The sequence below is a fragment of the Lycium ferocissimum genome, chromosome 9 (assembly GCF_029784015.1).
Source record: "Lycium ferocissimum isolate CSIRO_LF1 chromosome 9, AGI_CSIRO_Lferr_CH_V1, whole genome shotgun sequence".
NCBI classification, from domain to species: Eukaryota; Viridiplantae; Streptophyta; class Magnoliopsida; order Solanales; family Solanaceae; genus Lycium; species Lycium ferocissimum.
Window position 1 is genome coordinate 45,265,511 of NC_081350.1, and position 72,089 is coordinate 45,337,599.

A 72,089-nucleotide genomic window follows, 5' to 3' on the forward strand; every position below is an offset into this window, starting at 1 on the left:
TTAACCTTATATTTATATTATTTTAATGATCAAAAGTTTTTGTTACCTCACTAATATTATGACATATTTAAAGTCACAAAATTTTAAAGTTTCTGAGTCTCACAAGTGGTATGACGTACTGGCATATTTATAATCACAAATTTTGGAAGACTTCATTTTTTCTACTACTGTATCAGACATAACATTATGCTCCGAATTTGAGGTGTAACCTTTATTTGGAGGTAAATTGAACGAGTCAAATTAAAATATAGCCCATGGAGTGTGTTTTTATCTACGTGGATGCTTACTTGGCATAATACATAGACAGGGTTACACTTGCAGAACAAAGTCGATATGTCCATTTACGACAAATGCATGCAAATATGTCGACATTCTTTTGTGCATGAATTATATGCTCGAGTATATAAGTATCCAACTATACACCCTTTCATGCATGATAACATTTACATTTACATACGTTTGAAATATGATCTAAAACAGTATATGTATAAGACTTATTCTCAGAAGCCGAGCTTTTAGGAAAAAGAAAAAAGCGAACTATTTATTCTGACAGCATCTTATAACGCTGGTCGAGCCTCCACAATTGCACATTTGTGACACACAATAGTCAGTACAAGAAACCCGTCTTTTTATGACGGGCTATAGTTGTTATAAGGATCTGAAGAGGTAAGGCTTACATGCTTTATTATAATCGCGACATTATATCGATATGATAGAATAAACGAAGATGCCAAAACATATATTCTAACAATGTCCAACGGCTTCCTCAATTTGGAATATGCTTAACATTACCTCTCCACGGAAAATTTCCAAATTTAGACACAAAGTCTATGTGTACTTCAAGATTTCATCACCCATTCACCCCTCCTAATAATACATAGTATTACTATTCCCTATCTATGTTAATACTAATTAGCCTATGGAATTAATATTTGGCTAAACCGCAATGCTAAAACCCTTTTATAATCCACATATTTTATGAAACCTAAAAAAGGTCTTTAGTTAGGCCATTGAGTATTATTGTCTTACAAATTAGTGATGCAACATTACTCCCAACTCCCAAGCACACAATCCTCATAAAATGGCTTCAATTCCTCCGCCTCCGTTCACTTATAAACTCACATTGATGGAACTTATGATGCCAACTTAAGTATTTGTGGTTTGGAATGGGTTATCCGGGATTCTAATGAAAGCTGGAAACATTTTTTTTTCCAATTACATCTTACTACCAAAGATCGGAACTATATGTTGAACTGATAGCATTATTCAAAGGACTGGAACTGACATGCATTGACAAAGAAATTTGTGTTCATTGATAGTTAAAACAGATTTTCAAGTGTTGATTGATCAAATTTCAACACCTTCACAAGATGCACCTTATGTTGGGCTAAAACGGCCCAAAGATACTCTGAACATGATGTGATATTGTCCGCTTTAGGCTAAGCCCGCACGGTTTTCCCCAAAAGGCCTCACATCATTAAGAGTATCCAACTCCTTGTAAGTAGCTCCTTTTTCTTTTCAGCTACCAATGTGGTACTTTATTCGCACACCCAACCACGGGTCAGAGATTCAACATGTCTGTGTGCCACCCACATCGTCAGAGTATTTACGGTCACCGAAGCCCAAAGGCTGTGTATGCGTCTTCAAAGCTACGGGTAAAGGTTGTAAACCGGCCCATAGACGGGCAAAGGCACTAAGCCGGGCCCCACGCCACACTCCGCCATCTTCATACTCGTCCCGCCAAACCATTGGCTCTGATACCAGTTGTTGGGCTAAAACGGCCCAAAGATACTCTGAACATGATGTGATATTGTCCGCTTTGGGCTAAGCCCGCACGGTTTTCCCCAAAAGGTCTCACATCATTAAGAGTATCCAACTCCTTATAAGTAGCTCCTTTTTCTTTTCAGCTACCAATGTGGTACTTTGTTCGCACACCTAACACCTTATTCACATCTTCTTGAGGCAATGGACTGTCCGTTCTTATGCCATTTGCACAGAGGCAAATATAATGGCAGGCACTCTAGCTAACTATGGTAACACCTGGGATTCACATGGAATAGCTAGTCCAGATGAAACTACATTCATTTACATGCTTTATTTAAATTTCGAGACGACTATTATGGGACTGAATCATCATGATTAGTTCCTTCATGTACTGAACCACTTTTATTTCCCGTCATTAATTTAAGTTGCTTTTCATTAGCCAAAAGAAGGTTGATAGTCCCCCTATATATTTTGTGTACCCTTCTTATGTTATAGATCAAAATATTACATTCGGGGATCGATCTGATTTTGGAGGCCGGATGTTTCCTCTAAATTCGATTTATTTAACAATTACTGAACCACTTTAATTTCCTGTTTTTAGTTTAAGTTGCTCTTCATTAGCAAAGAAAAAAAACTGATAGTCCCCTTTTTTTGTGTACATTTCTTTTGTTATGTATAAAGTATCTCATTCAGGGATTTGATTTTGGAACCCAGGTGGTTCCTCTTAAAAAAGGGCGTTATAAAACTTCAGAAAATCGCCACTAAATGTTTTAGTGGGGACCATAAGATTGTTGCAATTACTTCAATGTTGTCTGTGACTTTCGTGATACTTATATAATGTTAACTGATTGTGTTTAATACAACAAAGTAAAAGATGAGTGACCATATATAAAATGGAATATCGAATAGTCAAACTTTGTCGCAAAGCTATTTTATAGTTCGGTAGCTGATTGTAGATTTGTAGTGATATAATCTCGTGATCAATTGTGAAATATGAAGACGATCACATAGCCATCAGTACTTTTTACTACGTTTGACTACTCTGCTAATTGCCATAAATTGTTCAAATGCCAATAATAAAATGATGCAATATATCTAGCTAATTAATAAGCTAGTGATCTCAGAGTCCCTAATATGATACCTTAAATCATTGATGTAAACATCAGTTGTAAATGGTTTGAGCTAACATATAAACCTAGACATTTCTATTAATGGAAATGAAAATTGGTACAATTAAGTGAAAAATCCATATAGGTTCTTATAAAGCTAAAATTTGTAGTTAATCTCATGTTTTCTTGTGGTGACTGTTTGGACTAAAAACCTCGAATGAATGAATTGATGCAGCGGGAGCATAATCATAATCTTCATCATCGTCATTGTCATCGCCTTCTAAGGCTGCTGCAAGGGCGTAGTCATAGTCTGCATCATTGTCATCGTCATCTCCTTCTAAGCATACTGCTGGAGCATAATCGTACCCATCATCATCTCCATCCGAACACAACCTTCTCTTCTGGAACCCAATGATCTTAAAAATGCTAGACATTCTATGTATTATCTCTTCTTGGACTATAGAAATACTAAATATGCTATTGGCTATTGTATTATCTCTTTGATACGTGAATAATGGTTTTTGTGGTGTGTATGATAGGTGAAGAAACCATTTGCTTATGTATAGGTATGCGCCAAGTCTGGACTCGTTTTGATTCGTTAAAAAGTGTGTTATGTTAGCTAAAGAATGTGCAAAGCCATATGCTTGGCTGCATTAAGCTATGCGTTTGGGGCTGCCACAAAAATTTACTTTACATCTCATCTATCATATTCCTTGCGGTCCAGTTTATATGACATACTTTCCTTTTTAATCCGTTAAAAATAAAAAAGGTCAAAATATGTCCGTAAAGTATTCAAAATTGAACAGGTATACTTATATCCTTCGTTAATAGCTTATCTCACATGCATATGCGTACCTTTTAATAGTTGGTTCAAATTAAATATACCCTAATTAATTTAACTAGGACTCCTAATTAACATAAGTAGCTGATTAAAAGGGCCAAATATACCTTTAAAGAATGCGAAAAGCTACTTGGTTCGATTGAACTAATAGCTTATAGTTACATCTATCACGGTGTCGGATATGCCATTATAGTCCGAATTTAAGGTGCAACTTTTATGTGGGGTAAATTGAACGAGCCAAAATTAAAATTTAGCCCGGGGATATCACGTGTGCATGACACGTGGAAGTGTGTTTTTTATTTATATGACGCTAGTTGGAATGTCCAATATATAGACAGGGTTACACTTGCACAACAAAATATATATGTTGATTGTTGACATGTCCTTGACGACAAAGGCATTCAAAAATGTCGACATCCTAAGTGCATGAATTCTCCAGTATATGAGTATTCACGTTAAGAGGTTGGATATTCATCAGAATTATTCTCATAAGCTGAGCTTTTGGGAAAAAGAAATTAAAGCAAACTATTTATTCTTACAGCATCTTATGATGTTGGTTGAGTTCACAAATTCATGTCACATAATAACACAATATAAGAAACTGGCCTTTTTTGACGACAGAAGTCGTTAGAATGATCTGAAGAGGTAAGACTGATAGTCCCCCTCTTTTTTTGTACCTTTATTTTGTTGTATTATATTGTTGTATAAAATATTAATCTATCCAGGAATCTGATCTTGGAATAACCTGGGTGGTTCCCCTAAAAAAGGTCATCACAGTGCCCAAAAAAAGCTGTCATTAAATGTTTATAGTGATGACTATAAGATTGTTACAAGAACTTCAATGTTATTTGTGATTACTCTTGGGAGTCGCCACAAAAAATACACATTTGTGACGACTAAGATCACAAAAAGGAGAAAAATATGCTATGATAAAAAGAAGTTTCACGAAATAGATTCGGGCCGAGTCGCTACTGGAGATGAATTTTAGGGGCGAGTGCTTTAGGTGCTAAGAAAACCAGTAAACCATCAGTGGCAAGTCTCATTTCTCAACAAATACTCACCATTTTTTCGTGACAAGGTTGGATTGCCACTAAAACCTACTTATTTAACAACTACAATGACCAAAATTCTTATGAGATTTCTCTAGTGGTAACCTAATTCTCTATAATTAATACAAAGGTATATTTTTATCAATTCCCTAGCTAATATTATTTAACACACCAAAGTATTGTTGCTTTGACTTCCAAAATGTCAATGCACCTCCAAACTTTACCAAGTAGCCTGTCACAGATCTTCCGATTTGCAAACATGCTCCCAGTCCGAGTCAATAGGCAGTTAGGTGATCTGTAGTATGAGCAGGCATGTAAAGTCCTAGACCGGGAGATCCTTTTGTATTTAACCACCATGAGGGTTGCTTCCATATGGGAGAGTTTTGGATCGTGCATAAGTTGACTGAGAACTTGTATTGCAAATTCCAAGTCTGGTTTGGTAATGGACAAGTACAAAAATGTTACACCCTAGAAAATTTTGTGCTATTTCGTGACATAAGTAAGCTAATGTAAGCGAGACAAGTTATGAAGTTCCTTTGAATTAGTAAACAAGACAAGATTTTTGTTGCATATATTTCGTTGTTTGTATCGTAAGTGAATTAACGTACGCCCGAAGGGGACATAGAGCTCCTATAAGTTCAAGGAAGGAATTTAATAAGTGCTAAGTAAGTATTTAAAGGTTTCGAGATCAAGTGAGTCGAAGAAACTAAGTTTGTCGAAACATTGGAAAAATTTGGCAAAGATTTGGACAAAGATTTTGACCCAAATTGAGGGAGGTATATCTCCTAGAATATGAGGAGTTATGGGGTGATCCACCTACCTAAATTGACATTCATGGAGTCTAGTTTCCAAAGCAAAAAACCGTTCATCGATATGACATCGGAGTAGAAAGTTATGGGCGTTTTACGACAGACTGTCCGGGCAGAAGAGGGACCTCGCCGAACGACCCCCAAAGCGAGGTGGTAGCTCGCTTTGAGCCACGCTCAGCGAGCCTGAGAAAGGCGGTGGACATTTTAATATATATACGACTCTCTTCCATTTGTTCCTCATTTCCTCCATCATCTACACCCATAGAACCCCTGAAAAATCCTCCCAAACAATTTCAAGCCAATCTAAAGTAAAATCAAGGCCTAAGATCGTTAACTAGTTGGCTAGTGTTGTCTTTATTGCTTAATAGTGGTTTGGAAGTTTCTTAACCTTGAAGTAAGGGTTGCAAAGTGAAGTTCCTGGACTCGATAAGGTATGTTCTCCTTCATAATTTTGTTGTTAAGTTAGTTTTGAAGGAGTTTGATGGTTTAAAGTAAAGAGAACGTGATAAAAAGATTAGATGTTGGCATGTCGGTGTTGTTAGCTTAGGGTCTAAATTGAAGGAAGATTTGGATGGATTTGTATTTGTTTATTTTGCGATATCTTAATATTGTCATTGTTGATGTTGTTGGGCTTGATTTGGAGTTTGATGGTAGTAAGTTATCCAGAATCTTTTGCCTCTCGGATTCCGTTAAGTTATTTGCTAGTTAAATTGAAGCATAAGAGTGATGTTCTTGGTTTGACATAAAGATGTATGCTTTAAATGTAGATTTGCAAGCTCGAGGGTTAGACGTTGAGTTGTAGGTAGACAGCAAGGTATGTTAAGGCTATTCCTTTTTTTTTTCATTGGAATGATTCCTTCTTATTGAGCCACCTTTGGTTATTCGCACAAAGACGTGCTATTCGCAGATATCTGACTAAGGGTTACTGTGACCCTATTGTGATAGTGAGAACGAGTATAAGGATAGCTGAGTGTATAAGACGCTAGCATAATAGTAAGAATGGTAATTGTGAATGTTGCTTACATGTTTCTATGTTACCTTGGAATTATTATTACATACGAGTATATGTATACCAGCAACTACGGGTCATGGAGTTGTTGCACGACCGACGGGTCACGGAGTTGTGCACACCGACCTACGGTCATGGAGTTGGTTATACCTGGCCTATGTGTCATGGAGTTATCTATGCCTGACCTTCGAGTCACGTAGTTATATTTATAGAGTTATGTTATCTTGCCTTAGACGAGAAGCAACCCAGGTAGAGTACCTCCAGATGCTTTCTTGAGATATCCAGAGTACATCTCGTTATTTCATTTCGTATTGTTATCTTGCTTTACATATTCAAAGACATTATTCGCATCGACGCCCGCTTGCCGGGCGCCGTATTCATGCCCGCAAAGTTTTGATAGACGACCGATAGACCTCCCCAGTAGACTAGACGAGAGATTAGCTGATTGGTAAGCTCCACTCTTTCTGGAGTTTCCAGGTCTACTCGGAGTCTTCTTTTGCTATGTATATATGATGGGTAGGTCGGGGCCCTGTCCCGAGTATGATACAGTTGTGTACCTAGTAGAGGCTTATAGACGTGTCCTGCATAGTAGTAGAGTCTTGGCCTTTCCGGCCCCTTTATGTACTCATTTTGGTACTGTCAGACTGATGACAACTTCATCGGTCGACATAGTAGATGTATATATGTTTTGTCTTATATCTCGTGTAGTCTTGATGACTAAGTGTTGTGGATAATTCTTGTGCGGCCTTGTCGGCCCTATTGGTATCTTCTGCTGGTAGACCTTGTCCGTGTAACTCGAGGGTTATCCCTTTAGGGATTCTAGCTCGCATGGTTCGCTCGGCAGAGTGTGGCACCTTGCCGCCATGCTCCTCGTGTTTGGGGTGTGATAAACAACTTGCTGCCTAGCCTTTAGTAAACACCTGGATCTTTAGCAGTGTGTTTGTGACCTCGCCCTTGATACACCTGTCATATTCTTCCAATGTAAATTTCTAGTTCAATTTCAGGGGTATGCCTGCTTATTTTGATCCACCCTATCCCTGACTCTGAGATAAGCTCCAAAACATACTTCCTTTGAGAACATCGCAATTCCTTTCTTTGATCTTACAATCTCGATGCCAAGAAAGAACTTCAGCTCACCAAGGTTTTCCTCTGAAATATGGTTTGCAACCCCAAGGTTGTCTAGCTAAGCAAGGCTTGATTGCTCCCTGTGACTAATAGATCATCTACATACACTAGGATCACTACGATGTTACTGCCTGACCAGTTAGTGAAAAAAGAATAGTCAATTCAAGTGACTTTGCTGGAATTCCATCTCCACCAAGGCTTCTTTTAACTTCTTGTTCCACTGTCTTGGAGCCTATTTAAGGCCATACAGAGATTTTAGAGTTTGCAGACCATGTTAGCAACCATGGAAGTGAGGAACAAACGTTGTGTATGGGAGACGCCAAGTGAGAGAGAAAAAGTATAGAACTATAAAGGAAAAAATGAATCAGTTTAATTTGATGGAATAGTACATTGGCTACAGGATTACTGTGCTAATAACTGACTTAACAAAATATCTTACAACAACTTAAGCCTAAATTAACTCTAGTACTAACAACTTGAGTTGGTCAACTGATATTTTGCATGATCAAATAATACAAGAGAGGGTGAATTAGGTTATGCCTGATTTTCGCTTAAGTAATGGACCAGGTTACTTTAACTGTTTCTTAAGACTGAGTTGCGGAATAATAAAGAACAGTAAAGTAACAACACAATATTTTAACGTGGAAATCACCCGGCTCACAATGGTGAAAGACCTACCTGATCTGCAGGATTTGTCCTAAACTTCACTAAAACTGTGAGCTTCAACAAATACAGATAACGAGATATGCAACCTAGGAACTAACTTTAATCCTTCATACAACAATCTACTTAGACTGTTGAGATACTCTTCCGAGTTGCCCTCAACTTGGTGCTGAATTTAACAAATGTTTTACCAAAACAATGTTTCTAGGAAAGCTGAAAATAGGTACAACTCACTAACACTCCTAATAAAAATTATCTAGACTTGAAGACGGTAAAACATAATACTATGAAACAAGTTCTTCAATTTGGTCCTTTGTATCGGAAGCCTTTGTAATAGCCAATCGAAGTCTCCTCAAATATGCTATCGCTTATTTGCTTGATTTCGTTTTTCTCTCAATGTAAGTGCGTAACCTTCTTCAAGAAAGACTTGCATATATATAGCAACTTGTGAGTAGCAAATTGGTTGGTCACAAAACACCTTCCGAATAAGGACTTTGAGAGATAGTGTTTGAGATGGAGGCAACCTCTTTGCTATCACACAGCTTGCGATATGCTTTATGATGGGAGTCCGAAGTTTATCCCAAATTATTCTTCCAAGCACTCCTAGATCTTGGCCACTATATTTTCGTATCTCGAAACCTCTTCATTCCAAGAGTCCTGTCACAACTGAACTTTGGGATGGAACATGAAACTGCTAATTACCGGGTTCATTTAGTATAGCCTACTTACTTCATATTATGCATTTGATCCAAATCATTTTGTCAGTCATCACAACATGCAAGGTCCAACATCAACTGCACTCAACAGTTATGGCCTAATGTGCCTGAACTGGATTTCAAATGTCTATTGAAACTTATAAATGTCACGAATGATGATTTTTGGTCCTAAGTAACATCTTCTACTTCTGATCGATGTTGATTGTGCATATTTATTAGTCTTGTTCCACCACTTGTGCGGATGGGTAGATGACACTTACTGAGTACCTATTGTAGGTGTTTGCCCTTATTGTTTTTCTTCCTCTGTTGCGTACACAGGTAAGTATTTTCCTTGACAAACGTCCATGTTAGAATTTCTCTTCCCCTGCTCAGTTGCTTTTGGTAAGCCCCACTTGGTATTTCATGGAGGCTAGAGCCGCTAGACTTTGTTACTCTTTAATTAGGTAAAGCCGGGGATCTTGTCCCGGGCATTTTTTTTTATTCTTGATACAAAGAGGCTCCATTATGTTATGGATTGCCACATATCTTTTGCCATTTATGTTAGGATCTCATATATGGCTATAATGAAGGAAACTTATTTTGAAATACTATTTTATAATTAATATGAGGACCAAGGTGCCAAGGTTTATGTTTTACATATACTTTATGGTTTAAATGTTTTTCCATTGACCATTATACATGGAATATGTCGGGTATGTGATGGTAGAGTACGGTTCGTGATAGAAGTTTATAATTGTAAGCCAGAACTAATTTTGACGATTATGAAATCAACACACAATCAAAAACCAAAAGGACCATCATATGGCAGAATACAAACTTAAACTCACTATCGTACTATTATTGTATATAACTGCCTAAATCATACATATCTCAAAGCCACTAGTGCTCATTCGAGGTAAATTAATAAAGCACAAACAACTAAAAAGCTAGATAATTATAATAATTCATAGACAGTGAAAGTGTGAAGGGTTTTTCTAGAAAATAGGATATATTCTGAGGCTTAACATATCTAATCTTACGGTTTTTTTAGGTATAGAGCTAGCTAGGGTTTTATTACAAAGACAAGACATTTATCTGATTAAGCAGCTGGCGCATAGTCATAATCAGCATCATCGTCGTCATCATCGTCGTCTCCGTCATCCTCGAAACATGTAGTCAGAGCATAATTACATCTGATGCTATGGCGGTCCTTCGCCATCGATTCATACACATGATCAATTCCATGGTGGCCCTTTTTATCATGATAACCAAAGAATTCCAAATTACAAATTGAGCTCATCAGCATTGTTGAAATTTGGGACATGATGTTGGAACTATATTTGTTCAAGGATTGAATCAAAAGAGATGACAGTTAATTAAGGGAATTTGCAAGTGAGATATAGGGAAGTGAGTTGAGCAGAAAAGATGAAGTTATTTATAGAAGAGAAAGGAAAGCAAAGGGGAATATGCCAAGGTTTAAAACTTGGTAGTGAATGCTTGAGGTAAAAAGAAAAAATGCTTGAAGGATGCTTCGTGACATTATGTGCTCAAATGGCTCCACAAATATGCACCGTGTGAGTGATGGAGTTACCCTTATTCGAGGTGAGTTAATTGATATTCTTTTCAAAAAATTACACTATATAAATAGTTAATTTTTAAACAATATATATGTATACTATAAAAAGAATAAAGAAGTACGAGGTGAAATGAAATATGAACCAATTAATTGAATTTTCAGATCCATTTATGGTCTAAGCCGTAATACTTTGTCAACATGACATTTTTAATAATAAAATATTTTTTTAACTATTTAAACTCATTCGTTTCTTCGGTATCAACTTTTCCGGCCAAATTTGAAGAGAAACACATGTTTGAAACTCCATCACTAAGGCTAATTTTTTGTTTGGCTGAACGTAACGGAATTTCATCCAAATTCTTTTTTATACTTTTGGCCCGACAAAAGAAAGAATATGTATTTGAAAGGAATCGACATTTTATCTAGAGATGAAATAAAAATAAATATACGGTTGAAAATTTATTATTTTGACTAAGCATAATGGAGTTTCACAAAACAAAACAAAAAAAGCACACTGAATTGGAACAAATATCAATCCTTGCATCTAATAATGAAAAAAAAAAAATCATAATTGGAACTCCATTATTTTGGCTAAAAACTTTTTTATTTGGCTAAAAACAATGGAGCTTTAGCCTAATTCTTTTACAGACTTGACCCAAAAAAGAAAAAATATACTCGAATAAATATACATTACATTTAAAAAAAAAAAAAAAAAAAAAGATACACACTTGACACTCCATTATTTTTATTAAAAAAAATTATTTGGTTACAATAATGAAATTTCAGTCAAGTCCTCTTTATTAATTTGACGGGAAAAAAAAAAGAAATAAATGGATGAAACAAATAGTCGTTGCACCTAAACAAGTCATTAAGAAAATACAATCCTGAGGTAAATATGTGTGTTATAATAATTAGAAGAAGTAGGAAGAAATACACAATTAAAAGAAATGAATGCATATGATTATGTGGCAACTTATAATAATTCAAATATATCTCATTTGGAAGCTGATTTTTCATTATTTTTTTTTCACTCTCAAACGTGTAAAAGAGGGTGTATTCACGCTCTTTGTCACGTCAACATTCAGGAAAGTAAAGACAACCTAACTTGCAAGTTTAAAATGTAATTAGAATTAACATAGTTCAAATTTGCACGAAATAAACAATGTCAAATTTAGAAAATCTCAATAAATGCATTAATATTCCCCGACACTATGCCAAGTCAAAGTCTTGGGAAGACGGGTTACTGCAGGAAAAAGAAAATATGTTGATAACCTTGGTATGTCCATTGAAGACAAATGCAAAATGTCGACATTCTTTTGTGCATGAATTCTCAAGTATATGAGTTATTCTCATATGCTGAGCTTTTAGAAAAAAAGAAAAAGCAAACTATATATTTATTCTTAAAGCATCTTATGATGTTGCTCAAGTTTGTTAAAGACATAATTAAATAATAAAAGTATATTTTTAGGGAAAATTTGTAATTTTTAGGGAAAATTTGTAACTTTAAATGCAAATTTTGACTGCAACTCCGATCGCATATGTTGCAAGTTGATTCTGAAGTAAAACATACAAAAATTTATACATTTCGACTATACATTTAATAGGGGTCCCAAGATCGGCTATATGTGCAGTTGCCCCAATCACGAGCACATGAGCCTTGGAAGAAACCATGACTATTCTAAAGAAGGTGTCAATAAAGCGTGGAACCATTGCTTGGCAAATTTATCAGCTAATGCAAGTTGGGGCGGAGCTAGGGGCAAAAGGAGTTCATCCAAACATATTTCGCTGAAAGTTATATATGTATGTTAACCTTTTTTTTAATGAAGATATACTAGATGTTGCATCCCCTTGATTTATTCAAGTGTTACTTCTTTATTTTAAATTCTTTTCGCAAAATCTCAAGTCCGAATGCGGGACATGGAATTTCTTTCCTAATTTGTAATTGATAGACTATGTAAATATTCCCTATATTCCCTTCCTTATGTAAATATTCCCTTCCTTATGTAAATATTCCCTTCCTTATGTATTGTAATTAGGTCCGATAATTTAGCCTAGTATCATTATACCTACTTTGTATATAAGGACTTTCATACATCAATACAGATTACGGATTGATTTCTACATGGTATCGAGACTAGGTTTCCTTCCAAAACCCTAGCCGTAGTCACCTCTCTCTCTCTCTTAACCCTAACCCTAGCCGTCCCCTTTCCTCCTTCCTCTTCTCCCTTCCATGGTGACAATAAAAATTTCCATTACGCTTTTAACCGTCACGAATGTGAAAATCCTTAATCCCAATCACTCTACACATGGAACCGGCCATTATCACGAATGGGCGACCTTTTCAAAGTCCTAGCCCGCGTTCACTACGTCCTCGAGCACATCATACCACCCACCGGCCCCGAACTCACCGCGTATGACGCAACAAAGGCGCCTAACCTTCCGCCTCCGGAAACGCCTAGATGCGGTGGTCCTTCAATGGATATACGCCACGCGTCTCCCATGACATTCTTACCTCTATTCTCGTGGCGGATGATGTTGCCGAGAAGGCTTGGAATCGCGTTGCTCAACTTTTCCAAGATAATAAACACTCACGGGCGGCGTACCTTGAAACTGAATTCACCACCACAAAAATGGCCGACTTCGGCTCGCCTAGCCTATTACAATAGGCTCAAGTCTCTCACGGATCGACTTGCCAACGTCGGGTCGCTGTGTCCGATCAACGTACGGTCTTGCGACTTCTCGCCGACTTCTGGGAGACGTATGCACACTTTGTCACCACCATTCAACGAAAAAGATGTTTTGCCTTCTTTCTCGAAGTGTACTCCGGACTCGAAGCTCGAAGATGCGACGACCAAGGAACGTGCCGTGATTCCAACCCGCGGCTCTCTATTGATAATGATGCTCCCTCTCCACCACACTCGGCGGTAACCATAATTCCGCTAACCGTCGTGATAATAATCGTGGCGGGAATTCTAAGCAGGAACAAGGGCAAAAATAACAACAACAACGCCCCAACCGCGGGAGGCAAGGCGCGGCGGCGACGGAGGCCCGCCGGCGGCGGCGGGCGCCGATGGCGGCCGGTGGCCGACGGGACGGCCACCGGGGCGGGGGCTACTGCGCTGCTGGCCGCCCCGGCGGTGGCCATTTGCCCCCGCTGCCGTATCCGACGAGACGGTGGCGGCGACCCGCCACGTCGCGGCCGGCGGCGGCATTCCCGGGCGCGGGTCCTCGGCCTCGACGGGCGCGCCGCACGTTCCTCCAACTCGGGATACACTCAGACGGACGCGGAGGCGACCATGCACACTCTATCCATGCATCAACGGATGACAATTGGTACATGGACAGGGCGACTTCGCACATGACCGCCAACTCGGTACTCTCGCGTCTTATTTTAATTTGAGCAATAATTGGAATTATTGTTGGTAATGTAGCACTATTCCAATTCGAGGTTATGGTCATACATCCCTTCCCCCACCTAATGCTCAATTACGTCTCCGAAATGTCTTGCATGCTCAAAACTCATCAAAAACCTTGTTTTACGTAAATTCACTAAGAATAATAATGTTTCGTGAGTTTGATCCTCTTGGGTTTTCGTGAAGGATTTACCGACGGGGAGCCGCCTAATGAGATGTGAGAGCACCGGGAATTGTATCCTCTCAATGCCACAGAATGGTCCACTCCACCATCCACCTTCCTTGCCGCATCACCTAGCTTGTGGCATTCCGCCTCGCCATCAGGAAAAGCTATCCTTAGTTCTCTTCGTGGTAATGCCTTAATTGAATGTAATAGGGCCCGTACTTCTTTTTGCACCTCTTGTCCTTTGGGGAAACATGTTAAATTGCCATTTTATGATTCGTTGTCGTTTACTACTATGCCGTTTGACATCATTCATAGTGATTTATGGACATCTCTATTTTAAGTTCTAATGGGCACCGCTTATTACGTTTTCTTTCTTGATGATTATAGTAATTTTCTTTGGACTTTTCCTATCTCTAACAAGTCTCAAGTGTATTCCACTTTTCTATCTTTTAAGGCGTTAATACGAACTCAATTCGAAAGAGACATTAAAAACATTCAATGTGACAATGGGCGGGAATTCGCAAATGGCATTTTCAATCTTTTTGCGCCTCAAATGGTATAAATTTTCGGTTTTTCTTGCCCCACATACATCTCCTCAAAATGGCAAAGCGGAACGAAAAATTAAATCCATTAACAACATAGTGCGCACTCTTCTTGTCCACTCCTCCGTCCCCTCTCTTTTTGGCATCATGCTCTCCAAATGGCCACATACCTCCTCAATATACTTCCTACCAAAGTCCTTAGGCACAAATCACCGACGCAAGTTCTTTATCAACGAACCCCTCCTATTCTCATCTCCGGTTTTCGGGTGTCTATGCTATCCTCTTTTCCCGTCTACGACTATTCATAAGTTACAAGCGAGATCCACCCCGTGTGTTTTTTTGGGCTATCCGTTGAATCATAGAGGATATAAGTGTTATGATTTTTCCACCAACAAAATCATCATCTCACGGCATGTCATCTTTGACGAAACTCAATTTCCCTTCTCCAAGTTGCACTCCCCCACCCCATCTTCCTATGAGTTTTTGGACCATGGAATTTCCCCGTATACCTTGCATTTTCTGTCTCCTTCTACTCCTCTCGTCGTTCCCTCGGTCCACCCTCACCCGGCTAGCCGCTCCGGTGGACACGGCCCGGCGGCCCCTCCCCCTTGGCCACTCCGCCGTGACTGCCCAGCAGTCCCTAAACCCCACTGCCCCACCCGTCGTTGCCCAGCAGTCCCTAACCCCCACTGCCCCACCCGTCACTGCCCAGCAGCCCTCCCGCATGGTTACTAGAAGCCAACGCGGGATCTTCAAACCCAAACAACCATTCAACCTTAATACTTCCAGCCTTCTCTCCATCTCGCCTATCCGCGAAATCCTGTCGGTCTCTAAATGACCACAATTGAAAATGGTTTTGCCATGGTTGATGAATATAATGCTCTAATTAATAATAAGACGTGGGAGTTGGTTCCACGTCCCCACGATGTGAATCTTATTCGTTCTATGTGGATTTTTCGTCACAAAAAGAAATCGATGGTTCTTTTGAGCGGCACAAAGCCCGTCTTGTACGTGATGGCGAGTCTCGACGGGTTGGAGTTGATTGCGACGAGACTTTCGGTCCGGTTGTCAAACCGGCTACTATTCGCACTTGTCTTGAGCATTGCACTTGCACACTCTTGGCCCGTTCATCGGTTGGACGTCAAGAATGCTTTCTACACGGTAATCTTAATGAGACGGTTTATATGCATCAGCCTATTGGGTTTAAGGATCCCAAGCATCCCCATCATGTCTGTCTCTTGAGGAAGTCGTTGTACGGACTTAAGCAAACTCCCCGTGCATGGTTCCAACGCTTTGCAGACTATGTCTCCACCATTGGTTTTTCACATAGCCGATCTGATCACTCTCTCTTTATTTATTGTCGAGGTTCTGACATTGCTTACATTCTGCTATATGTTGACGATATTATTCTCACAGCTTCCTCAGATGCTCTCAGGAAATCCATCATGTCTCTTATACAGATGCAGATTGGGGTGGTTGTCCAGACACTCGCCGATCAACTTCTGGTTATTGTGTCTTCCTTGGAGATAACCTCCTCTCATGGTCATCCAAACGGCAACCTACCTTGTCAAGTCGAGTGCGAGGCCGAATATCGTGGCGTCGCTAATGTCGTCTCGAGTCCGTTGGCTTCGCAACCTTCTCTTGGGCCTCCGCCGTCCCATCCGGACAGCTACATTGGTTTATTGTGATAACGTTAGTGCCATATACCTATCAGGTAATCCGGTTCAGCACCAACGCACTAAACATATTGAGATGGACATACATTTCGTACGCGAGAAAGTTGCCCGTGGCGAAGTTCGTGTTCTTCACGTCCCGTCCCGTTACCAGATCGCAGATATCTTCACTAAAGGTCTTCCGCGCGTGCTCTTTGATGATTTCAGGGACAGTCTAAGCGTACGACAACCTCCCGCTTCGACTGCGGGGGTGTGATAGACTATGTAAATATTCCCTATATTCCCTTCCTTATGTATTGTAATTAGGTCCGATAATTTAGCCTAGTATCATTATACCTACTTTGTATATAAGGACTTTCATACATCAATACAGATTACGGATTGATTTCCTACAGTAATAGACAAAGCTATTTTACATATAGTTCGCTGATTGTAATAATCATGTCACCATTTATGGAATATGATTGTGATCACATCATCCATCAGTATGTGAGACTATATATATAATCTGTTTATGTTCGACTACAATCACATCTGTGCTCTGCCATATATGAGTTCTTCAAATGTTAAAAAAAAAGGGCACATCTAATTAATAAGCTAGCGCGATGTCTCAAAGTCCCTAATTCCTTGATGAGACCTCTAAAGCAAATGGTCTCAGCTAACATATAAGACTAGATAGTCCTAAATAAATAAATAAAAAGACTAGGATTAACTAAAACCAAGATCTTAAGTACTTCCTCAGGTCTGAATTAATTAGACACAGTGTCCGATCGAACACACTGCGTCTATCCTAAATCTGTCAAAATCAAGAACCTCCAACGAATTAATTCATGCAGCAGGAGCATAGTCATAATCTCCATCATCGTCATCTCCTTCCAAGGATGCTGCAGGAGAATAGCCATAATCTGCGTCATTGTCATCCCCGTCTCCTTCTAAGCATGCTGCTCGAGCATAATCATATCCATTGTCGCCATCATCATCTCCCTCTGAACATGACCTTCTCTTCTGGAATCCAATAATCTTAAAAATGCCAAACATTTTATCTCTTATAGAAATATTGAAATATTAGATTTTGGGTGTTGTATATCTTTGATAGGATATGATGAATGGTAATTTTGTGCTGTGTATGATATGTGAAGAATGGTCTGCACTCAGCTTATATAAAGGAAAGAGACAAGTGTAGACTCGTTTGGACACGTTAGGAAGTGTGCTATGTGACCTGAAGAATGTGCAGAGCCATAAGCTTGGCTGCATTGAGTTATACTTTTGTGGCTGCCACATTGGAATTCACTTTACATGTCATAATATATATATATATATGTGTGTGTGTGTGGGGTGTTAAAGATTATTCTCCATCGTTCACTGTTGAAAATAGAATCACAAGTGGTGAAGATGCCACACACCCCACCCACCCCCCACCCCCATCCTCTCTCTCCCTCTCTGTAAGGTGCTTGTACAAAAAGATCATTTGCACAATACTTAATGTATTTTGCAAGTCTATAGCTAGGTATTGACTAATGTTGCCACACCTGCCATTTGATCCGTTATATTTCTACTTTTAATTAATTCTTTAATTTGTTGTTTCTGCTCCTATTACTTTATACTGGAAGTCTCTTGCTAAATAAAATTACTTATTATACATATACTATATTACACGTCAAAAATAATAAAATGCATGATAATATACAAGGGTTGAATTTCTTTGACTTTGAAACACAAGTTTGCTAAGTATATTTTTATACAAGTTGAATTCCCTTAATGAATTTTTTGGTTCCACCACTACTCGAAGAGCTTATTGGGGAATATACCTTTACCGATGAAATATGATCCTTAAGAATAGTGTCCTTGACATGCCTAAGCTTCCAAGAATTTTCGTGTATTTTTGTGATGTCCAACAGTAAGGGCGCACTTACAATGAGAGAAATAAGTGTAATCCGTATGTTTCATTTCACGTGCCTTAGTAGTTTATGTCATTTCTTCTTCTGACAAGTTAATCTTAAGATTGATGGTTCCGATGGACTATACCACTTGGAATTCCCATTTCTCAATAGTAAATGAAAAGAGTGATCGGGCTCACAGAGGAATCACCCAAAAGCAAGGGAATTTATTATGCTCTGAAGTGTCGAGAATTTGCTTTCGGTCCAAATGTTTGAAGAACCGACGGTTCTATTGTTGACCATTCAAAAGAAGCTAGTTGCTTTGACTTTAATTAGCTAATCGAGTGTGGAGGATGATGTGTTCCAGTTAACGACCACAAAGCCATGTATCTCTTGTTGGTCCTCATTTGTATCATTTAATCCTATTAACCCGGCTTTAGATATTTGGGATCGAAGTTTCAATTGCACATGCAATATGCCAATTTCATATATTTTAGTTTGAAGTTAACTAGGTTTGGTAGTTCCCAACTTTAGACTCATGTGTATGAAGTTTGAAACTTCAGACAAATGATTCTCAACTTCAATTTCGCAAGTGTGAAGTTGATTATGAGATAGTTAAATTTTATAAACTTCAACTATTCTTTAAATAGGGGGTCCTAAATCTGGCTATTTGTGCGCTTGCCCAAGCAAAAATGTAGGAAGGATATTTTATTAGTAATATAGTAGTAGTTTATATGTGATTGTGAAATGACTTTAAAATTTATTTCTTTGTTCTATCTTTCCTTCTATTCAGTTTGAAAGTTCCCTTTCATTTTTAATTTGTTAAAACCCCTCTCACTCCCTTGAGGTTCTCTGAGTTAAAACATCAAACACTTAATAGGCACCTAAAATGGAGAACCCACATTCCTCTTCATCTTCCTCATCAAACAATTTGCTTCAAACACTAAACACCAAAGGCTGGTGTTTCCTCGACACCAATCTCGTAAGTTCAGTCATTGCAGCTCAATTATCGTCGTAATCATCATCATCATCATCATACACCGTTTATTTTGATTGTGAATTTGGAGATTCAATTTTTTAGTTGTTTTGAAAAATAATTTATATATTCATAAACTACTCCCTGTAGCACAATTGAAGTTTCGAATTTCAAACTTCTAAACTTTGACCGTGAGTCAAACATGGAAGCTTTAAGTTTTTCGAAATAATATTTATATATTGGGAAACTACTTTAAAAATACTATAAATCACAATAATTAACCACTTAAAATGTTTAGAAGAAATATATAAATAAATGTCGGTCAAAGAAATATTTGGTTGACTCTCGAGTCATATAAATTGGAACGGACGGATGGTCACACTGTGATTCTTTCCTCTCCACCACTCGTTAGCCGTCGGACTTTTCCAAGTTACAAGTTACTCCCTGCAGTGGCTCTCGGCGGAATGCAGTAACCGATCACATATCCCGCACGAAGTCCGGAACGCGAGGCGTGGCTGCAGAATAGAAGAAGGTTATGTGGCCGTGTTCGTAAAAGGGAAATTCGAGTAAAAGGAAGAAAGAATTTTGAGACTTATGAGTGTTATAAGAATTTTGAGACTTACGAGTGTTATTCTACATCTTCGGAAAGGGCTCCGGGGAGGCATGGTAGAGAAGATTTGTTCGTATCATTACGAACCGGTCACACCAGCCCGGATCAAAGTCATCTTCAGCACTGGTAATCAGTCCACGAGAGCCACGGGGGAACAAATGAAATGTTCCACCTCGGAAAATTCGTGGGGAGTAAAGTTGCATCAAGTGATCAATTGAGAAGGCAAGCCCGACGCGGTCAGCAAGATCCTGGATGTGGTGAACAGTCCTCCATAGCTGGGGAGCGAGTTGGCCTAGGCAAACTCGGTACCAACGGCAGAAGGTCTCGATCAAACAGAGGACCGGCAGGGTGAACCCGATGGTGAATGGGTAAGTGTGAATCATGGAATACCCCTCGACACGGTGAGTCATCCTGTCTTCAGGGCCAACGGCGTGGGCCATGACTTCTGGACCCCATTTTTAGTCCGCATAAACTTGGGGCAGTTCTTCGTCAGTTATCAGGAAATTAATCTCGCCTACTGATTCACGGCGGGTATCTATACGGAAATCTCCTCGATACACACAATAAAAGAGCAGAATTTTCTGTGGCAAGGGAACCTAGGTCGATTTCTTTGGTGATGGATGCTCCAGGGTTTCCCTCTTGCCCTGAAGTCGGGGAGTTGGCAGAAGAGCGAGAGGAAGAAGGGACTGAACTTGTAGGGCTTTGTGGAGACGAGGCCATAGTTGAAATTGCTATTAATATTCTCGAAAGAAAGGTCTGAGTCTTAAGTAAGGGAAATCTAAACTTCATGCAAGGAAAGGAATAATTTGCTTGAGTAGAAGAAGGGGGAAAAGATTTGGAGTTTATATAAGGGAAGAAAATTTTTGAAATCCTAGGGATTGAGGCGTCAGCGAGAGTATCGAAGCATCAATCGTCGCCTTCTTTACCTTGTGACGCTTCAGGTGATTGACGCGCCGATTGAGGCGTTATGATGATTCAGGATCCAGCGCGATCAGACTAAATTTGAATCTCTTCCACTTCCCGGGAAAACTGCTCGATTCCTGAAAAGCGGGGGGACTATCTGTATTGGGTAAAATATGGAGGATATAGTTTTATCAATGCAATAAAGACACGTGGCATAGGAGACAAGTCATAAGGTGAGTCAGCGTGGCTGCCACCGGTGGTAGTACCATGGTACCGAAAAATGCGTCAGGCCCGGTAAGTTGTTAGAACAGCTCTGGATGAGAGCATAACGGTCTACCGTTACGGGCTAAGTCAAGCGTTATTAATACGGTATAATTATGCTTAATGGTCTTCTTGATTGCTCATTATTGCCATGTATTTAAAGCTCATTATGGGTAGGGGCACGATTCATGGAACGTGTACCCCTAGCCTCTAGTATAAATAAGGATTGGCATTCCCATTGTAAAGGATAATATACTCCGTTCTCCCACTTATTCTTTGCTTAAACTTTAGTTCCATTGTTGTCTTTCTATTAGCTCCGGTGCACGATATTCTGACCGGAATGGCGAATTGAGTCCGAAACTTGTTATCTACAGTCCAGGCTATTTCATGCTATTTACTTCATTTTGCATATATTTACATAAGCTTAATACGAATATCACAATCTTATTGGTCACTTTGATTCGCTTGTCCTAGACCACGTCTATAAATTCAATTGAACCGTTTTACTAGTAAACAGACATAAGATCCATTGGTGGGAAATCATTGCCTGAATTTTCTCTGCTTCGTATAAATTTATGTGACAAAGTTTTAATTTTGAGAGTCAAACTTTATTTTGATTGTGAATTTGGAGATTCAATTTTTTAGTTTTTTGAAAAATAATTTATATATTCATAAACTACTCCCTGTGGCACAATTGGAGTTTTGAAATTCTAACTTCTAAACTTTGACCGTGAGTCGAACATGGAAGCTTTAAGTTTTTTGAAATAATATTTATATATTGGGAAACTACTTTAAAAATACTATATGTCACAATAATTAACCACTTAAAATATTTAGAAAAAATATATAAATAATTGTCGGTCAAAGAAATATTTGGTTGACTCTTGAAATTCCAATTAAGTCATATAAATTGGAACGAACGGACTAATATTTTAGTTTACATGTGATTTTGAAATGACTTTAAAATTTAGTTCTTCTTTTGTTCTATCTTTGCTTTTATTTATGGGAAAAGGTGCAAATATAACCCTCAACTTTATAATTTAAAGCAGATATACCCCCGCCCCCTTCCCCCCAACCATTATAAGTGATATAAATATACCTTGCTATTACAAAATGAAGTAAATTTACCCTTTTTGCTGACTAAATTTTTTTTAAAATCATTTAGTTTATTTCTTAATTAAAAAAATACCACGCAGCTTTAAAAAAAGCCTACTCATTTTTTTTAGTAGACATATTTTTCTGAAGCCACATGATAATTTTTTCCTGGAGGTTCAAATTTGGTTTGTTTAAAAAAATGAGTAGACTTATTTTTTTTAAAGCCACTGAGATATTTCTTTAAACGAATCAGACCCGACCCACCAGAAAAAAATTGAGATAATTACATTCAGTATCAATTGGGGTACCAATGCTACCAAATTTAGCCCATATTTGAATTTCTTGCCCACAAGTAGCCCATCTTCAGTTTAAACAAAAATTCTTGTCAAAAAATGACTCATTCCCTCTTCCTCCCCCTCTCTCTCCACTGCCTCCTTCTTTCTTCGTTTTTTTTTAATTTTTAATTTTATATTTTTAATTTTTAATTTTTTTTTAATGTTTTAATTTTTTACTTTTTTTTTTGGAGTTCGCCAGTGCCTCTTTTTTTTTTAATTTTAATTTTAATTTTTTTGGGAGTTCGCCACTGCCTCCTTTTCTTTTCTTTTCTTTTTTTTTTTAATTTTTTATTATTATTTTTTTTAATTTTTTTGTTTTTTAGTTTTTTTTTTATTTCCCATCTCCCTCTGTCACGCCGGATCTTTAATTTTTTTTAATTTTGTTTTATTTTTTTTATTTTCCCTCTTCCTCTGTCACTCTGGATCTTTGATGTTTGAACAGTTGGTTCTGGTGGTGATGTTGGAGTTAGGAGAACGGAACTCGGCGATATTTCGTATATGGGTGTATATGAGTGTATAGTATTGTACGTCGTTGTATATGGGTGTATACGCCGGAGAACGGAACTCCGACTATGACTATATATGAGTGTATATGGGTATATATGAGTGAATATGGATATATGGGTTATAATATTGTATATGGGTGTACTATATTGTATACGAGTGTATATGGATGTATATGGATATATGAGTTATAATATTGTATATGGGTGTATAATATTGTATATGAATGTATATGGGTGTATAATATTGCATACGAGTGTTAGGGGTGTACATGGATATAAGGGTTATAATATTTTATACGGGTGTATAATATTTGTATATAGGTGTCTATGAATGTATATGGGTATATGGATTATAATTTTTGTATAATATTGTATGTGAGTGCATAATATTGTATATGAGTATATGGATTATAATGTTGTATAATATTGTATATGAGTGTATATGGGTATATGAATTACAATACTCTATTAAAAAAGTTTGAAAAAAAATTTAAAAAACGAGGCAGTGGCGAACTCCAACCAAAAAAAAATTAAAAATTAAAAAAATAAAAATAAAAAACGAAAAAGAAGGAGGCAATGGAGAGAGAGGGGAGTTTTGGGTAGAGCTTTGCAATAAGTTTTGAGTTATTTTTTTGCAATGCAAGTGATCCAATCGTATATTTATAAAATTTTCTCAAAAAAAATTTAGCATGTGGCGTTAGAAAAATATGTCTACTAAAAAAAATGGGTTTTATTTCAGATTTGTATAAGAGCAGAGATATATTTGCTCGATTTTAATACACCAACTTTGCAACTTTGCCCTTTATTTATTTTGGAAGTTGCCTTTTTTTTGTTTTGTCATATAAACCCCTCACTCCCTTCAAAACAGTACTTTCTTTCAGTTAAAACATCAAACACCTAATAGGCGCCTAAAATGTCAAACCCAAATTCCTCTTCCTCTTCCTCATCAAACAATTTGCTTCAAACCTTAAACACTAAAGGCTGGTGTTTTCGCGACACCAATATTGTAAATTCACTCATTGAAGCTCAATTGTTGTCATCATCATCATACACCGTTGATTCAATCGAATCAGAGCTTTTAAACATGGACTTAAGATCCATCGGTGGAAAATCGTTGCCCGAATTTTCGATCCTCCGTAAATCGTCTCATCTTCAAGGCCCTAAAATCCTTCAAGTAATTATCCTTTCTCTTTATACATTATTATACACTTTTATACAAGGTTTATACATTGTTTACAGTAAGTGTATAATGTTGTATATCGTGTGTATAAACACTGTTGTAAAGTTAGACTATGCGGATGTAAATTAAAAATATGGCTACGTGGATGTAATATTTTGGGCTTGATTGTATATTATTGAAAGTATCCCTATTTTTATTGCATTATAAGTGAATTTGATTGTACCTTCCTTTAGTGGACTGCCTGGATTAGTGGAAATAAGGGCTTATTGCTTAAAAAGTTTAACTTATCAATAATACTCACTGTGTCCCAATTTATGTGACATGTTTTCGACTAGGCACGGATTTTAAGAAAAAAAGAAAGACTTTTGAAATTTGTGGTGTAAAACAAGCCATAGATATTTGTGTGGTTGTACATCATTTCATTAATGGTAAAAGGGGAAGTTTTGAGTTAAATTATTTCTAAATATAGAAATGTATTTTTTTTTGGGACAAACTAAAAAGGAAAGTATGTCACGTAAATTTATGGGATAGAGGGAGAATCCAAAAAGAACAATATATTTCTATATTTAGAAATAATTTAACTCAAAATGAAGAAGTATGTGGGAGAGGTGATTAGATAAGACATGGCACACCTGCAGCTTACCGATGAGATGACCCTAGATACGAGGATATTGAGGTCGAGTATTAGAGTAGAAGGTTTGTAGTTAGTCGAGCGTCGTTTTAGTTTCCCCTTATCAGTGTTGGTACTGTTACTCTCTTACTATCTTATTGTTCGATTTTATTGTTTCCTTTGCCTCGGTTTCTGTATTACTAGCATGGCTTTTCCACTACTGTATTTCCTTTCCATATTTGATTTAGATATGCTTTACTTGAGCTAATGGTCTATCTGAAACTAGTGTTATTAAAAGCGAAAAGCGCAAAAAAGCTCTAAGGTCAGCTGGGGCTTTAAGCGCAAAGCGCAAATAAAGCGTGGGCTTTAATGAAAAAAGGCGCAATGGTGAAAAAACACAAATATATATATGTTTAGTCAAGACTAATAATAATAAGCATGAACAACAAATATATGGACAAAGAAATTGTAAAAACATTGCGATAAATTGAAATATCAATTATCTAGTGTCACCTCTTGAGAGAGGCTCATTGTCAAGGAAAACTATGTCTTAGAGCCTTGTTGATGACACTGAAGCGCAAATAAAGCGAAGCGAAGCGCTCAACATGTTTTGAGCCTCGCTTCAGGGCTTAAGCACGCTTTAAGCGTGCCTTTGACAACACTGTCTGAAACAGCCTCTCTACCTTCACAAGATAGGAGTAAGGCTGGGTACAGCGTCCTCCCAAGACGACCCCACTTGTGGGATTACACTGGGTATGTTGTTGTTGTTAATGGTAAGGAAATTAAATGGTTGTTGTTCCATGTTGGCTAAAAGTTTCTCAAAGTGTTTATTTTTTTCATAAGAGAAGTTTGTGAATAGGACTCCGTGAGAGAACTGAATTGCTTATTGCTATGAAGGTCACACAAAACTGAATTTTGAATTCTGTTTCTGCAAGAACATGTAGTTGCATTTTTTGGTACATTATGCCAAAAATCTCCTCAACATTGATGGGAGAACTCCTCAACTCTGGTTTTGTGCTATGAAGTATTGGCTTAATGGGGTTTAGCCGACATCAACACTCGCTTGATGTGATGACTTTGCCAATCTATCTTGCCAGAGTTTTGTGAAGTTGTCTGTGATGTAACAATGAAAGACACAATGTTATCATGCTTGAAATTTTGTAGAGACAATGCATTTCATGGGGCTATATATGCATATCAAAACAGGTTTTATTACAATCTACACCCATTCTCGCAGAGGCGTGCTATTGTGAATTTGTAATATACTGCACCCACTTTCTAAATTTTTGGAGATCTTCCTCGGAGAGCTAGGTATGGGTACAAGTGTTGTTATTCATTCTATTTGAAATATATTAGTATTAGTATGTGTCCGAAATCATTGTTGTAGACAAAAGCCAAAAACTGATAGTCACATCATATGACAATCATTATTACCCATTAGTCATGACTTACAAGACGTGCGTTAATTTACTTTAATAGTATCATATATTTAAGCTTTTTTCCTTTTAATATTGTTATCTCTCTCAATTTCAATATATTTTTTATAAATTTTAGAAAACCAGTTAATTAGCTTTAATGCATGCGACTTTGATACTAACTAGAATTTGTGTCCAGACTTTCTTATTGGTTTTGCCTTTTCTTTTTTTTTTTTTTAATTGACAAGGGAACCCGCAGCCGCTACCCTTTGGGTGCGCACAGGGTAAACCCCTCTCCTGTGCAATAGCCCGCAATTGGTTTTGCCTTTTGTCCTCCTTTAAGTAAGTGTTTTAAAATTTTGTGCTGCTCTGAGCTTCTTTCCGTCTTCTGTCTCCCTATTGTACATGGTCTTGAGCAGATATCTTCTGTCAGAGATATATCCCGAAGCAATATGGCTGAGAGTTCGGGAAGTTCTAACAATCGGCGTCTACTTAGATTAAAGCTCACTGATGGTCACTCTGAAATAACTGCTGTAGAGTACTCTCATATACCATCAATTCCTGATGATGTTGTTCCTGGCACTAAGGTATTCTCGTTCTCTATGACAATTTGATTAAAAAAATCATAGTAGATCGTTTACATTCTCATATACATCCTATTGGCTTGTGGTTTACCGAGAATATCTCTCTTTTGTTGTTATTTTAATCATTTTTACAAGGATTTATTCTTAAATCATGTAATTCTTGACTCATGTAATATGGACATTTTAAAGCTTGTCACTTGTCAGAGGCGACCAGCTAATGGGTGAAATTTAGATCTAATTGCCAGTGATAAAATTTCCAGCTCATGACTGACTTGTTTGTTGGTAGTATATTACGATATGCTGAACAACTTAGCAGTGATTCCTTTTCTGACTATATTATGCTTTTCAGGTGCGCTTGGAAAACAAAGCTACAGTTCACAGTGGTATTGTGTGTTTAAATGCCAAAATAATTACTGTTTTAGGAGGTGCTGTTAGTTCTCTTTATGAGGAATGGCAGATGAACAAAAAATATTCAGGTTTCTCCCGTTCAACCTTGAAAGTAGCACATGAGGATGGAACAGCTGGTCCACCGCCATTTGAAAAGTTGCAGATTGGAGCTTTGCACAAACACCTACCTCAGCATAAGAGATATTCTGGTCAGAGGCGTGATACTTTTGATTTGACAATATATATTTGCCCTCCTGTTATCCTGAATTTAGATTTTTAACATACCATCTTTAAATGATACCTCTTATTAGTTGATCCACACAAGGCAATGAATGTTTTTTGTATGTGGGGAGGGTGGGTTTGGAACCTTGGCTTTCTTCAAGTATGGATGTTGCAGTTATTTAACTGATGTTCATTTTTTGTCCAGTATTACGAAGCAAATATATCTCTACTCAGTACTCCTGTGGTGTGAAAATGTTTCTCTGTCATTTGGTAAAAGAGCATGTCTCACTTATGCAGAAAAAGCTCAAAGTTCCACAGCTAGTCCAATGCACAGATTCCAGAACAATGATTCAAGGACAGAGAGGACGGGTAATGAACCAAAGCCACCTGCTCATATTGAAAGAAATGAAGAAAAACCAAGCACCTCTGAATCAAGGCCAAAAGAAGGTGTAACCTACTTGTCAAATTGTTGTCTAATGGAAATACCAAAGTTTTATTTTCACTATTTATTGAAGTAATTTTCATCATTAAAGCGTGTTCATCCTGACCTTTATATCTTTGTCCGACAGTGGCTGAGGCTGTCCCTGTTCAAAACCAAGCAGCTGCGCAAAAACTACTGCAGAAAATGAGTCAGCCTCCTCCTCGTGGTGGTTATCATTCTAGAGGGCAAAGACACAGAGGAAAGGGAAGAGAGGAAGATGAGTCACACCTTCTTACCCTAGAGGAATGGGAAAGGAGAAAAACTGGTGCTAATCTTTCTGCAACACATTATCTTCCTGATGTTAGCCAAGATGAGGATCTTGCAAGGCAGCTGCAACAGCAATTGGATTTTGAAGATTTTCACGTAAGTAAATATGGTTTTCAATATTCAAATGGTAGTGGCATCTAACCTAGCTTTTCACCCTTTCAAATTCATAATGTGGTTTCTACATACACCCTTTAAGCTATGAAAGGAAAATCAAGCCTTGGCCGAGAATTGTCAATAAACTACTTATAACTAGAATACAATACAGACGTACAGCTTATATTTCTTCAATTATAATCGGATTTAGAATTTCTGAGAATATGATTGCTTGGAGTGGACCAGTCGAAGCAAAAAAGATGTTATAAAATTCCTCTTGCCTCTATGATTGGTAACAATGTCTCCAAAATCCATGTGAACAATAAGGTCTTACAGCTCAGATAGAGTTATAATGACAAATTTCATCAGAGCTTGCTTGGAAGTGCCACTTGATATAGTTCTTGTTCCAATTTTTCAGGAACAACAAGAAGGTACAACAACAGCGGCAGAGAATATTAGAATGAGCATGTTCACATTTGAAAGAGATGATGTTGGAGCTCATGGAACAACAGGATTTAGAGGAAGAGGAAGGGGAAGAGGTAGAGGAAGGGGAAGAGGTAGGGGGAGGAGAGGCTGATTTTCGTCTACCATTCAGTCTTTACCCCTTCTCTTTTTTCAAGTTAGATTTTTAGTTTTTAAGATATCACATACCCCTTTCGGAAAGACATCACATATCTTTTTTTTTTTTTTTCCCTGGTGATTCCTGTTGAGTCAATGTTATTGATAAAGTTTTTTATCTTGAAGAAACTTTCTTTCATCTTTATGTACTTGAATCTGCTTGCAATTTTTGTTCTCTCCTGCGAACTCACGGTCCTGTCTCTGGTGTGTTCCTTTACTTTGTCGTGATCTCCCCTGTCCCTTGTGTTTTGCTTTCGTCTTCTTTGGCCATTTGGTATTTGTAACTGTTTTATCAGAACCATTATCATGTCATATGCTATGTCTATTTCCTTAGACGAGATAGATGTTCCCGTTTTGATCACCTATCTTATGCATGAACGAATGTACTTTAATATGCATGCGATTTCACCTCTCTCCTTCTGTTCTGCCTTGTGTTATGCTTCGATTGAACTATATGTACTAGGAGTAGTAGGTCCTTGCTCTCCCTAATTGTAAGCTATTTTCATTCATTCTTTTCCTCTCTTATTCTGAAATTCCTTTCTTTCTTTTTTTCTTGATTCCTTTTTATCTTTTTCCTGCCTTTTCTTTACGTTGTTAATGTTGTGAGAGCGATGCCTTTTATATAACTATTCTGACTGCTTAAGAGTGTACCAACATTAGTTAATTTATAATTTAGATGGTTGTTTACAGCCATACCAGCAACACTGCCTTTCAAAAAAGTACTGAGTGTTTATGCACTTAGACCACTTGTAGAGATGATGTCAATTGATGTTGACGAAACTCATGCAAGAAAGTGATAGTATTAGAGATGTTACCATGTAGTATCCATGTAATCAGGAAATCCTAGATCCGCCTCTGGGCGGAGCTATCGTCGGCTAAAAGTGGTCATTTGAATGACATTTGTTGAAAAAATATATTGTGTATAATGATCAAGTATTACTTTTTATACATCTGAAGGGTAGTCTTGAAGTAACGGAAATGTTGTCTTCGTATGACCATTAGGAATCATTATTGATGCTCACGTTAGTAAATGCTGCCTATATTACACTTTTTTGGAGTGTTCTTTCTCTCTCGAACCCTGCATGAACACGAGATGCTTCGCGCATTGAATTATTCATTTATATTAAATCTTGAACATTTCTGACGGACGTCCGTTGACACGAGTAATGCTGATTTGGGATGGCTCATTCGTTACTTCGTGTGGTTGCTTGTTTTTCACTTCATTGGCCAACAAAAGTTGTCACAATGATGTACGTTTCCTCGTGGCTCTCTTATTTAACTTTTCTACCAGTTTGATTGACCATGTGAATCAGGGGTCCCATATTTGCTGACCATGTGAATGAAAGACAGTTTTTTCTGAAATTTGACAAAAGTGAAAGAGAACTCTTGTATGGGTACCCAAAACAGATAATTACTCCCTACGTTTCATTTTTTATGATTGTGTTTGATAGGACACAAAATTTTATGATTATAAAATACTTTTGATAAGTAGTCTAAATAGATGCAAAGTTAAGTGCGCAACAAATCGTTTTATTAAGTGTAAACAGGATGTTAAAATTAAATAATTTTCAAGAAAGGGAAAAGTATATTTCTTTTTTAGATAACTTAAAAAAGGGAGTGAATCCCATTAATTTGGACAGGGGGAGCCAGGGGCGGGGAGGAAGGGCCAAGGGGTTCGAACCCCGTTCGGCGGAAAATTACACTGTTTATACACGGTTAAAATTATTTTTTATGTATATATAATAGACCTTAAACACCCTTTGGTTTCTCTGTGTGTTTACGTTTTCATATTTTGAATTTCCTTAGTGAAAATTCTGGCTCCGCCACGGGAGGGAACAATTGATTTAATTGAAAAACTCGAATAAGGCACAAAAGCTAAAAACAAAAATGAGTCTTTCCTCGCCACCTGTTGCTCTAAAAGAGATTTTGGAGAAAGCACAACCCAAAATGATCTGTTCTGCCTACAATGAAAATTGTACTCCACAGAATTTTGACTTAAAATTATGAAACAAAATTCACAATTTTTTGTCAAAGAAAAATGAAGAAAAAGAAAAGATAACAAAAAGAACGAAAAAATAGAAGAAAGGGAACTGTAAGGAATGAAATTAAAGAAAGAAGAAAAGAGCAACTTCTATTTCTACTGAAGAATTTTTTATTAAAAACAAAAATGAGAAGAGGGTAGGTACTATGAATTAGAATTTTTCAGAAAATAAAGTGTCATCATTCAACGTATTTCAAATTTGTTTTTTTGGGGGATAAAATACAGATTATACACTGACACAAGTGGCTTTTAGGTCATCTTGTTACCACATAGAACAAAGTAGGAAATTTCTTTCTTTGGGGAAAGTGATTGCCAAATAGTAATTATTGTGGAAGAAGAGAAAAAAAGAAAATAAACTTTTGGAGGAATTCAAACGTTACAATAGGTACCCATTAAATATATATTTAATCCCTTTGACGTAAGAAAACTTTGTCGCATAATAGCAAATGCAGTCCAAAATTTACTTTAGGTCAGGTCCAAAGTTTACGTGTACCATTCTTGCATTTTTGTGAATCTTCTTATTAGAATTCATGGTCCATTAATGTATAGTCACTCATCATATACATTATTTTGTATCTTAGCTTCCTTTTTTATTTGTTTAAAAGAGAATGTTATTATCTTAATTAAAATACTTTTTAATTTCAGTATCTCACATATAATTCGAAGAATATTTGATACATTATACCTTTAAAGTAAGATTACAATATCATAAAATAACTATTTATTTTTAAAATTATGCTAAGACATGTAAATGAACTGGAGAGAGTAATTATTTATAGGGTTAATTGCATTTTGGTCCTTCAGTTATTGACAAATTTTGATTTTGCTTCTTGTGATATTATGATTAAGCGCATTAATTGAAATGTGCACTTTTGATTTCTTTGCTAGTGAATATTCACATATCTACCAAATTATTTTTGTCTTCTGCTAAATTATTCATGTACTACTTATATTTTTTATGGTAAACTTGTATTGTTACTTCATATATGTTGTTAATATAGTTCTAAATATAGCACAAGCATAACAAACTTTCTACATAAAATGATTAAAATCACACATTTTAATTAATTAAAAGTTAGATATATCTAGGTAAATATCACAAGGATAAAAATCAAAATTTACTCTAATCGAAGGACTAAAAGTGCTATTATCCTTATTTATAATGCAAAACAGATTCGTGGAATCACGCACCCAGCGCGTGTTGCTACTTATACTCATATGGAGTATTATAATATACTTATATATATTACGTCATACATGACATCGATATACTTTTTAAAATAGCACAAATATAAGATACTTTCCACGTGGAATGACTAAAAAGCATACATTAATTAGTTTCCATAAACGTGCAGTTGCACGTTATCCCCAATCAATCTCAATCATAGTAAAGAATATTTGATAATATATTTGTAATTTTATATATATTTAGTTTATGAGTTAGAGCCTGTTTGGATGGGCTTAAAATATGCGTACGTTTATATAAAATTTCGTTTTACTATTTATAAATTTTTTAGATAATTTAAGACAAAGTACTAATTATTTTTTTGGGTTTATTTTATGCACAAAATGACTTTAAAAGGTAGTAGTAAACACTCAAACAAGTTCGAAAAAAACACTTATAGGCAACTTATAAGTCAATCCAAACGGGCTCTTACAAAAATATTACTATAATATAGGATTCTATCTACTTAATACTTCTTTGAAATTGATGTTTTCGATATTTTTTTTCTTTTTCCCCATAAATAAACAGGTTACGACAAAGATAATCCAATATTATAGATTAAGTGATCATATGTTTATTTATTATCACTTACAGATACAAAAGTATTGAAAACCATCGCTAAACAAAATTATTATCAATCAGTTTTAAGAATATTAGTTATTAATTTTAAAAAAAAATTAAGTTGATCACAAAAATAAAATATAATAATATTTTCTATTAAGAAAAATCAAGTACATACATAAAAAAAAAAATTGCATCCAAACAATCAATAAATAAGTATATATCAATTCACCAATCTGCACCCCATGCTTCCGACTTGCAAACGATTATCAATTGATTTTAGGATAGCTATTCCTGTTTTTCTTATTCTCCTATTTTTATTTAAGCATATCCGTATTGGTTTTCCCAAAACTATCCTAACTGATGGTCATTCAACGATGAGTTTATCACAAAAAAAGTCACTTTTTTATTATTATTTTTTATATAAAAGTCATCCAACTTAAAGTTTATCATACAAAAAAGTACTTTTCCATTTTTTGTTTTGTAAAAGTCATATGACTTAAAGTTTATCACAAAAATAACATTTTTTCTTTTTTGTTACGTAAAAATCATCCAACTTAAAATTTATCATTCAAAATTACTTTTCTATCTTTTATTACGTAAATGTCATCCAACTTTGGCAAGTTAAAATCTCACTGAATTCTTATATTTTGTATTAAAAATATGACATGACACTTCAAAATAGAAAAGTGACTTTTACGTGATAAACTCAAAGTTTAATAACAACCAGCGAAATTTACTTGTCAATCGTCTATGACTGAAATACCTATAAATGATAATATTTTTATATTTTAATAATAGTGTCTAACGTAAAGGAGTTTGAAATCAACTAAGAAAATAGAAAGTTAGATCAAATTCTAACATCTACTCTCCTTTGTACCCAACTCAAATAAAGAATAGAATGCCAATACAATTATTATCCCTAAAATATCGCAGTACCACTATAAACAACAACTATACGGCTAGTACCTTATGTTAAGTGGTTTTAGTTAGGTGATAACTTTATGACCACTTTAAATTAAAAATGTTACCACTATATATAAAGGATTATGTGATATCCATCGCATGAATTTTCTCCTGTCATTCCCTCTGGAAAAAAGGTTTAGTTTTGTTAAAAGCTAACATCTCATGCCTTCTTTCATTAATTTGTTCATAGTGATTTTATAGCTTAAATAGAATAAGTTTCTAATCAACTTTAATGAAATAGTTAGTTCCTAATAGTAGTAGGACTATGTCCCAAAGGAATATTAGTAACGTGCTTTTAGGTTTTAGATGTCCAAAGAGAGTAGGATTAATGGTTATTAAGAGTATAAAAGTCGTTTAATATTTAAAGGATAATTTGGTCAACTAACATTTATATTCATGCGTTTATAATAATATAGATTAAAGGATAGATATATTTAGTGAAATATCACAATGACAAAAATTAAAATTCTTATTGATAATTGAAGGACTAAAGGTGTTATAATCCTTACTTAGGGATAATTTGGTACACGGTATAAGATGGGATATCTCAACACTAATTTTGAGATTAATTTTATACCATGTTTGATAGAAGGTTATATCTTCGACCAAACAAATTATAAAATGAAGCCCAAACTTAAAGATGGGATATCCACCTTATCCCATTAATCTTGGGATTATTTTAACCCATCTCCTAGATGAGATAAATTAATTCAGCATTATAATCTTGGAATTATAATCCCGGCATAATTTATAGCCTGGTTGGTTAAGCTTCTAAAATCAGCTTATTTTGAAAAATACTTTTTTTAAAAGTGCTTTTCAAAAAAGTACTTTTGGCAAAAAAATAATTTGTGTTTGACCAAATTAATTTAAAAAGCACTTTAAAACAACAATTTGTGTTTGACCAAGCTTTTAAAAAGTATTTTTTTCAAAAGTGCTTTTAGGCAAAAGCTATTTTTTTTAGCTTAAAAAGCTGCTTCTGCTACTCCCCAAAAACACTTATTTTTTCCCAAAAGCTTAAGCAAACACCTCATTTTTTCTAAAATAAGCACTCATTAGAAAAAAATAACTACTTTCGGGGAGAATAAGCTTGGCCAAACAAGCTATTAGTCTGCATACCATACCATAGTATAAAAAAGATTCGAATAATCACACACCAGGCGCGTGCCCTTACTCGCTCAGAACGCCAGAACAAGGAACAGAACGGCGCCGACTTAATTATTAATCAAAAAGCCACACTATTAAAACAATTTCAAAATTTAACCAAAATATTCATTTGAACGAACATTACTCCTCCACGTCAGCATCCACCTCATCAAGTCCCTAATTTTTCATATAAATACCTCCTTACCCCCCCAAATTTTTGAGTCTTTCATTCTCAATCAAAGAGTCAAAAGAGCAGCTTCTCAACTCAGCTAAACACTAGGGTTTCAAAAAAAAATTGTTCATCAAAAAAGAAGATTTTGTTTAGCTGTTGTTCAGATCGGTTTTGATAAACATCTGGTATAGTGTTTATGGATGATTAATCTAATTTTGTTGCCCCAAAGTTGTATTATTTGATCTGTTCATTTTAATGATTTTTTTTTTTTTGCTTAAAGATTGTATATTTGTTGTTTAAAATGAGATTTTAGATGTGGGTTTTGGTTGTTTTAGTTTATTTGGTGCTTAATCAGAAAATTTTGATCTGTGTTTGACGTGAAAATTAGTTCTTTATAATCTGTAAACTTCTGGTAAAAGTGTTTATGGAAGATTAACCTATTTTTTCTGCCCCAAAGTTGTGTTATTTTGATCTGTTAAGTCCAGTTTATGTATAAAGTTATACTGCTTTTGATTGTATCTTTGTTGTTTAAAATGAGATTTTAGATGTGGGTTTTGGTTGTTTTAGTTGATTTGGTGTCTAATTAAAAAATTTGATTTGGGTTTGATGTGAAAATTAGTGCTTGGTTTCGAAGTTAAGCCTGGATAATCTGTAAATATTTGGTAAAGTGTTTATGGATGATTAACCTAGTTTTGCTGCCGTTATTTTGATCTGTTCATTTCAGTTTATGTATAAACTTATACTGCTTTGGTTGTATCTTTGTTGTTTAAAATGGGATTTTGGATGTGGGTTTTGGTCGTTATGATGTTTTTTTTACAAAATTTGTTTTGCGTTTTGTGTTTAACGTCAAAATTAGGCCTGTATAATCGAATAATTGAATAGGTGTTTGGTCTCAAAATTAGGCCTTTATAATCTGTATACTTCTGGTGAAGTGATTATAGAAGATTAAACCTAATTTTGTTCATTTCAGTTTATGTATAGTCTTATGCTGCTTTTGATTGTATCTTTGTTGTTTAAAGCGTGATCTATGTGGGTTTTGGTTGTTTTAGTGTTTATATATAAATTTTGTTTTGGGGTTTTTATTTGATGTTAGAATTAGCCCTTTTTTTTTTGTTGCCTTAAACTGCTTTTGATTGTATCTTTTTCTTTAAAACGCGATATTAGAGGTGGGTTTGGGATTATTTTAGTGTTTATACACAAATTTTGATTTGGATTTTGTGCTTGATGTCAAAATTAGGCCTTTTTATCTGTTCATATTAGTTATGTATAGCCTTAAACTGCTCTTGATTGTATATTTGTTGTTTAAAACACGATCTTATGTGTGAGTTTCAGTTATTTTTGTGTTTGTTCATAAAATTTGATTTTGGGTTTTGTGTTTGACGTCAAAATTAGACCTTTTCAATTGGAGAAGCGGAGAAGTGCTTGGTTTTAGATGTAAGTTTTGATTGTTTTTAGGATTTATTGAGATAGTTGGATTTGGGATTTAAATTTGAAGTCAAAATTAGGGCTTTTAAATCAGATAAGTGTTTGATATTATTCATTAAAGTGTAGCTTGGTTCGGTATTTGAAGGAAAATTTGAGCTGAAATTTATCGGGGATTATGATCGTTTTAGTGTTTATTTTCTAAATTGAAACCGGGTTGCATTTGAAGTCAAATAAGGGGTTATTTTTTCAGAATAAGTGTTCGAGCTAATATTTCGAGCTGGATTCTTTAGATAAATTGTGAGCTTGTTAGACTCGGAAAGTGAGAAGTGCTACTAGATTGTTGATTATGTTTCTTTTGATCTGATCTTTGCTTATAGTCGCGGGGTTTTAAGTTGAAGGCTAATTACACCCATGATATTACTGAAAGGTTTAATCATGGCCTATGTTCTGTGAATGTGGGTTGGTATGGGTTGTTTCCTGGTGGATTAATCTTGTCGGTTTGCTTATATTTACTTTATCATCTGTGCAACTGTTGATGGATTAGTGAGTTGGTACAAGAGATTGGTTTGAGAACTGTAACTTGGCATCTTCAGCTTGTATTTGAAAGAAGTAACATAACAAGTTTTGAACTTTTTATTCGGATATTTTGAGGAGAAAATAAACTTCTGGTGTGCAAATTAATATACGTCATAATTTTCTCAAATGGATCAGTATCAGTATGATAAGATAAAGATTGATTTAGAATTTCAGTTGGGTTTTGCAGCCTCAATGTGTTGTCGAGCTTCGGATTTTGCTTATGGTGAGCCACATGTGAGGATGGATGCTCTCCCTTTGGTTTGGGGCGATGTTTGTGAAAACATAGCATCGTGTTTTCCATCAGGCTCTTCTTTTTTAACAGATTAAGTGACTGGGAGTATTATGCCGAAGAGATAGGTGGGTATATATCTTTTTTGGTAAACAATGCTTGATGGGTATTCTAGTTGAAGTTCCAACCAGTTTATTTGGATTAGGTGCTCAACTTGGTTGTTCATGGATTTGGATAAATTCAGAAGGAGATGAATTTAGTTGGCTAATAAAGCATTTTCATCTTGACAGTGCTGGCTTCTCTTGTTCTTTTTGTTTTCCATGTTTTGCAAACTTAGAGTTTGATTTTTGATCTACGTGGCAATGTACACAATGATGATATTGAGATGTTGAATACTAAAGATGTGCGGTCCAGCAGTTTTCGTGTATTCATTTTGGGATCCGTAGCCTATAAGGTTCACTTCCTTTATTGAATTTTTCGCTAGATACTGTATGGGTATATGACTGAACCGAGATTAAACAGGATTAGGAATGATCTCATCAGATAGAGGATGTAAATAGTGCACAAAGATGATAAAATGAGAGAGGATTGCGTAAAATAATATGTTCATATTATATGTATATCTTCATGTGCAGACACTGCGATGATTGGGGATGTTCTGAAAAGAGACGTATGATTGAACCTAAAATGACAGATTGAAAGATGTATGATCACAGATCACTGAATGCAGACTAAGTTAAGAGTGGAACATAATGTAAGAAAACAACAGGCAATACCTACTAGGTGTGTCTAAGGTTTAGTTGCTGTTGTACTTACATTAGATCTGGTACTTGCTTGTAGTATGAATGAGGTTTTTTTGGTTCTTGTTGGAGATTGTATCTCAGCGTTGGGTAAGCTATGAGAAATAGAGAACCTTAGGTCTAGAAACCCCTATTGCTCTTATAAAAACTTATTTACTGGTAACTTTTTAAAAAAAAACATTTACTAGTATTGGGGTGAAATGGACCCGAATAAAGAGGACCTTATACATGGGATTCACTAGTTCCCATCTAATTTGGGATTTCATGCTTAGCTGATTGTTGATTGTTATGTCTTTTTCATTGTTTTTTTTTTAAAGTTGGTGGTCATACTGTTTTAGTCTTTTACGGTTAGTTTTGGTTCTGGCTTAGTTTGTGTTGTTGTCATGCTCTAGTTGTTCAGCCTTCTATCTGAACTGATGCTCATTTCTACAAAGGAGCTGGCAGTTATATGTGTCATATGCATGCCTTTATCCTTTATTAAAATTCATTTCTCAACTTGTAGCTTGCATGCACGTGTTATTGTATCTATTGGTCTTTTGTGAACTTCTGCATGGATTTTTATTTCAGCACTGCTTACATAATTTTTTTGTCATTTGACAGTTCTATATTCTTATAGAAACTAAACATGCCTAAGGAGAGAAGAGATAGATCTGTTTCTTTTGATAGGAGCAGAGCTTCTCCTTACTCTTGTAGTTCAAGTCACTCAAGGCAATCGTCGTCCAAAAACCCTTTGGAAAACGAGGAAAATGTGAAAGACTGGGAAGATGCTCGATGCCCAGTGTGTATGGAACATCCTCATAATGCTATTCTCCTTTTGTGCTCCTCTCATGAGAAGGGCTGCCGTCCTTTTATGTGTGACACAAGTTATAGGCATTCAAATTGTTTTGATCAGTTCAAAAAGTCATTTGAAGAAGCTTCAGCATCAGTTGAGATCCCAGCGTCAGCTTCTATTACGGAAACCAACGCAGCAATATCAGAAGCTTTGTCTGAACTGCCAACAGGTGAAAGAACTGAAGGTGGTTCGATATCCCTAGGTGGGGCTTTGCCTTGCGAGAATCATGAAATAAAGAAGATGCTATGCCCTCTCTGTCGTGGTCAGATAAACAATTGGATGGTCGTTGACTCGGCCCGTCGTTACATGAATGCTAAATTAAGAAGCTGCTCTAGTGAGACATGCGAGTTCACTGGAACATATACTGATCTCCGTAAGCATGCTAGGCAGGAGCATCCACTTGTACGACCTACAGAAGCGGACCCTGAGAGGCAGCGTAGTTGGAGGAGGCTGGAAAGGCAGAGAGATTTAGGAGATCTGCTCAGTACATTGCAGTCATCTGTTGGAGAAGAGGGTAGTGAAAGTACCAGTTTAACCTTCGACGAAGGTGGTTTGTTGACTGTTTTTCTCTTTGTTCGGATTCTCCAACCTAGAAGTAGTTCTCGAAGTAGTAGCTGGTCAGGCTCTTCAAGAACCCGGGCTCAGGCAACTGGGAGGAGACGACCTTCAAGGAGACTTTGGGGCGAGACTTATGATGGGGAAATTGATTCTAGAGATGATGATAATGAACACTCTGATGGTGGGTCCGGTCCCTTGAGGCGCAGAATGCGTCGACAACCAACACCAGAAAATTAATGCTGGCCTTGCAAACATGTGTTTGCTTGCTATCCTCTGGGATGTTATCGCTGTAGGTAGTAAAGAATATAGTTAGAACTCTTTTATTATGTGACTCGCACAATTGATATTAGTTGTATGAGGCTTTATTTTGTGTCGCAAAAAGTAGACCCAAAATTATGGATCCAAAAGCGTAAGATTTGGATCCACATTTTTTTTTTTGAGACACAAATAAAAAGGCTCACACAATTCATGGTAGTTTGTGTGACACATAATAAAGTTTTTCTTATAGTTTATAATTCATTTCTCCTTGTATGCCTTTTCATTTGGGAAATTTCAACAATTTGAGTGGTTTTTTGGTGATCATTTTCAGGCGGGGAAGGTGGAAGGAACCTCGTGTTCCAAGACTTGTGGTGCTGAGGCTGGGGAATTGATCGGGCAATTGATTCTTCGATTTGAAGGGTTGGAAGAGTGGAAATGGAGGATTGTGTTTGGTTAGTTGTGTAACTTGTATACATGTGTTTCTTGATGAATCTCATCTCAGCCTGTGTGTGCTGCAAATGCTTTATAATCTATTTATGCTTTGTATTGATAAAGTTGGAAAGCAATTGCTAGTTCTGCTTCTAGTCTTATGAATAAACCTAATACTGCAATTAAGATATTGTGTTCCATTATTTAGCTTTTGCCACAACAGCATGGAGGGAATATTCACTTTGTTTTTAGCTGTTCATTTCATGGCTCTTCAAGAAATTTGACATGCAAGTGTCGAGAATGTGAAGCATTATCAGTGCAGATTTATGCGAATTATGTAGCTTGAGAACAAAGCATGAAGAAGAACGGTTGAAGATTAGATTAATGTAAATCCTACACCATGCGTCTTCAGAATTGTTATATGCTATCAAGCTTGATAATAACAGTAGGGAAAGAGAAACGACAGGCCTCCGTTACATTATATCCTACACCATACAAGGACGTGTTGGGTTCTGACCCATTGTTTTCCACGATTCATGTTATATCTCGTCATACCATCAACCTTTTGCTTTCATAGGAAGGTGCGATACGCTCTTAAGTAGCTTGGGCTACTCAATCGATGGGTGTGGTGCAACACTCTTACAAACAACAGTTGCCACTACTAGAAACAGAGATTTTTCCTGCTAACATTCAGTGAAAAATTTGTGATATAAAACATAATTTTTCCACTTCATTTCTACCGAACTAGCTCATTGGGAAAATGTATGGTGCGAAGCAAATTTTCATTGAAATGTTGAGAAATTTTTTAATTTTTCATGTGAAAACACAACTTTTTTTATTTTTCCCACCGACATTCAGTGGGAAATAGCCCCTGATCATTTTTGGGCAATTTGCAGGATTGTCCTTCGCTGTGGGTGGTTTTTTGATTTTTGTCCCTCAAATTGGTGGTCTTTAATTTTTGCTCTTCGCTAAAAATCCCTTGGTTTCAAGTTCGAACCTCCGCTCAGTCAATTTTTTTTTAAAAAAATTCGCAAGCTAGAGTTTGAATTCGCAAGGCAGCCTTAAAGGCAGTGTTTTCATGGCAAAATTCTACCTTGAGGTAGAGTTTTGAAGGCTGCGTTGCGAATCCATACATCTACCTTGCGAAAATTTCTTCGAGCTGGGGTTCGAACCCAGAACCTCGGCATATTAGGTGAAGGGTAAAAATTAAAGACCACTAATTTGAAGGACAAAAATTAAAGACCGCCCAAATGAAGGGCAATCCGCACAAAAAAAAAAAAAAAAAAAAAAAAAAAAGAAGAAGATCATTTTTCAGTGGAAATATAGAGATTTTCTAGTAGTGCACAATAGTTGCCATTCTGGTCCTCTATCTTATAAAGTAGCTCGATGGCCCGAAATGATGCCGTCTGATTAATTTTCGACAAGCCAAAACGTAACAAGTGCTGCATCCATTACCATTATCAACCTTTACCTACAACCAATTGCTGTGAAACAAACTCATTAGGGGCTGAATTTGATCCCAGTATGACCACTTAGAAGATCTTATTGCTATCGATCGGGTAGTGTACAAGTACCGTGAGGAAAAGGTAAACAAAGTGATTCTCTGGCAGGTCTAGATTTCCAACGCCTCAGAAAACTAGTTGAGATAGATTACTACACCTTTTTTCTACCCTTCCTTACCGGTAGGGCAATTTAATACATCCAATTTTCAATATTGTTAAGGGCATGTTCTCCCATGCTGTCAATATATGTGTCCCAGAATTCTATGATCTGCAGATGGAGTAGACAACCCAAAATTAGCAAATCGTGTTGTATAATAAGTAAATATCCTGGGAGTTTAACTTATTAACAAATATTTATATTATCGGTTCATCAAAAGATATCTACCGGTAGAAAATAGGATTTGTAATAAAAAAACGTGCTACAATAATAAAAAGTGATCTCATAAGAGCAAAATTTTTGTACTCTAAATTCGTAGTGTTTAAGTTATATGTAATGTTAGTGAAAGGAATTGTCACACTATCAAGGTCACGTTTACTTATTGTAACCTGCCTTGTTTTATATGCTTCTGAAGTTTTCACGTTTTAACGAACTTCTTGTAGATACAAAATAATGTATATACCTTAAATTTTAAATTCGTTTTTTTTTTTTTTTTTTTTGTGTGTGTATATATATATATATATATGTTTTATTTTATTTTGTAATTTTTTTCAATGTATTAGATCTACCTTGACCAAGAAGGTAGAGTCGTGAAGTTGTTAACTACCTTAGATTGGGATAACTTGTCTTATAAAGCCCATAGCCCATTCATTTTCTCTATCCGGGCATGTGGGCATCTTAATTTTCAGTCTGACAACAAATTTGGTCTTTCTCTAGAAAGACTATGCCCATCTTATTTTGCATTCTTCAACCAACAGTCGATGTACGTAAGTAGAGTCCAAAAACACTTGTCACGCTTGGAAAGGCAGCAATAAGGACGAAGATATTTCAATGTCATTTTTGGGTGATCCAAAATAACATTCTAGACATCTTATTAATGCATAAGTCATTTTAATTACTCGCTACTATCAGTATCACCAAGTAACAGTTGTAGTGAAGTATGGTGAAATATACGGACTCCCTAGTATGGTGAAATATACGGACTCCCTCCACGTTTAACTAGAGATTTCGAGTTTGAAATTTAGTAGGAAGGGACCCGTCTAATGGATCATTTGCGCAAATCTTGATTACTTGGACCTGCATGGTTCTGAACGAAAGATGGGTATACCCAAAAGAAAGTAGCATGTGTGCGTTACCATAGGCCATGGGTGGAGCTGGGGGTGCAATCCGAACCCCCTTATGCTATATGAGGTCAAAATTATTTGTATGTATATATAATAGATGTTGAATCCCTTGACCTTTTTGTGTGTTTAATTTTTTATATATTGATATGTGTTTAATTTCAATAGGCAAACTGGGAACATAGTCGGGAAAAGAGAAGCCCCTAATCCCTATGTGATTTCATTTACCAACCCCCCTTCTTCCAACTCAATTTTTACAAATATACCGTTACGAACTCAATTTTTCAAAGTAAAAATAGAAAGTGAGAGGTTTCAAGAGGGTGAGAATACATTGAGACATTATAATTAACTTTTTCAATAACATCCATGTATGTTTGTTAAATCCAAATTTATTATCACGAAAATGTTTCGTGAAGTATATATATCAGATTGGTTGATCCTTAAAATATTGAATTTCTCTCTATTAACTCCAAACAACACCCAATGTCCTACGCAATATGTTTAAATATTATCATAAGATACCGACTTTATGGTCAACTTAATTTAATGCTAGAAGATAATTTAAGATTAATATCTCCTTAAAGCATATATCCTGTCGTCCTCAAGAAGGAATAACATTAATTAAAGCTCCATATTTTCAGCAAAAAATGAAGATTGAATCTACAAAGATAATACTTTATGATTTGTAAATTGAACCACGTGAAGACCATTTATCAGTAGGAAATATATTCTAGAAAATAGACTTTAGTAAGTGACAAAATATGACAAATAAATGTCTGAGACCCCATGAGTTTGAAGCTGCCCATGATAATATGTCCCCAGACAAAGGCTAAGATGTTTCGCAGAAGAAAGACATACAATTTCTAAGGATATAACTTATATACATCCATGTTCCTTTTTAATTGTTTTCCACTTTCACTGAAATTAATGTACCCGCTTTTATTTTATCCAATTTCTGCATTATCTTTTTGTTCAAAGACAGGTTCCAGAGATTATAGTGTATGAATTAATAATATAAATATATTTTATTTAGATACTTTCAAGGAAAATGAGGAAATAAAGCAGAAGAGTGTGAGGGAATTATTGTTATTTATATTTTAATCTATACATATAGCTAATACCCGTATTCTTAACACGTCGAATATATAAAATTTGGAAGCCTCCATAATTTTATTTCAAGAATATTATTCAAGATTATTTGGATAAAGATTTGTTCCAAGGAATGCACATAAAAAAAAGACACTTGAGCTTTAATGAAAGAAGAAAGATTTCACGATAACCTTTCCAAAGCTTCTATGGTATAAATTCGATCCTATTTTAGTTCAAAAGAACTAGTGTTCCTTCGTCGCCTTCTACTAACTCACTGAATTTGTGAAATTCATGATTTAAGATGTGCATAAAATTCTTTTTCTATTCATCCCTAGCCTCATTCAAGAATCGTTTTTATTCAATTCCCTTTGGCCTAGCTACTCAAAGACAACGTTGCTTAATAGAATTAATTGTCATTCATCACCCTCTAACATATCGAACTTGTAAAAATGGCAATTTAAAATATGCATGGAATTTGTTTTTGATCCCACCCCTGGCCTTATTCAAGATTTTTTTTTTTTTTTTTTTTTTTTTGGTAATTCGATCCCCTTCTGCCCAGCTAACGTTCCTCCATATTTTATCAACATAAAATAATACATAAATTCTCATATAACTTAAAAGAAAAAAAAAATATTACTGTAATTAGTACGTTATTCAATGAAGTGATCTTATTTGTTGAAGTATATTATATTCCCCCCTATAATACTTCTTTTGGGATGTCAGCTAAGCCATCTTCAGACTGCGGGTTTTTCCATTTTATTGCATGGTGGAACTCTGTATCAATACAGCCTTTTTCTGATTTCTTATCCTCCTTCCATTGCTAACTTTATCTTTCTGGTTTTTATCCAAGATTCTTGATAAGATTTTTTTCCTTCTTTAATTTCTTTTTGTGGTTTTTATAAATTTCACCCTCTATTATTCAAAACTTTCGCTAGTAGTCTGCGTTCACTGACTAAACATCTTAAAGCAGCTTCTAATTGTAACTAAAAGTTTCAAAATTTATCCAACTAAAATTTGAAAATTTGGCATATATGGTAAAAGGGATGAGCATTTTAATCCACCTCAATCTACTTGTTTCAAATGATCATGAGAACTACTTTCTTCTAAGTACATGCTAACAAAGTGAGGATATAATTGCACACACGTGTGGATCCAAAATCAGGAAATTCGTTAAGGGTATTAATGAGAGATAGTCAGTATAATTTTTCGCGAAAGGTCTTCAACTGAACACCCTTGAGCCTATATGGCTCCACCCCTATATAGCAAGGATCGGGGCGGTGCTACAATATTAGGTATGAGCTCAGACGACTCCAATAGCTTTTGCTAAGACCCTGCATTTGTATTAGGAATTCATTAGATATGTATAAATATTTAATTAGAACCCAATACCTAAACGAGCTATTGTTCAATAGCAAATTTAGAACCCATATACTTTAAATCCTAATTCCACTTTTAGATATCCATGCCATTCAATGGAGAAATATTGACTATATATACCAAATTAACTTTTCATACCAAAAACTTTTCATATGACAAAAACACCCCAAAGAGCTAATATAAAATTGAACACTATAAAAGAATTGGATTTTGTAAGGATATCATATTTTGGTCAAATTAAAAGACGTGGTAATAAGAAAGATATTTGGTAGGTGTTGTGGGATTTTAGTAAGCAAGGGAGAAGAATGTATGGGGCAAGTTATGGAGATTTGAGTTTTTCAATATATTTGCTACCTCTGTTATATACAAACACATATATGTCTGCCAAAAATGTAACCAAAAGTGAAAATGATAAGATCATGCAGGCACAAAGGGGAGAATTGAAACAAATGAATTAAATGAAACTTTGTTATGCTGTTTATTTTTTAAAGGATATACAAGTACAAATTAAACAAAAACTTTTTGGCTTTTGAGAAAGTTCAATCAAATAAGGAGTCAACATATATATTCTGTGATCTTTGTCTCTATAAATATATGATCTTGTCTATGAAATATTACAATAATGTTTTGGTGTGATCACTTATTGTTTTAGAGGATTGTATTTCAAAGACAAGTTAGTATTTTAAGCCTGTGAGTTTGGAGTATTATAAGTGTACTCAAAGCACTATTCCTCGATGAAAATAGGTACTTGCATATACTTGATCTAGATATTTCTTTTTTCAAAATTTTCAACTATGTAAAAGTTAAGTCGTGGGATAGCTAAAAGCTAAGTCCTAATGGGGAAGAGACCGGATAAAGGGTAGCGTGGGGCACGAAGTATTTCGTGTTCACGAAGATTTTGGGAAAGGATCACATCTTAAGAGGTGTATTATTAGCAGCCTATGTTGATGCAAGCATCAGTAGTTGATTCCATAACTTGAATCTGTGACCTACATGTCACAAGAGCTAATTTTATCGTTGCTACAGATAATTTTATCTTTGCTACAAGTCTCCCCTTCAATAATGTAGAAGAGGGTAAGAGAAAAATTACTAATAAGTTTAAGTTCCATATACCAATTTTTTTTAATTTTTTTTTTTATACAATTGGTTCATTTATAAGGTAATTACAAATAATTTTTTATGACAAGAAGCAATTAATAATCTAGTAAATAGGGTGGCTAACCTGTAACCTAGGTTAAACTACACAAATAATGTAAAAATATTTACACGCACAGTCCATTCATATATATAACTTAAATCCAAAATTAAATACTCTCCAAAATTGAGTTCCAAGTTTAACCAATATCAAAGACTATCCTCACCCGATGTTTAAACCAACCAATAGATGCATGTCATGTGTGTTCTCACATTAACATCACCTAATTATGATGAATTAATATATACTCTCACCTCGTTGAATCACTTAATAACTTATGTTAATACATTTAGTGTAAACATTATGCACATGAAGAGTGCGAGTAATTATTTACCATCACTAAAAATTGTGGTAGAGTGGTAAGTACTCTTTTATTTTTAACCAAATCTCATGTTCGAATCTCGGATGTATAACTACCTTTAATAGGAGCTTTGTTCCTCCAAAATGAAGCTTCCTTGTGTGAATCTTAATTAGTCGGATTCAAACAAATATCGTACAGCGAATGAAAAACCAAAACAGAAGTACTTACTCTCCTTTAGAGAAGAAGACAATGAGTTATAGTGGTAATATACTTTCAAACAACAAATCTTTTGTCATAACCATATCTTGATTAAGCTTTTACAAGGATAAGCTTTAACTAACAGAACTGCAAGCCTAATAAGAGTAGGTGAAAAATCTGGGTACTTGTAGCCACTAGATTTCCTGTTGGATCTTTGATACGTAGCTTTAGATTCCTTTACTTTTTTTTCCTAAAATTCAGTGCAGGTAAAAAATGGTAAACTTTGAAGGTCAAAGTTCAGATTTCCTTTCCAAATTTGAACTTCCAAAATAAAATACACTTAAAATTAAACAAGTTCTGGTAAAATTCTGCATCAATCATAATTATTTTAATAGCACGAGTCTTATCTTTTGGTCAGAAAAAATTACACTTTTATTTCTAGTTTAATTTAGTTGAACAATTACTTGATAGCCTTAGGACTAGTGCGATCCAGTTGATTGGCAGTATGTATATAGTTCTTTCTTTTACCAAAAAAGGAATGTTTTTATATCAATTGATAAAATAAAATAACCATAAACACAAAAAGGTTAAAGCTGCAGCACTTAGTAGCACAATGCATCTGAAAAATTAAAATATTTGTGTAAAAGGTTATCTTGTTAGTCGGTGATTTTTGATTCGTATCAGATATATGCAATTTTTTTTTCTTCATATTAATAGTGTTCGGACTAATTTTACATGTAACTATTTCATCAGGTTAATAATGGATAGTAAAATATAGGTCTTTGATTTCGCGAGATATGTTTGCTAACTTAATTTGACCAAATTCTTAATAATGGAATATTTAGTGACTCTTGCCTCCAGCTATTATTATATGAATCACAAAAAGTTTCTAACATCTAAAACAGATATCTGAAAACTATCAAATCACCTCTTAAATAGACAAACTCTTAACAAATGATACCTTAATCTATTTTATATTACGACCATTCCTAGGGCTCGAATTCGAGATCTGTAATTCAGGGCGGAGAGATCTCATTCATCCCATCACACAAAGGTGGATCAAAGAGTTGAACTTTATGGGTTTAATATTCAGGATAATGATCCCAGATGTTAATAATTGAGTTCTGAATTTAATTTTTGCACATATATAATTAATAAATTTCTTAAAACATATTTAAATTTTGGGCCAAAATTAATAAATTATACCGAACCCCTATATTAGAGTACTCTATCTCCGCCCCGTTTAACACGCCAAGAACATAATATCTCCCAATCTGATCACTCTAAACACATATATTATACAGTAAGATTTTATATTAGTTACATTTACTAAATGCCAGTGTATAGGTGTTTTACTTTTTACCTTGGCTATCGTACGAAAATTTACAACGCCTTGTATTTGTTTCTTTTAAAAAAAAAAAACACTCGTCATGGCCCCTACACTATCTAAATATTTAAAAATAAAGATTCCAAAATAATTTTTGAAATACGTGGGAGAAAAGAAAATCAAGTCTCAAATTAACTTCTTCATGAATTAATTCTGGTCGATATTTGGACAGGTAAAGTCAAAACTCAAACGGAGGTTGGGTATGTATATTCACATGTATTGACAAGTAAGCAATAAATACGAAAATGTAAAATATAAAAAAATCAAATAGAATCGAGGTTAAATTCTACGCACGGGTGGTGGAAAATATTTACACAATTAGGTTACTTATTAGATAATTATTAGTAATTTTATGATAACATATATTTGTAAGTTGTAACTTAGTAAAAATGATATTTAATTTACTATAACATGTAAAATTACACCAATAATACAAAAATATATTTTGCATGATCCAATAAAATTCACCTTATAATTAATCTACATAGTGATTCCATAATTGAGTTCGTCTATACTATAACCTAGTGGGCTATGAATAGGGCACGGGTATTTCATGTACTCTCCCTGCTTTATTACTGCTTTTATGAAATGCATTGTAATTATTATTTTTTCTGTCAGAGTTTTTCTCATAATAAATTTCCATAACTTTTGACCGTCAAAAGTAGAAAAAGGCGTATTTTTCATATATACTCATCAGTCATCATGAATATTGTTGTTATTGGAGTTGGAATTATTAGTAGCTTTAGCCTAACGTATTTACTTCAAAAATAATAATAGAAACTATAATAGTTACAAGTAATAATTATAACACTGATGTTGATGTTGATTTCTGTAAGATAAATGGTAGTCATTTCGACTTTAAAATGGTCATTACAATATAATTTGACACCCAATTATATCAAAATCTTTTTTACTTGTTATTTCCCATGATTCATGGCAAAAGTTTCATAATCTAAAGAGTAATAGGTAGCTTTTGCCCGAGAAATATGCATGCATTAACAAAATCACATGTTGTGTAATTATATCAATGATGACATGAAATGAACATTGCACTTAAGAAAATGTACCATAATAATTCACCTTTGCTAAGTAAATTATGGAACTTTCCGTCAATTCTGTTTGGATTAGGCTCCCCTCCATTATACCGTCTCTCCATTTCCTCCAGTGCATAGTTAGATGATTGACACATGACTTATTTTTTATTTAAAGGCTAGATTGAATTAACATACATCTTAACTATGATTAAGGATTTAATTTGGGAAATCAAGCTCCAAGAAAATCTCACACTTCCATAAATTTAGAAACCCATTAATATCAATTTTTATCGTTATATATCTTTCACATCCAGCTATAAAAATTATCTTAATAAAATTAGATTTTGTGACAAACGAGTAATTACGGATTTTTTTTTTTTAATCATAAAATAATATTATTCCCACATTTGATTTTTTCAAACATATCTCTAAATTAAAAACATAGTTAGTTAAGGACCACTTATTAATTCAAATACAAACAAAAAAAAAAAAAAAAAACACGATTCATTCTAAAAAGTTTAAGACGGGATTAAACTCGAAAAGTACGTTGTATACTTTTTTTATGAATTATTCGTTATATGATCTCGCAAATAAAAAAGGTAGATTAATCAAAAGGTTGTAGGGGAGAGAAAGAGATGATGGAGAAAAAAAGTAAAAAAGAAAAAGGAAAAAAAAAAAAAAAAAAAGAGGATTACATTGAAATTTTACTTAGTTTCATTTCATTAAAAAAAATCTGAAGGTAAAACATATAAAAATTAAAGTAATGATAATAGTAAGTAACGATATTAATGATTCCCAAATTTATGGGAGTTGAGATTTATCTTACCAATGTTATTGAGTATTTTCCTAAAACTTTCTCATTAACTATAGTTAATAACATCTGTTAAGTTAATTTAATCTAAGCCTTTAAATTTTAAAATAAGACAAATGTGAATCATCCACTATATAGTTGAGGAAATGGAGAGTGTGTAATGGAGGTGAGCCTCATCCATTATGTTTTGTGGAGATAAGGAAAATCTAGTAAGTCATCTTTAAAACAGGATAAAGTACAAAACTACCGAAAGATTGTCATCAAATCTTAGAAATATCATTGGTATATATACTAATAATTCAAACTCACAACTATAGTTTACTACCACTTCCTAAACCTAATTACCAACTCTCACATATACAGAAATAGCCCCAGGCGAAATCGATTCCCTTAACCCTCCTCGGAAGAGCAAGAAAGGAGAAACGAATCGGTATTTCTCACTTCCAAAGAGTATAAAAGCATAATTGTGTCATCCCAACAATCTAGACACACACATCAAGACGTTCTGCCAATAAAGCAAAGGTAAATGCAATGCAATGAAAGATGTTGCGGACTAACTTACCGCATGATAACATCAAAGATATGCCACAAGCTAGTCAAATTCACTTTTCAACTAAGTTAAAGCGTGACTAAGAAAATGAAAATAACGACACTTGGGATCTCATCAAACGAGAAGTTCGAAAATGGTGACCATGTTCTACACGAAATCATAACTCCACAGAGCTACCAAAAAGTTTAATTTACAATGTACTAGTGTAGATCTTTATTGGCGGCCGAAAAAAAAAAACTTTTTGTACTCAATTACTGAAATACTTCTTTGAACGTAGCAAACCTAACCAACTAAGTTACATAAAAATAAAAATAAAACGAGGTGTAGTCTAGTATGAATGTCACAAATGTGGCACCATGTGTTAAAAGGAGTACATGTTCCAGCCATTTCAAAATTACCTCGCCTTTTCATCAATGTTTTTTATTTTGTTTAAATTTTCTTCCATTACTATAGATTGGATTTGTTACATAATCCACGTTAATTTTTTAAAGTACGTATAAAATATCAATATTGTTATAATATAAACTTTTTCTTCTAGGACGTTACTTTTTAAATTGTTATTGGCTACAGAGGCGATTTTATGTACTAATTTTGAGTCACGTGAATATATGGTCTCTCCGTAAAACTATGTATTTTATGTATATATTTTTAAAAATTGGTATAATATTAACAGCAGGAACACATGCTACAAGAAGGCTAAATGATGCACTTGGTTGAATATTGAGTTATTTACCTAGAGATCTAGGGATTAATTCCCACTTAATACATTTTTCCTTCTTTTCTTTAGTGGTGAACCCATGCTTTAGAAATTCTAGATTCGCCTCTGATTGGTTACGTGAATATATCACTGTCGTTATTACCTTTCCACTACCAATGAATAGGCAATTTTGAATATTTATGGGTATATGACTTTTATAAAGATCTACTTAGCATGCTTAAGGTTATTTAAAAACTAGTAAAATTAGGCCGCGCTTCGTGCGGTTATAAAAGACATTAGCGAATTTGAAAATACTCTTTTATAAATTTGTTAAGTTGTTTCATGGTATACGTATAAAAGTTAATGCTACATAGTGATGAAACTATATGTATAAATATGTTTTCTAGAAGTCGGGTAAGATGAACTGCTTTTTTTATTATTATATATGTATACAGCTGAGAGGTTAATTACATGATTATCTTAGTCTAATTGTATATTAAATACATGTATATATATATATATTTCTATTTTTTTTCATTTATCAGATGTAGTTAACACTTTTGATTTTTCTAATTATATTTTCTTCTAATATATTTTCTATTATTTCTTTTCTTCTTTCCTTCTACCGCCTCTTTCCTCTGAATTTGATTTTTTAAACTTTTGATTTTTCTAATTATAGATTCTTCTAATATATTCTCTATTATTTATTTTCTTCTTCCTTTTACCCCCTCTTTCCTGTGAATTTGATTTTTTGGCATTTTTTGATTTAGCGGTGAAGCAATTGGTACTTGAGGCAAGCGGTACTTTCAGTATTTTTTTTCTTATTTCTTTCATTTCTCTCTTTTCTTACTATTCCTCCTTCAATTTAATTTCAGCAATTACCATATAAGTACCTTAAACAAGAATCATAAAAAAAAAAAAACCTTAAAAGAAGAGAAAAGATTAAAAAAAAAAATTAAGTCTTTTTTTAGGTTTGAAGTTTGAGGGAATTGGGGGCAAATTGAGGGAAAAAGCGATTTGAGGCTATTTTTGGGGGATAATTTCACGTCAAGATAAGTAAATGATAAAAAATATAAACCCGAACCACTAGTATTTCCACATAGTCGGCAAAGTACAAAATTAGATGTGCATATTTGTCATGGAAAAGAACATCCATAACGATTTTAGAATTACTACTAATTGCTAAGTACTACTGAAAGGCAGTGAATGATATATCAATTGATTAACTTCATCCTCCTTTACGGAAAAAATTGATGGGAAAAAAGATATAGTAACTCATACCTGGATGATATCTTCTCCGATTATCATACGCTCCATATATTCATGTTGTCATTAATATTCGAGATCCTCCACCTTAATGTTTTATTTTGAAGTGCCAAATATAAAGGCTAATCCTTCAGGCTGACTAAAAAGAATCATAACTTGGTGATTAACGGAAAAATTGGACATCAAGACCATTGTTCATAGACCAAAACATTAACAAATAAAATGAGCAAATCCTCTGCAATGTTATACTCTTAGCATTAATGCATATTCTATGTAGTATTAAGTAAGGCCATTAATACTCAAACAACACGTCTCTTTGGAAGGGGAAAAGATATAGAATACTGATGAATGTATTAAATGGATTGCAGTTACTACGTTTTAGATACTTACTACGTTTTAGAGTGGTTTAGAATTGCTAAATTGCCACACCAATTTGACCCAAATTTGACCACACTTATGTAAAACCACCATAACCTCTATTGTACAATTTTAAATTAAGATAAACTTTGAAAAGAAAAGATAGAAATGACATTAAGTAAGCATAAATTATTAAATTTGACCTAAATAGTCATATGAATTTACCCCATTTGGGCCATTGTGGCCAAAATAGTGTGGCAAAAAGACCTTATTGTTTGACTTTTTAATATAACACATTAATTTTAAAATGAGGAAAAATTCAAAAAAAAAAAAAAAAACGGAGAAAAAAGATAAATGGGAATGGAGGTCATTGAGAGGTGCCACATCATCTTGTCTATGCCTAGATTTATATTATATATAGATCGTCTACAAACCACACAAATCAAATCAAGTCCCTTGGGAACTCATAAAACGGGTCCGGATCGAGTCGGGTCAAATTAAGATCGATTATTATACAAAAAAAGAATACGCAATAACTAAATTAAAGAACTTGATTTACTGTGAACATTGAATATGTAGAAGTATTACCTGTGTTAAATTCTAGCGAAGACAAAAATATCAAGTGATTTCATCTGTCTAACTTTGGTGGATAGATTTATACTCCCTCCGCCTCATATTAGTTGCCATATTTTACTTTTACACGCCCTTTAAGAAATCATAAATAAAAAGTATATTTTACTAATTTACCCTTAACTCTTGTAATCAATACTGTTGCTTTCAAAACCAATTACATATATTTTAAGGGCAAAACGGAAAATAGCGTACGTTACTCCATCTGTCTCAATTTAAGTGGAACACTCCTTTTTAGTCTGTCTGAAAAAATGTCACATTTCTATATTTAGAAATAATTTAACTTTATGAGATGATTTACGGCCACGCACAAATATTTAAGACTTATTTTGGACAATAAATTTCAAAAGTCTTCCTTTTTTTTTCTTTTAAACTTCGAGTTAAATCACATGGTGCCGCATAAATTGGAATAGATGAAATACTTAATTCTATCTTAATTTTGTAAATTAACAAGTAATTCACTAAGTTGACAATTAATATGATACAGAGTGAGTAATAGCAAAATTAGGCAGCAAGTACGTCATAAAATTAATTAAGATGCACACACTCTAGTCCAGACACCAAGATTATTTAAATAAAAAAGTGTATTTACGCAGGTCAAAAATATTACCAATGAGTAAAAAATTCCTTATATATATAAAGCCTGAGAAAGCTGTAACCAAACTCAAAACGTGCTCCTCCTCTACCATACCATAATGACCACCAAAAACCAAGATGAATCCGACAAAGACAGCACAACAACCTCTTCTTCAACAATAACAACAATGCCTGAATATTCTAGTCGTCGTAGTTGGCTAAGTAGCACAAATCTCAGCAGCATTAGTAGTCGTCGTAGTTCAGTATCCTCCACAACAGAACTTTCATTTTTTTCATCAAATTCACATAAACCACACAAATCAAACCAAGTCCCTTGGGAACTCATAAAACGGGTCCGGGTTGAGTCGGGTCGAATCGGGTTGGAGCATTTCAGGTTACTACGTCGGGTTGGAGGTGGAGATTTAGGAAGTGTTTATTTATGTGAGATTAGGAATCCTGTTGTTGGTTTGCCACAGTGTTATTACGCTATGAAGGTATGTCTTTCGTTTTAATTTGTTTGTCTTACTTTTTTTTTTTTTAATCTGTTTAAAAAAGACTAAACAGAATAACTTTTTTTTTTTTTTTGACAACTCTCTTGCTTAACTTTCACGTGACATGTTTTAAGACTACAAGACAATTGAGTGCATTCAGCATATCTTTTTGAATAGTCTTTCGTTCTTTCTTAGACTCGGTGTCAAGTCAAAACCAGACAAAACAACTTCTTCTTCTGTAACAATGCCGGAATATTCCAGTCGTCGTAGTTGGCTAAGCAGCACCAATCTCAGCAGCATTAGCAGTCATCAGAGTTCAGTATCCTCCACAGTAGAACTCTCTTATTTCTCCAATAATTCACACAAAAAACCACACAAATCAAACCAAGTCCCTTAAGAACACATAAAACGGGTCCGGGTAGAGTCGGGTCGAATCGGGTTGGAGCATTTCCGGTCACTACGTTGGGTTGGAGGTGGAGATTTAGGATGTGTTCATTTATGTGAGATTAGGAACCCTGTTGTCGGTTTACCGCAGTGTTTTTACGCAATGAAGGTAGTTAAGCGTTATCCTACTTATCCTTTCATACTAGTAGTCGTAGTGTTATTCTTATAGTTTTCTTGTCCTTTTGTTTATGCTACTATCTATTTTTTCTTGTACCTCGATTATCGCGTTTTAGATGTGTCTTTTATTAAGAGGATGTCTTGGTTATTAAGTAGGTGTTTGGTCATGGAAATCAAATACTTTTCACTTTATTTGAAATTTTTGAAGTCGGAGTTGGAGATGAAATTGTGTTTGGTTGTAGTTTTTGCAAAAAAATATTTGATTGTTTGAATGTACTAAAAGTGAAAATATGATTTTAGGTATTTTTCAACTTCAAGTTGTATATGAAAGTTTAATGGCTAAACGCCAATTTTCAAATAAAGTGAAAATTTTCCGAAAAAGTGAATAATACTCATGGCCAAACGGTCCTTAGAAAAGTGTTTCAAGCCTGCATCTTTGTGTTCTTTTTCATATAATTTTGTTTTCTTAGTATATAATTTTGCATGTGCTTCAAGCCTTCAATTGTGTGTTCGTTCAATTGTGTGTTCGTTGTTCATACTATCAAACCTTCATCTAAGTGTTCTTCTTCGTATTCAACAGGTTGTGGATAAAGAAGCAGTTTTGATAAGGAAGAAATTGCAAAGAGCGGAAATGGAGAAGGAGATATTAGGGATAATTGATCATCCATTTCTGCCAACTTTATATGCTCAATTTGAAGCTAAGCATTACTCGTGTTTAGTTATGGAGTATTGTCCTGGTGGTGATTTGCATGCCCTCCGCCAACGGCAGCCCGGAAAACGCTTCAGCATTAACTCTGCTAAGTAAGTAATTTATTAACGGATTTAAGTTATATACATCGATAGTATGATTTAAAAAAAATGGTATCACCTCAATTTAACTTAGTTATATAAAGTTATTACACTATTTTTCAGATTATTAGTATGTAAAGTTTACTTTACACAATCAATCACAAAAAGGCAGTTGCGTGTAAGCCTTTTTAGTTATTGAGTTTAAGTTTTATGCACTAATCATTAACATCATTTAACAAGCATTAGTTATTAATAAATGGTACTAAGTATCATGCTGCTATAACAAGTTAAATTATTTTATACTGTGAGTAATTATTTTACTGTTATAACAGGTTAAACTATACTGCAAATATAAAAAAGAGTTTTAAGTTTTATATACCATCAGCATAAACAATTTTTTACGCCGTCAGGTCATCCAAATGATATTTACAGGTAAGTCTTCTTGAAATATGAGATTTGAAATCTTGAAAATAAAATATGTTACCTGCTACAATAGGTAAAGATAACTTGATAGTGTAAAAATTAGTTATACTGATGTTGTATACTACTTAAACTCTATAAATAAATATCTACCTGTCAATGTACATAGCTTTAATCGATTAAGCATAATACATTTTTGGTCTTTCCGTTATAGAATGATTTTATTGTGTACTCTAGTAATCTTTGACTAAACACATTTAATTTTCAATTAATCGAGTGATGTAGTGATTTAGCGATGTTTTAACTGTATGGTAGAGAGTAGAGTCATTACAAATAATGAGATAGCTGTAGCTACACCTAACAGTGTTCATGCATTTGACAAGTTCATGCATTTACTTTATTTTAGTCTTTTTACCTCTAAGCTTTAATGCCAAGTTTTCAGTAACACTCACTTCATCTTGTGACAAGATATAAATATGGAAGCATTTATATTTTTCTGATTTTTTTTTAATTTATTTACAGGTTTTATGCTGCAGAAATACTTTTGGCACTAGAATATCTACACATGATGGGAATTGTATACAGAGATCTAAAACCAGAAAATGTCCTAGTAAGATCAGATGGTCACATTATGCTTTCAGATTTTGATCTCTCTTTTAAATGTGAGGAAGTTGTTCCAACACTCATAAAGTTCAAAACCAAAACCATTGTCAAAACCCCAAGAAATTCTTATTGTGCTATGCCAATTCAACCAGTTCTATCCTGTTTCTTATCACAAAAAACAGAACAAAAACTTGAAATCCAAGAAACAAATCAAGAAGTTGTTGCTGAACCTATAAATGCTCGGTCAAAATCATTCGTTGGCACACACGAATATTTAGCCCCCGAGGTTATTTCCGGGCAGGGTCATGGCAGTGCAGTAGATTGGTGGACACTAGGAGTGTTTTTGTATGAACTTATTTTTGGTACCACGCCTTTTAAAGGCGAAAACAACGAGAAAACTCTCATCAACATACTGAAAAAGCAGCTAACTTTCCCAAGAATCGCGATAAGTAGTGCCAAAGAGTACGAAGAAATGGTGAAAGTTCAAGATTTGATTTGCAGATTACTTGTGAAAAATCCCAAGAAGAGAATTGGGAGTTTAAAAGGTTCTGTTGAAATCAAGAAGCATGAGTTCTTTAAAGGTGTTAATTGGGCTTTGATTAGATCAATTAAACCACCAGAAGTACCAAGTGATTCGGTGAAAATGAGGGGTGTTAGAGGAGTTGTTCCAAAGTTGAGCAAGAAACAAAGGGAAGAACCTTACCAGATCCCTCAGCATTTTGATTACTTCTAAACATTGTAAATAATTAGGGTAATTAGTTTTAACAGGATAGCAAGTTGTAATCATGTATGACATGAAGTAGAGAGCTAGTTGTTTTCAATATAGATGTTTCTCTTTTTTCTCCTTTTACCTTTTGTTTCTTTTACCCCTCATGTTCAGAGCTTTCAAGTTGTATAACCTGATCATAAACATTATGTTGTCCATTTACTAACTATAATAGAATAGATGACTTGATGATCATACACACAGATTCATACAAATTTCTTGTCGATTTCTGTCAATTACAAATCAAATTTGTCTCAAAAAATCTAGCACTTTCTAAAAGCAAGATGGTATTTACTTGTATCTTATGTCTTCAACTTTATCCTTAGTTCCAATTGTTGGGTGTGCGAATAAAGTATGTGCAGGCATTGGTATGTTGGAAAGAAAAGGAACTACTTTTATAAGGAGCCAATGGTTTTGGTTACTCTTAATGATGTGAGGCCTTTTGGGGAAAGCGTGCGGGCTTGGCCCAAAGCGGACAATATCGAATCTCGTTCGAGGGGGATATTGTTGGGTGTGCGAACAAAGTAGTACGCATTGGTATGTTAAGAAATATCTTTGGTGAGATATTCTATGATGAAAGAAAAATGGCTTTTAAGGATGATGTTTAAAGCGGACAATATCACATCATGTTAAGAGTATCTTTGGACCGTTTTAGCACAACACCAATTGGTGGAATGTTTAATCAAGTCACACGCTTAAGGGAGAGAAAAGGATAGTGTTGTGCTAATTCAACTCGACACTCTTAATATGGTATATTGTTTGTTTTAGGCTAAGTCCACACGATTTTTCGCAATGGATCTTCGCACCATCTAAGAGTATCCCTACGCCATATAGCTAGTTTCATTTTTCTCTTCAACTATTGATATTAGATTTTGTTCGCACACTCAACAATCGCCCCTCAAACTAAGCTTCACTTGATCATAACCAACTCCTCATGGAGATTTCATATGTACCACTCATATCACCCGAATATTTATGGCCAATGAAGTGCACTGGCTAGCTAGCTTGTTCTTGTGCCTGTGTCTTCAAGCTATTGGTAAAGGTTGTAAACCAAGCCTATATGTCATTTTTATACCTGTTTCACCAAACCATAGACTATCATGTTTGTTGTTGCGAATGCAGTTCAAAAACATTCTTAACATTGTGTGATATTGTCCCATTTTGGACAGAATCTGTATTGTGTTTTCTAAATTATCTCACATAATTTAAAGAATATCTCTACACTTTTTGTGTAGCTTCATTTTTTTCCACCTACCAATATGAAACTTTGTTAGTTTGATACTTCTAACATCCTAAATTCATAAATTGTTACTTTTCACTTTCACCAATTTTGTCCTACATAGAACACACAATTAATGAACAAAAAAAAAAGAAAGATGAAATTAAAGAGTAGGAACATTCTTTAATCTATGCACCGAAATGTTACAAGCAGTATGCGTGTAAAAAGTGGGGGCAGAACATAATTGTCACCATGTTTTCATGTGATAACCATTATTACAATCTGAATCATCATGGAAATATTAATGAATTCAAAAGGTTACCATGAAAATTCAATATTTGCTCTCTTTTTGTGAACATCTTTTTTACATTTTCTCCTCAAGGTACTTCAATATCTAAGGCCTAGGATTCATCCTCGTCACTTAATCATTTTTTCCTGAATATTAAAACAGCACCTAAATCAGAGTAGCCCATCATGTCCCTTCCCCTTTTTCACAGAGAAAAATAATGTCAGATAGTCATTTATTGTACCGCTAATTAAATTTTAGCCAATATTTTAGAATTATTCAAAATTTAGTTATTTTTTCGTGTAGAGATTAAGTTTTGATACTAGTTAAAACACAAGAAAATTTCAGGAAACTTTTGTTGGAATTTGCACATTTATTAGTTTGGACTTCGCGAATCATTCCTAGAATTTGAATTGATAAAGGTTTGAACTCCATAAACCGTTCGACAATTTGAAACTCAAGCAAAAAATTTCACACGTAGATTATGAAAAATTAAACTTCGTGGATCGTTCTTGAAATTTAAACTGATAAAGATTTAAACTATATGTATCGTTCATGAAATTTCAAATTTCCGTAAATTTCTGAACTCTGGCAAGAATCATGTGCTCGAAAGGTTCTTTATTTTACCTAAGATATATTAATGAATTACAGGCTACCATGAATTCAATATTGTTCTCTTTTTGTTAACATCTTTTTTTAACTTTTCTCCTCAAGGTACTTCAATATTTAAGGCCTAGGATTCATCCTTGTCACTTAATCATTTTTTTCTTATTATTAAAACAGCACCAACAATCTAAGTAGCCCATCATGTTCCTTCCCTCTTTCCACTTATGCATAAAAGAAGTTGGCAAATAAATATTTATTGAACCGCTAAATAAGTTTAGCCAACGTTATAAAACTGTTCGGAGTTAGGCAATTTTTTAATTTATACGGAAATAGAATTTTGATAAATATATCCCTATTAAAACACGGAATAATTTCAAGAAATTTTTATTGGAGTTTGAATAATTTTTATAAATTTGAACTTTATGAATCGTTACTGGAGTTTGAACCGATAAAGATTTAACTTCATAAATCGTTGATGGAGTTTGAAATTCTATTAAATTTTTACCCTTAGATTGTAAAATCTTGAACTCCATGACGTTCCTAGAATTTGAACTGATAAAGATTTGAACTCGTTGAATGATTCATGGAGTTTCAAACTATATTAAATCTTCACACTTAGATTGTGAAAGTTTGAACTCCATGAATCGTTCGTCAAATTTAGTTCATGAAGTTTGAATCTCTAACAAATTTTCACGCTTCGATTGTGAAAGTTTGAACTCCATGAATCGGATGAAACTTGAATTGATAAATGTATGAACTCCGTGAATCATATCATTCATGCAATTTGAAACTTCATTAAAATTTCGAACTCCCACCAGCAAGCACATCGCGTACTAGGTTGTTTTATGTCTCAACTAGGGAGTATTTTCGTCCAAGGTTTATTTTTATATTACAAAGTAATTGCTTTCTAATTACGATGGCTAAACTTTGTGTGCCTGCTCAAAAGCTAGTCATCTTACCTAATTTTTACGATTATTCAGTAATTATTTCGGTCCATATTATTTGTCATTCTTATAAATTAAATTCGCTACAGAATATTTGATATGTTACGTACAAAATAAGGAGCATTTACTAAAAAAAAAAAAAAAAAAAATCGACTTACTTCAATACTCCAGTTACTACTCTAGTTCGTGGAGTGTTGATTAAGTGAGATATTTAAAAGAAAAGTAATTTTAAACAAAGACTCTTGTAACTTAAGTTATTAAATATCCCTTGAAGATTATCTTTATCTGTTCGCAATCTCTGCGAACTTCTACACAATACATGATTTGTAATGATTAGTTCAAAATAAACTGAAATTAAATAATGAGGAAACCAGTACACTTATTTTGACCGGAGTTATAATCATAGCCTAAACTTTAATTTGACCTTTATTGAGTTCTACGTAAACTGTATCTTTATACTTCATTAGATTGTATTGAAAATCAGAAAGATTTAGCTTTAAACTGTATGTCGTGCTAGAATTAATTTTGTTTTTCTGTTGGTCAAGTTGACCAGTTGATTGAGGAGTTCCAAAGGAACGTCCCCATTAAATTAAGTATTTAAATTATATATATTTATAGTGTAAATAGTTTTTTATTATCAACGTAATTTAATCTGTTATAAAATGCTACTCATCTCATTTTTACATTATAAATCAATATTATTGATTAAAGTTATCTGCAATTACCTTTTAGATGACTTAATTTTATGAATTATTTTTATACCATCAATATATAAAAGTTAAACTCAATATATCCACCTTAGGCAGGCAAACCGCAAGCCAATTGTTATGTCTGAGATGTATCAAAATAAGAGGGAATTCAGGATTTAGAGTTACTCAATTCCTGACGAGTGTGATGTTGTCTACTAGTGTGTTTGGTAAAGAGCAATTTTCTCATTTTTTGTTGGTCAAACTGTTTAATTTTGAAATTTTTTTCTCTTAGAAAAATAAGTTCTTTAAAAATGACGAAAATGATTTTCCTTGTTAAAGTATGAAAAACAAGTTTTATATGTGGAATTTAAGCTAATTGTCTGCTCTCCAACCCAATACTCTGCCTACCCCTCCTCACCCTTCTACCACCTCTTGTCCCCACCCCAAACCGTCAACCCCCCAACCAACCAAACTCGATTTCCTTAGTGTTTGTCTAAATGATATTTTTGAGATAATATTTTGTTGCTTACTTATTAAAAAATAAGTAATAAAGCTATCTATTTTTTAGGAAAAACTTTCCTTCGCACCAAACACTCCTTACATTTTAATTTTTTCTTGGTGATATACACATAGTTAAGACCAGGGGTGGATTTACATGGTAATGATGAACACCCTCGGTAAAAAATTATAGTGTATATATAGGTAACTTTTTCGTGTTTATGTACATATATTAACTTTTGAACATTCGGAATAAATGCAAAAGGTTAGCTCAAATGATCCAGGGTGTTCAGAATTGAATCTAGCGTCCTAGGTTTGATCCCCAGGGACAACATAGTTTTTTATATTTAACTTTTCTTGCTTTTTTGAACCCCCTAAATGAAAATTTTGAATCCGCCACTGATTCAGATTAAAGGTAATAAATTTCAGTTGAACACACACAACTCACCCTAAATTCGTCTTCAAGTCCAAACAAATTTTGCCATAAAAAGAAGATATTTTCATGTGTTGTAGCAATCATAAGAGTAGTGTATTGCGCATTGTAAATCAAAGAGGAAAATCATTGTTGTTATGTTTTTTTAGATAGATGCCACTTGATACTTGTTCCATTTTCGAGAAATAACTAATTCTACTTTTGAATTTGTTAAAAAGCTAAAGGGAAAACTTACATAATTCCTATCTGAAAGTGTCAGCTCCATTTTGCATGCGTAAGAAAAAGTTCTTCTCAACTTAGATAGCAACTAGTAACAACGTATAAAGTGACAAGGACCAAAAGACACAAATATTTTCATATGAATATTCTTTTAAGAATTCGGTGACGCTTGTTTTCAAAAAGTGTCAAAAGAACTTCATAAGTAATGTCCCCTAGAGTAGTTTCTAAGTTTTTGCAGAAGAAAAAAAAGAACTTAAATTTTTTATACGTGACGTTTGTTTGAAATTTACCGCTTTAAATGCCACCATATTCTCTCATTTCTTATTTTCTTATTTTCTTATTCTGTTTCTTTATTTGATTTTCCTTATTCATCTAATTTATCTCGACCTACTTTGTTTTAGTATTGTAAATTGAATTGATTACTATACAACAAGTGATAATCACTACTTTTTATTTTTCTAACTGTTTTTACTATTTTTTTTTTAGGGGTGGATTTGAGCCAGGGAAAGCAAGAAGAAACATATGTCTGAAGGGTCATAGTTTATATAATTAATCACATAAATATATTAAAATATTTTCTCTCTGTTCTATTTTGATATTTTTCATAATATGACAACTCTTTGAGAAATAGTACCAATTTAATATTTGTGAATTAGTAAGCATCTCTATTAGGGAAAAAAATTAAGTGGCAAAAAAATAATCGGGTAAACAAATAATTTTTTCGCGTAGAGAGATATAAATATTATTTTTGCTTGTTTTAGTCGATTAAATGTCTTAATATCCCACAAGTTATGGAGAGAAGGAAAATGGAGAGGACATGACTTTTTCCAAATAATATTTTCGCTTGGTATAAGTGTTATTTTCGCGTCTTTAATATTAGTTACGAACTAACGAACTTATTTCCGTAGGCATGCGATTGCTAAGCATAAGTAAAATTTCGTAAAATTAAAGACCAGCCCATTTGAAGGATAAAACGTGCAACTAAAAAAATCTTAAAGACCAAAGTTGCCATTTGAAGGATAAAAATTAAAGACCAACCCATTTGAAGGGTGAAACGTGCAATTTCTTCCAGTCTAAAAGAACATCTTAATCACCAAAGTTGTCGTAGGATGGTAATACCCTCCATCCTTTAAATTTTTCATATTTGAAATATTTAAATTTCTGTAAAATCCATAGGTTTGATTCGAATCCCGCTCGATCAAAAATTTTTAAAAAAATGTGTTTTGTTTTCTATTCTTCGAACCATTTGGCTTTGCATTTAGCCTGAAATATATTGTAATTGATATTTAAGAAGAAGTCCTGTTAAAGAGAGAGATCTTATAAGGCAAATTTTAGTTATGAAATATTCGCGCCTTATGAGGCATATTTATAGTTTATCCCAAAAAAAAAAACTTTTAGTTAAGGAACTTCTTGCTCAAATTCGCATTAATCGGATGCCTGAGGGGGTACTGTACACCGGGTAGAGAATCAAAAAATAGAAACCTGTTAGTCGTTGGGCTGGAATACTTGGCAAATGTCATAAGGAATTGTTTTGGGCCTTTCAGACATCTGTTGATTAAGGCCCAAAAAACGATCAATAGATAACAAGCCCACTGAACTAGGATCTTTCACTATCTTGCTGATTTTGGACCACACAGAAGAGCCAGAAATCAGAATCAGACTTATCCATTTTGTGGTCCAGGTACTCTCTCACTGTCACCCTCATTGACAAAGATATTTTTGCAATTATCAAAATTTCAAGATATTGTGTTTACATAGTATAAAGCTCAGGGGGTCTTAGTGAAGGAGCACCTGAAATATGCAGCATATTATCTTTTGGATTAAAAAGCCTATAATTTCTGAACAAAAAATGAAAGAAAAAATTTAGCGACAGGCTACAAAGATAAGTAGTAATTAGTTCGTAGAGATCTAAAAGAACTCAATTGGTTGGGACATTTGAACTCTCACCTTGTTGGTGAGAGGTTCGAATCCCCACATCATTGTAATCTCCTTCCCATTTCCCTACACTTGTGTAATTAAAAAAAAACAATTTTTTAAAAAAAAAAATTAGTACTCAGTTCCATAATATGTGATGCACTTCTTTTTAATTTATTCAAAGAATAATAATACCTTTCTATATTTAATAATAATTTAACTTTAATTTTATTGATTTTACACTTAATGAGATGACTTATAGTTACACAGAAATCTAGAACTTATTTTGAAGCTCAAGCTTGAAGAAGGGCTGGCTTATAGTTATTCAAGTACAGATACCTCGCTCTTCTAACCGACTCACACGTCTTTTATTTTTTTTTTCTCCTTAAATTCCATGAACAAAATGCATCATATGGGGAAATTTTAATAAAGTACAATCCATCATACAAAATTACATTCGCGTAGTCATATTTTTAAATTACACCCGGATAGTCACTTTTTCAACGTATACAACTTTATACACCTGGAGTTGACAATGTGTTAACCTTGTATAAAAGTGCATATACAATATTATAAAATAGTATACAACTTTATACACTTACTGGAGACAGTGTATCAACTTTGAAGTGTATAATAGAGTATAGAAGATGTTTACACATATACAAATGTTTCGGAACTCGTCAAATCTCAGAGAGAGATAGAGACGAAGGGCTGTACAGTGGTGGTTTGTCTTTGGAGAGGCTGGCCGGGCTCAACGGAGCTCGCCGGAGATGCCAGAGGTCAACTGGAGAAGAAGAGGGAAGGATGAATAGTGGTGGGTCGTTGTTTGGTGTGTGAAGCTCAGAGAACAGGGGAGAGGAGATCAGCGTGGTGATGTTGTTTTGACAGGCTGCTTTCCGCTGGATTCCAGCTGTAGCTTGCCGGAGAAACTCCAATGCAATGCCTCTTAACTCCGGCGAAATGCCTAGATGATGGTGGTAGGTGGAGAGGAGCTGGAGAATTCACCATCGCATTTGGGGTTCATTTTAGGCATCTTTACTCTTTTATTTGTTGAAGCAAACCGCGGAAAGAACGTTAAAAATTGGGTCTTTTTTAGCTAATTTAAAAAAATATGGGCTAATTCGAGTAAATATTTTATTCAAATTGTCATACAGTATTATTTTCCCTCATATAAATTGGAACGGAGGACATAATTAAAAAAGGTGTCTATCACTAGCTTGTTTGTGAGAGTTCGAAACCAAAATAACCCAATAAAAAACCAATTGAACCAAAATACCCCAAGAAAAAAAAATGAATACCAAAATATCTTTAATGCACTTTTTTTTATGCGTTATGTAAAAAGGTGTTAACGTCCCCCGTTAACATTCGTTACCCGAGCTTAAAAAAAAAAAACTTGCAGAATGCAGTAAATAAATGCGCTATCTGAACACAAATTTTTCTAACCTTAATCAATGCTTCAACAATTTCTAACAAGATTGTTGTACTATAATTTTGTTGCCACCTTTCTGACAAATGGCATCATTGTAAGTATTATAATTTTGTTGTCTTAGAAAATGATTATAATTCTTTTCTAAATATTATATTTTCGGTTGCCTTAAAAAATGATTATAATTGTTTTCTAAAAGAAAAGTAAGACACTTAAATTAATAAGGAGGGGAAGTTATTTTTCGTAAGCATAAGCTAAGTCTTATTTTTGGCTGTCTTAGAAAATGATTATAATTATTTTCTAAAAATAAATATAAGCCACTTAAATTGATACGGAGATAATTATAATTATTTTCTTATAAAAAATGTAACACGCTTAAATTGACACGGAGGGATATTATTCTTTCGAAGCATAAGTTTTGTTGTCATAGAAAATGATTATAATTATTTTCTAAATCTTATATCATCGGTTGGTTTAAAAAATGATTAAATTATTTTTCTAAAAAGAAAAGCAAGACACTTCAATTGATACGAATTTGGGATATTTTTTCGTAGGCATAAGCTAATTTTATATGTTTGGTTATCTTAAAAATTAATTATAATTATTTTTATAAAAATGTAAGACACTTAAATTGACATGAAGGGGATATTATTTCGAAGCATAAGCTAAGTGTTATATTTCTTGTTGTCATAGAAAATGATTATGATTATTTTCTAAATCTTATATCTTCAGTTGTTTTAAAAAAATTATTAAGTTATTTTCTAAAAAGAAAAGCAAAACACTTAAATTGATACGAATGGGATATTTTTTTTATAAGCATAAGCTAAATCTTATATTTTTGGTTGTCTTAAAAAAATCTATAATTATTTTCTATAAAAGAAAGTAAGACACTTAAATTGATACAGAAAGGATATTGTTTTTCCTAAGCATATGCTAAGTATTATAATTTTATTATCTTAGAAATGATTATAATTATTTCTGAATATTTCATTTTTTGTTGCCTTAAAAAATAATTATAATTATTTCTAAAAAGAAAAGTAAGACACTTAATTAATACGGAGGGGGTATTATTTTTCATAAGCATAAGCTGAGTCTCTTTTTTGGTTGTCTCAGAAAATAATTATAATTATTTTCTAAAAAGAAGTATAAAACACTTAAAATGATACAAAGATCATATTATTTTCTTAAGCATAAGTAAGTATAACTTATATGTTTGGTTATCTTAGAAATAAGTATAACTATTTTTTATTAAAAAAAGCAAGACACTTAAATTAGTACGAGGGATATTATTTTTTCTAAGCATGAGCTAAGTGTTATATTTTTGGTTGTCTTATAAATGATTATAATTATTTTTTAGAAAGAAAAGTAAGACACGTAAATTAATACGAGGGGATAAGAATATATTTTTAGAAAATATATATGATCTTTTTTTAAGACAATCAATAAATATAAAACTTAGCTCATTAATGATGCAACGCAAATGGACACGACAAACCTTCATTAGTATTCCCTCCGTTTCAATTTATGTGAACCTATTTCCTTTTTAATCCGTGCAAAAAAGAATGATACATTTTCATATTTGAATTTTTTTTTTATTTTTATGCAATGATTTATAGCCACACAAAATATATGTGTCTCATTTTACGCCGCAAGTTCAAAAGTCTTTTTTTTTCCTTAAACTCCGTACTCATTTAAATAGGTTCACATAAATTAAAACAGAGGGAGTATATAAGTTGATGCCTTAGCCTATTCTTAGACCGTTCATTAAGCTGGAAAAATTTGTGTTGGCATAGCGCATCTATTTGCTGCGTTATGCAAGATTTTTTTTTTTTTTTTTTAAAACCTCGGGTAACGAATGTTAACGGGGGACGTTAACACCTTTTTACGTAACGCATGTTAAAAGTATTTCGATATCCCTTTTTTTTCTTGGGGTATTTTGGTTCAATTGATTTTTTTTGGGTCATTTTGATTCCGGACGTGACTAATTAGCTAAAGCTCGTTTGAAGTAACAATTCCTAGAAATTAGGTCTACCTACCACTACTTTTTTGACAGAAGTGAAGGACAAATTGAAACAATGACAATTACCCAACTGGGCAGTTGTTTTAGCCCATAGGACTCATTGGCCACTTATATTAGGTAGCCCGGTATTAGGTAATAACGTAAGTTGAGATCTAACAAAAAATTGTGACAAAATTATCAATTCAACATTTCAAGTAGATAAAATCATAGGTCAATTTCGGCTTTCTTCCTTTTCGATGATAAAAATTTCGACTCAAATACCTTAAATGACATGATCATAATTTTTATCTTAACTTTTTTGGTAGTTCAACGTATGATTACCTCTCTAACAAGAAAATAATATAATAATTCTTTACCGTTTGGATCAGAAATTTTATCTATGTGAGATTGTTACTATATATTGATAGTATCTCTAGAATATACTTAGAGCCTGCTTGGATGGGCTTATTTTAAGCGGCTTGTAATTTCATAACAAATTTTTATAAAACGTTTTTTTAGATAAACTAAGTTAAACGAAACGATTATTTTTGAGCTTATTTTAAGTACAAAATAACTTTAAGTTTTGTGATAAACACTCAAAAAAGTTGAAAATATTTGGGCAATTCGCACTGTCTTTCTTTGGGGTGGTCTTTAAATTTTGCCGCCTTAACACCCATAGGTTCCGGTTCGAACCCCATGCGATCAAAATTTTAAAAAAGATTCGCAAGGCGGTTTAAATTTCGCTATATGCCGCCATGTGGCATACTTTTGTGAAGGAATTACCAAAGTTATGCGGGTCCGCATACTTATGCTCAGGCGACTTGGCATAAGTATCACGGTCCGCATAACTTTGATAATTCCTTCACAAAAGTTATGCGGGATCCGGCATAAAAGTTTGCCCTATTAAAAGTATGCCCCCACCGGCATAACTGCAGAAGGAATTATCAAAGTTATCCGAGTCCTAACTGAATAAATATTTGAGTGATAAGTCATAGCATGTTTTGTTACCGGTTATCCCGTAAAGTGGTTCAAAATATTCATCATTCTTGTGGAAGCTTGCTAGGTGTATCACGTGGAGGACCTAAAGTTTCGACATTGTGGATAGCATTCAAGTGCTTGACCGACCATCTATAGCTAGCTTACTTACACGAATTATTGTCTTTGGCTTTATCTAAGATTTACTTCTTGATGGGAATAAACATGCTCTTGTCTTTGGGTGGAAATGTACGATCTTTGGTGCAAATGCAATTCATGATGAGGTTGTCAATCGTGGCGTGTGTTAATATTGTTAAGTTTGGATTCTGTTTATTTTAATTAGGATGGGCATGTAGTTAAAAATTATGTGAAGAACCCACTTTTTCTTGAATACTTATGCCTTATGAGGCGACTTGGTATAAGTATGCGGTCCGCATAACTTTGATAATTCCTTCACAAAGTTATGCGTGGGGGCATACTTTTAATGGGCAAACTTTTATGCGGACCCGGCATAACTTTGTGAAGAATTATCAAAGTTATGCGGACCGCATACTTATGCCAAGTCCGCCCACAAGGCATAAGTATCACGGGGTCGGCATAACTTTGGTAATTCCTTAACAAAAGTATCTTAGGGTCCGATAGCGAAATTTAAACTCGCTCTGCGAATTTTTTTTAAAATTTTGACCGCGCGCGTGGGTTCGAACCCCGGAACCTATGGGTGTTAGCCGAAGGGCAAATTTTAAAGATTTCAAATATGAGGGGCAAAATTTAAAGACCACCCCAAAAGAAGGGCACTCCGCGCAAAAAAATGAAAATAACTTATAAGCAACTTATAAGCCAATCCAAACGGGCTCTTAATAAATATAGTTATCCTTTTTGGCTATAACAAGGCAATTTGAGTTGGTATTCATTACTACTTGATATGTCTCTACAACATATCAGAGAAAAAGAAAAAAACTTGTTACCAATATGGTGGGAGAAATGAAAATAATTTAGTTCATTCTTCCGAATGAATTATACACATGTAATGAGAAGTATTGTAAGTACGCGCATTTGTTAGAATTCCAACTTTGATACGAAGGTATGTATAGGGAAGATTAAATGGGAAAATATTGATCAAATAGATACTCTTATATATACGTGTGTAGCTTCAGCTGAATTACGATTTGAACCAATAAGGATTGTGGTGTAGTGGATATATGCTATCCTTAATCAAGTCTCGAGTTCGAGCCCCTTGGGTATGGAGTCACCATTGTTAGGGAGTGCTTTGCCCTCCAGTGTGGGACTACCCTGCATGAATCTGAATTTAGTCAGGCCCTAATGCGAATATCGGACACCGGATGAGGAAAAAAAAATATTACTTGAAAAATAACAAAAACAAATCTAAAATGATGAATCAAAACAAAACTATTTTCAGGTACTAAATTACATTATTTAGTGGTAAGAAAGGAGCAACTAATCATCCTGTTAGGCATTTGTCTTGATTATTTTTTTCATAATTAAAATTTTCTTTTCTTAAAGAAAAATATCCCATATTTAGTTAAGAACTTACTACAAATTAAGGGTTTTCCTTTTCACTTGGTAGTATCTACGATGTAATCTTAAGGATGTTTTAGAGTACTCTTGTTTAGATGGAGAATTAGCGGGACACGTGTTATCCTGTCACTTGTGTGAACCTCTATTTTTTTTTTTTTTTTTTTTGAGAGAATTCGTGAGATAATTTCTTTTAATATTTTGTTCTCTCTTTTATATAGTGAAATGTTTATCTCCCCCTGTGAATATAGGTAGGTTGATTTAACCACAATACATTTTTATGTTATTTTTATATATTTTTCCTTTGTTGTCTGATTTATCAACTTTCGATATTTACTTTATTAATTTTCGCATGATACATAATTATTTCAATCCTAACACATCTGTTGTTCAAGAAAAAAATAGAAAAAGATAATATACATGATGTTTCCATATGACTAATGGGTCACTGGTTCTAACCGTGAAAACAATGATTATAGCTTGTATTAGAGTTGATTGTCTACATCACATTCTTAAGGTGCGGTTTTCCTATAAACTCTACTAGCGCGAGATACTTTATGCATTTTTTTAAAATACACGATGTACCAAAGATAAATTCATCAAAATCCAGCACACGACTATCCTAGTTTTTTGGCCAGGTGTTAAACGCAGATGGAGTAGACAGAATGCACTTTTATCAGTATATCCTATAGGCAACACACTTATCAATAGGCACGCACTTAGATATATGGCATTTACCCATAGTTTTCGCATTTGGAAAGTGCCTTTATTTTTGTCCTATAAATCCCAAAACCACTGGCCTCTGTCCCCTGCTATACTTTTGCACTCTCCAAACTATAGTTTTAATCTACTCATTTGGTATTCGAAATGATAAAAGATTTTTAATCTGATTAATTTAGATTTGCGGTATATACAAGGGCGGATTTAAGTGGAGGTGAGAGTGTTCACCCGAACATCCTCGGCAAAAAATTACACTATATATACAAGATAAATTTTTTGTGTTTATGTAGATATATTAATTTTTGAACGCCCTAAACATATGGAAAATATTAGCTCAAGCGGTCCAGAGTGTTCAAAATTGTCTCTAGCATCCTAGGTTCAATTCCCATCAACAATATTTTTTTATATATATTTAGCTTTTATTGTTCTTTTCGAACCCCCTGAGTGAAAATTCTGAATCCGCCACTGGATATATAAGTTCATTGAGGAAATTAATTCCGCAGCAGGAAGATCTTCATTTAAGCATTCAAATTTTAAACTTTTAGTTAAAAGTAGGGGATAAAGCGCATTCATTACCCCCCCGAACTATACTCGCAATTCTTTACGACACACCTTACCTTTCCGGGCCCTATTACCCCCCTAAACCTATTTAAAACGGAATAATTACCCCTAAACGCCGAT

At 34.3% G+C, this 72,089-nt stretch overlaps 3 protein-coding genes and 1 long non-coding RNA gene across 10 annotated transcripts; all 4 read left to right on the forward strand.

Moving 5' to 3' along the window:
- The first annotated feature begins 23,835 nt into the window (after positions 1 to 23,835).
- On the forward strand, positions 23,836 to 29,029 carry LOC132031047 (uncharacterized). 2 transcript variants are annotated; one of them, XM_059420893.1, is made up of 7 exons: positions 24,046 to 24,171; positions 25,952 to 26,098; positions 26,622 to 26,789; positions 27,136 to 27,382; positions 27,693 to 27,842; positions 27,965 to 28,239; positions 28,655 to 29,029. In XM_059420893.1, exons 3-7 carry the CDS (start codon positions 26,655 to 26,657, stop codon positions 28,811 to 28,813), a joined length of 966 nt encoding a protein of 321 aa, XP_059276876.1. In that variant the 5' UTR covers positions 24,046 to 24,171; positions 25,952 to 26,098; positions 26,622 to 26,654; the 3' UTR covers positions 28,814 to 29,029. The 2 variants fall into 2 exon arrangements, with proteins under 2 accessions (XP_059276875.1, XP_059276876.1); XM_059420892.1 differs by lacking the exon at positions 25,952 to 26,098 and having other exon boundaries at positions 23,836 to 24,171.
- On the forward strand, positions 24,701 to 25,945 carry LOC132031048 (uncharacterized). The gene is made up of 3 exons (XR_009408159.1): positions 24,701 to 24,785; positions 24,828 to 25,072; positions 25,462 to 25,945. It is a non-coding gene; the product is annotated as an uncharacterized LOC132031048 (long non-coding RNA).
- Positions 29,030 to 34,995: 5,966 nt separating the features above from the next.
- On the forward strand, positions 34,996 to 40,281 carry LOC132031049 (uncharacterized). Of its 6 annotated transcripts, none has more exons than XM_059420894.1 (4): positions 35,001 to 35,147; positions 37,151 to 37,320; positions 38,593 to 39,675; positions 39,972 to 40,281. In XM_059420894.1, the coding sequence occupies exon 3, from the start codon at positions 38,618 to 38,620 to the stop codon at positions 39,617 to 39,619; it is 1,002 nt and encodes a 333-aa protein (XP_059276877.1). In that variant the 5' UTR covers positions 35,001 to 35,147; positions 37,151 to 37,320; positions 38,593 to 38,617; the 3' UTR covers positions 39,620 to 39,675; positions 39,972 to 40,281. The 6 variants fall into 6 exon arrangements, with proteins under 6 accessions (XP_059276878.1, XP_059276877.1, XP_059276882.1 ...); XM_059420899.1 differs by having other exon boundaries at positions 38,593 to 39,671; XM_059420897.1 differs by having other exon boundaries at positions 38,609 to 39,675.
- Positions 40,282 to 54,392: 14,111 nt separating this feature from the next.
- On the forward strand, positions 54,393 to 58,144 carry LOC132031051 (protein kinase PINOID 2). Its single transcript, XM_059420900.1, has 3 exons — positions 54,393 to 54,811; positions 55,950 to 56,170; positions 57,101 to 58,144. Exons 1-3 carry the CDS (start codon positions 54,437 to 54,439, stop codon positions 57,912 to 57,914), a joined length of 1,410 nt encoding a protein of 469 aa, XP_059276883.1. The 5' UTR covers positions 54,393 to 54,436; the 3' UTR covers positions 57,915 to 58,144.
- The last annotated feature ends 13,945 nt before the right edge of the window (positions 58,145 to 72,089 follow it).

What these genes read in the sequence shown, in the direction of transcription:
- LOC132031047 (XM_059420892.1), top strand. Translation starts at nt 23,911, where the DNA reads ATGTCAAACCCAAATTCCTCTTCCTCTTCCTCATCAAACAATTTGCTT. An exon ending in ATGTTGTTCCTGGCACTAAG is followed by an intron (nt 26,790 to 27,135) that starts GTATTCTCGTTC and finishes TATGCTTTTCAG; the next exon opens with GTGCGCTTGGAAAACAAAGC. An exon ending in TGGATTTTGAAGATTTTCAC is followed by an intron (nt 28,240 to 28,654) that starts GTAAGTAAATAT and finishes CCAATTTTTCAG; the next exon opens with GAACAACAAGAAGGTACAAC.
- LOC132031049 (XM_059420895.1), top strand. Translation starts at nt 38,618, where the DNA reads ATGCCTAAGGAGAGAAGAGATAGATCTGTTTCTTTTGATAGGAGCAGA.
- LOC132031051 (XM_059420900.1), top strand. Translation starts at nt 54,437, where the DNA reads ATGACCACCAAAAACCAAGATGAATCCGACAAAGACAGCACAACAACC. An exon ending in AGTGTTATTACGCTATGAAG is followed by an intron (nt 54,812 to 55,949) that starts GTATGTCTTTCG and finishes CGTATTCAACAG; the next exon opens with GTTGTGGATAAAGAAGCAGT. An exon ending in TTCAGCATTAACTCTGCTAA is followed by an intron (nt 56,171 to 57,100) that starts GTAAGTAATTTA and finishes ATTTATTTACAG; the next exon opens with GTTTTATGCTGCAGAAATAC.